The 72,089-nt window shown below is 39.5% G+C and overlaps 1 protein-coding gene and 1 pseudogene across 3 annotated transcripts; one reads left to right on the top strand and one right to left on the bottom strand.

The window, feature by feature from the left end:
• The window catches only part of LOC129073584 (40S ribosomal protein S15a-like), a 395-nt pseudogene extending 235 nt beyond the window's left edge, over positions 1 to 160 (top strand).
• Positions 161 to 13,741: 13,581 nt separating this feature from the next.
• Positions 13,742 to 61,136, bottom strand: CD47 (CD47 molecule). 3 transcript variants are annotated; one of them, XM_054577331.1, is made up of 11 exons: positions 60,904 to 61,136; positions 48,767 to 49,114; positions 42,580 to 42,669; positions 30,680 to 30,787; positions 29,469 to 29,561; positions 28,302 to 28,400; positions 26,815 to 26,907; positions 21,212 to 21,243; positions 20,228 to 20,252; positions 19,575 to 19,607; positions 13,742 to 17,658 (listed from the first exon to the last, which is right to left on the bottom strand). In XM_054577331.1, exons 1-11 carry the CDS (start codon positions 60,947 to 60,949, stop codon positions 17,654 to 17,656), a joined length of 972 nt encoding a protein of 323 aa, XP_054433306.1. In that variant the 5' UTR covers positions 60,950 to 61,136; the 3' UTR covers positions 13,742 to 17,653. The 3 variants fall into 3 exon arrangements, with proteins under 3 accessions (XP_054433306.1, XP_054433307.1, XP_054433308.1); XM_054577332.1 differs by lacking the exon at positions 19,575 to 19,607; XM_054577333.1 differs by lacking the exons at positions 19,575 to 19,607; positions 20,228 to 20,252.
• Between the last annotated feature and the right edge of the window lie 10,953 nt (positions 61,137 to 72,089).

The following is a 72,089-nucleotide window of genomic DNA, read 5'->3' as shown; positions in this document are numbered from 1 at the left end:
AGATTTGATGTGCAACTCAAAGATCTAGAAAAATGGCAGAACAACCTGCTTCCAGCAAGCAGTTTGGTTTCAGTGTACGGACAAGCTCAGAAGGCATCACGGACCATGAAGAAGCAAGATGAAAACACACAGGGGGGAAATCCTGGGATTCTTTTTCTAGGGATGTAATAAATATGTGCAAATAAAATGACTCCATGGACCACCCCTCCAAAAAAAGTGCATGCGAGCGAGATTGGGGCTTAATACAAGGTGGGGCAAAAGTAGGTTTATAGTTGTGAGTAAGCGGAACGCAGAGTTTATTCCTGTATCATTATTTATTAATTATTGTATTGTTTTCCATAGGAGTAACTGTAAACTTACTTTTGCCTCGCCCTGTGCATGAATTCTGGAGGGACACATTCGATCCACGGCAGGTCAGTCGGCTGCTTTCACACTGACTAGGAACTTCAGACACAGAAACCTTGAAACTTACTCAGGATTTTCACAAGATCTGACCCAGGCTCAGCAAATAAATTCCTCTGTGGATTACGTGGCTTTAGCCAAAGAAGCAGAGGAAACTGTGTGTTTGTCTAGGTACCTAGCACACAGTGGGTGCTCATGAAATAGGGATTGAGTGAGTGGGTGTGAATAGAGGGAGGTCTTCCAGAGTCCACATCCCAGGCTATACCTTTGCCCCACTGACACCAATAGGGTGGGGCTGTTCTTTTTCTAGGGTGTTTACATACCCTCCAAGCATTGTGTGATTACTGACCTTGCTTCTCTGCATCCTGGCAGAGGGGAGTCCATTCCATTTCAGAGCTGAGATGAATGTTCACCCTCTGCCCCATGTCCTCCCAGCTGGGAGCCAGGTAGTAGTGGGCAGCCCTGGGTAGAAAACTGGGAGCGCTTCCAGCCTGTCCTTGTCCATGCGTGGCCAGCGGCTCTGCTGAGGACTCCAGGGCCCGACTCTCTGTGATCAGCCTGGGTCGGCAATGGCTGGCAGCGGCCATCCCCCAGGCAGCAGGCCCACGGCATGTGGATGCCAGCTGGCTCCTCTCCCTGCACCACCCCATCTGCTGGGTGAGGGTGATACTGGGAGAGGCTGGGAGAAGCTGGTCAGCTTACAACCTGAGAGCTAATGTGTGCACATATTGCTTGTGTGCTGGAAGAAGAGGGAAAGAGGTTGTGGGGGAAGGGCACCTTGTTTTCCCCGGTGAAAGGTGCAAGAAAATGTTTCCTTCCCTATCTCCTTTCTACCTCAGCACTGAAATCCCACCTTCTAGTTACCTGCTGAACCTGAATTTCTTCACTTGTATGAAAGACAGAGATCATAATAGAAATTCATGTTATTAGTACTCTAAGCAAACAAGCTCAAGGTTAGTTTCCCAAATTCCTAGCTGCCTGAAGACTGATGGATGACATTTGGTAAGTTTGCTGCAGGTGATAAAGCAAGCAAGGGCTAAAGACGACAGACCTTCCACCAAGCTTAGGTGCCAAGACAAGCTCATCATGACCTTGGGTAGCTCTGGAGGAGGAAGGGCTGGATGAAAGTTGCAGACAGTCTGCAGATTCCCAGCCTCCAAATTTTCCAAGGAGAGGACATGAAATAAAATGCCTTTACGAGACAGGCAGGTAGTGTAAATGAGCAGAGCATGTTAGGGGTTTGCATAGCCAACCTTAGCTATGTTCCTTCCTTCTACAAAGATGCTTTCACTCTACCTGTTGGCGGTAAAACAAGCAGTCCACTAGGTATATGATCTGTTTTTCTCACTTTCTGTGGATTCATGCCCATGGAGAAATTATTTCTCTACTACAAGCAAAATACTAAAATACAGGCTTCAGTAGCAACTGTGCTAAGAGCTATGGAGAGCTGGGCACTGCGTGCTCCACCTAAAGATGGCGGAACTGTTGCAACCCCAGCTACTCCCTGGGGGTGGAATGTGGACCCAGTGTGGCCAGATCTTCTACCTTTTTTTTTTTTTTAACTTAACAGAAGTTTGTGATGGGGATGGAAGAAGAAAGATTTATTAAAGTCCTAGTTGTTTTCACTATACACTTTTATATTCCTCATTTCACATAGTCCTGGAAACATTTCCGGGAGCAGTGGTTACTATTTTTTATTAATTTATTTTTTTATGTAACAAATGAGGGGATCCAGGCTCAGAGAAAATAAGAAACTTACTAAATTTATGGACTAGCTCATAGGGACTGTGTCTGTCTGATGCTGGCTGTGTTCTTAAGCCCTGGTACAGCGCCTAGCACGGAACAAGTGCTCAATAAATAGCTGCTGATAATGTTATCTCCCAGGGTGAAAGAGCCAGTGAGTGATGAGACCTTCATGAAAAACAAAAAAAGACCTGTGGGATGAGGAAGAGGTTTGCATAATTAATGGTGAACTAAGAAATGACTGATTTATATGTCACAACATCTTTCTTCCAAGTCTTTGGAAGTATTTGACAATTATCTCTTTTCACCAATCCTGGCAGTACTCCTGCCAAGGGAGGGGGCGTGAGGATTTAGTAAGGGGCTAACATGCAACTCAGGTACGGAAGGCGGTAACCTGTGCCACACCTTCCTGCACCATGGGGGTTCCCCTGGCTCTCTCTTTCTCTGCAGGCCCATCTAGGGAGAGGCCGCCCACCTCCACCCCTCCCCATCACCTGGAGAGGACTACCATTGGACTCAGCAAGGAGGATTAACTCAAATTCCTCCCTCCCCTTTTTTTTAAAGAAGGAATACAAAGTTTACTCAAACATTTAAAAATAATTAGTTACACAAGACTTCCAGCCAAGATGGAGGCATAGGTAGATATACTCTGCCTCCTCACACAGCTAAAAGAAGGACAAAAGCAAATTTAAAAACAAAAAATAACCAGGCTTCCAGAAAATCAAATTGTATGGAAGTCCAACAACCAAGGAATTAAAGAAACATTCATCCAGACCAACAAGAGGGTAGAGACAGGCAGCTGGGGTGGAGAGGGCGGGCAGCAAGGCAGCAGCTAGAGGACCAGGAGGTACCCTATTTGCATGCAGATAAATAGGGAGGAACAGTTCCGCAACCCAGGGTTCCAGTTCGGGAAAAGAAATTTCAAAACATCTGGCTGTAAAAACCTGTTGGGGTTGCAGCAGTGGGAGAAACTCTCAGCCTCAGAGGAGAGTCCACTGGAGAGACCCACAGGGTCCTAGAATGTACACAAACCCACCCACCAGAGAATCAGCACCACAAGGGCCCAATTTCCTTGTGAGTAGCAGGGGAAGTGATTGAAAACTGGCTGAGAGTCAAGCAAACAGCATTGCTCCCTTTCGGACCCCTCCCCCACATACAGTGTCACAACGCAGCCACCTGTGTTGCTCTGCCCTGGCAAATACCTAAGGCTCCGCCCCTTCCAACATAAAAGGCGTGCTTACACAAAGAAATATGACCCAGATGAAAGCTCCAAAAATAGAGCTAAGCAAGTGATGAAGAGGTGGCCAACTTATCAGATGCACAGTTCAAAACACTGGTAATCAGGATGCTCACAGAAATGGTTGAATATGGTAGCAAAATAGAGGAAAAAGTGAAGGCTATACGAAGTGAAATAAAGGAAAATGCACAGGGAACCAGCAGTAAAGGGAAGGAAACCGCAGCTCAAATCAACAATTAGGAGAAGGAAGAGACAACCATTCAACCAGAACAGAATGAAGAAACAAAAATTCAAAAAACTGAGAAGAGGATTAGGAACCTCTGGGACAACTTTAAATGTTCCAACATCCAAATCACAGGGCTGCCAGAAGGAGAAGAGGAAGAGTAAGAAACTGAAAACTTATTTGAAAAAGTAATGAAGGACAACTTCCCTGATCTGGCCAAGGAGATAGACCTCCAGGAGATCCAGGAAGCTCAGAGAGTCCCAAAGAAGTTGGACCTAAGGAAGCACACACCAAGGCACATCATCATTACGTTACCCAAGATTAAAGATAAGGAGAGAACCTTAAAAGCAGCAAGAGAAAAGGACACAGTTACCTACAAAGGAGTTTCCATAAGACTGTCAGCTGATTTCTCAAAGGAAACCTTGCAGGCAAGAAGGGGCTGGCAAGGAGTTTTCAAAGTCACGAAAGGCAAGGACTTACATCCAAGATTATTCTATCTAGCAAAGCTTTCATTTAGAATGGAAGGGCAGATAAAATGCTTCCTAGAAAAGGTCAAGTTAAAGGAGTTCATCGTCACCAAGGCCTTACTTTATGAAATGTTAAAGGGACTTCTCTAAGAAAAAGATCAAAACTATGAACAGTAAAATGACAACAAACTCACAACTATCAACAACTGAACCTAAAAAACAAAAACAAAAACAAAACCAAAGCAAACAACTAGAACAGGAACAGAGTCACAGAAATGGACATCAAGGGGAGGGGGAGGAGGGAGCATGGGGGGAAAGGTACAGGGAATAAGCAGCATAAACAGTAGGTACAAAATAAACAGGGAGAGGTTAAGAATAGTACAGGAAATGGAGAAGCCAAAGAAGTTACACGTATGACCCATGGACATGAACTGAGGGCGGGGGGCGATGCTGGATGCTGGTGGGAGGGGGGTGCAGGGTGGAGGGGATACAAGGGGAGAAAAAAACGGGACAACTATAATAGCATAATAAATAAAATATATGTGGAAAAATAGTTACACAGAATATAATAAAATCTGTCAAAAATAATATCGGGTAAGTTGAGTATTTTATTTTATTATATTACATTTATTTATTTTTATTGTTGACACCATTATATATGTCTATATTGCCCCGCCCCCCCTTTGCCAACCTCCACCCAGCCCCTCCTTCCCTCTGGCCATCACCACATTGTTGCCTAAATCTACCGATTATGCACATATGTTCTTCGGCTAATCCCTTCACCTTCTTTCATCCAGTCCCCCCACCCCCCTCAAGTAATTTTTTAAAAAGTGGCAGTGCAATATAGTAACGCAGTGGCTTTAATGAAATACGGGAGAATAGCATAAAAGCACCTATAAACATATCTTGAAAAAAATAACTTGCAAATTTTCACTTTTTCTTTTTTCCATTTACAATTTCAACATTTAGCTCTATTTTATATTACTTTTTTGGTAGGCGGTATTAACATCTGAGGTTAAAGTAACAGGCCTCACAATTAAGGAGCCATCTTCGAACATTTCATCTCTTTATCCTATGATATAATCATGTTTCTACTGCATGGTTCCTTCAGTCTGATTCTTATTTTATATCTCAGAAAATGTGTGTTTAATAAAGAGATCCCCGAGTGGGTCTGCCTCAGGCCGGCTGTAGTATGTGGATTCTTGACATCATGCAGGAAAGATTTCACAACACAGGTCCAGATGATTTTGAGAGTACATTTGTCAAAGATGGGGATAGTGACGCAGAGGAAGAACTTAGGATAGAAAAAGCAATAGGAGAGCGCCTAGGTGGGGCTGCTTTGGCTCCCTGAGAAATAAAAGTCACAGTAAAATAAGTGAGCTAGAGTGAAAGAAGAGGCAGGCGGCTGTCAGCTCACTGGAAGGTCAGAGAAAAGGGGGCCTTGGAGACGGTTCACAGGGTAAGTGTGGGATGAGCTGCCGCTGTGCGCTGCTCCCCTGGTTGTGAGTGTTGTGGGGACCCTTTGAATTTAGGGAAAGAAGAGCAGAGACGCAAGCTGTGGGCATACTCTAAGGAGAGTGACCTCTGCGTTCTTTGACTTGAGGCTTTTTTCTGTTTCATTGGCTGGTGGGAATCCTAGTCAGGGTCTTGGGGCGGGGGCAGGGATTCTTAATAGAATAGTCATTAGCTTTCCAGGCTTGTCCTTCAATCTGTTGACTTACCAAAATTCAAATGTGTGTATAGGTGGGTCAGGGATTTTCTGGTTAGTTTTGTTTTTAAAGGTCTTTGAAGAGGGACCAGGACCAAGGCTGGTCTGCCCTGGGACAGCCTGGACTGTGTAAATCATTTGTTCCTAAGTGTCCTCGGGTAGGGAAGATAAAACCTTGTGATTCATCAGCTGGCTGTGAATTGCTCAAATTGCTTGGCCTTGTTTATTTATCTTGTCATAGTTTTCCTCATTCCACTTGTCAAGGAGCTTCCCTCGCCTCTTACTATCCTGCCTCAGTACCTGTCAGGCTCTTCATGGCTGTGCTTCTGAGCGCCCGCGCGCAGTGGGCCAGCCAGCCAGCCACACGTTCCATGCACTTCACTACACTTCTCTTGTGAGTAGTTCATATTTTATGGGTAGCTGGGGTATCACCTTGGGTTTTGAGTAAATGGTGAAGCATTTAGACAAAGCAGCTGGGAGCAACCTCCAAAATCTGTTTTCTACTCAAAATCTGAACTTTAATGCCTAGAACACTGCAGAAAGTTGAGCTGCAAAGAAGCAAAACAAATACTTCGCTAAACATTTTTGTATGGCTTTTTCTATCAGAAAAAAACCCCAAAACATGCTAATAATTTTAGCTATAGCTATGGATATAACCTTTGCTTTTATTAGCCCTACACACTATCTTTTTATCAAAATCACAGAATGAAAGTTATAGGGGAAGTGACTTTACTGTAATAGTACTTCTAGGAGATTTCTGTGCCCAAACTGTAAATCTATAGGCCTGTAAATTGGAAAGTACATGTAAGACTCCTAAATATACCTTTGCCACTACCTGTCTTGAAAGCGTATATGAAACAGAAATCTTGATTACATGCAAGCGACAGGATGTCCTGGGTTGACCTTTCTCACTTACTATTAAATTTACTTTATTTAAGAAGCTCAGGAAGAAACCAGACATAAATGGGTCTTGCTTTTAACTAAACATATAGCTATATATTTATTTACTAGTTCCATTGAGAAACTGCTTAATTTCTATCAATGCTGTTGATTTTTCTTCTTTCTGTAGAACAGCATTCTTGTTAACCTTGTTTGGATGTAACTAGTTGTCCTGTTTATCTTCCTCTTTCCCCTGTTAATTCTAGTGCAGAACCATTTATAGGTTTCACTGCTCAGAACATCCTTCCCATTGAAAATTCATGGACAGTGCCACGATTCACGCGTACTTTTATTCTGAGTGGAAGGAAGCAAGGGATTGGTTTGGAGAATGAAATGAGAGGAAGGTATTCATAAAATACTCGGTTGGTAGTGTGTCCTAATGAAAGACACAAGTGCCCACACTTTTTGATATACTGCATTTTGCTGTGTATCATGCGCACTCGTGTTTTTGGCCCAAATTTTCAGGAAAAAAACCTTTTGTTTTTGTTTTTTAATTCAATTTTTTATTTATATATAAACTAATTACTGTATTCCAAGGTATTATTTTGCCTATGCATATCATTATTGCTTTGTAGTTACACTTTTAACACATAAGCATAACCAAAAGAATTAAAAACATTTATATAGATACAGAATTAGTACTACCCATGTATAATGTGTACCCTTATTTTTACCTCAAAAATTTGGGCAATAAAGTGTGCATTATACATGGAAAAATGCGGTAATTATGATGCTGTGTTTGCCTCTCTACATTACTTTGTTTCCTCACAAACAGGTGACAGACTAAAAAACAAAACAAAACACTCCAATACAGCTCTCACATCTCTGAACACCCAACAAAAAAACAGTGAAGCGTCCTTTGATGGACTGTGACATACTGATTCACCATACAGCTCTGGCCAAGTTAGGAGTCAGGAGTTAAAACACCCTGACACATTAGGACAGTTCAGATTCCCTCTCCATGCAAAGTATGTAAAATTGTGAGAATTAGAGGCTTAATAGAAAATTATGCCTTCAAATGGCGTTGAGGCCTTTAATCAAGCTCTACAGCAGGCTTCTGCACCAGCGCAAAGGACGGAGGCCAGGCAGCCCCACTTGCCATTTGATTCCCCCTTGAACTGGGCATCATTGGGGCCATATGAGTAGGCGGAGAAGTAAATAGAAGCCACTTTTAATTCACAGCATGTCTCCAACTGCCTTTTTTTTCCCCTCTACAGCCACCCAGGAGGACTGATTGAGCTTACATTTTCGAGAGAGCATGCTGATTACAATACAACTCCTTGACTACAATACCTTCCATTTGTGAAATATTTATCAGGCCTCAATATTTTAAATATTGATCTTCACTCCCATATACTTAAGATTTAGTTTCTGTTGGTTATTAGTCTAACAATAGCTCCAAGCTTTTTCCCCCTCCTTTTTTAAGTGGAATTTATCGAGGTGACCTGTATTGGGTTAATGAAATCATATAGGTTTCAGGGGTACAATTCTTATAATACATCATCTCCATATTGTATTGTGTGCTCACCGCCTTAAGTCAAGTCTCCTGCTGTCACCTTTCATTCATCCTCCCTTTTCCCTCTACTGCCTACCCCCCCTCTCTGCTGTCCCCTGGCGATCACCGTGCAGTTGTCTGGGTCCATGAGTTGGCTTCTCTAAGTTCTTCTTTTTTTTTTTTAGGAGTCTAAGTTCTTAATTGAATTCTATCTAGAGTGACTGGATGGCCTGCTATTAACACAGCTTAGAAGTTTTAATAACTGGTCACTGACATGAATGAATAAACGGATGAGCTGAGTGACGCCGGCAAGGGGAGTGGGGTTCCACAGGCCTGCCACGTGCCGCAGGGCGAGCTCCTTTGCTTCCATCTTCCGTGCCTTCCAGGCCGGGGCAAGTAATTCGATGTCTTTCCCCAATGCCCGCCCCCTCTCCCCCCGCCCCCCCCATTTTCTGGTTTCACTAAGGGAACCAGAGGGTGTCCTGACAAGAATATTGTGCTTGGAGTGAACATGTCTGCAGCACAGCTGCATTTGTCATACTATTTTCTACTCCAAGTCATTTTATGTTCCATTTGCTTCTTTGACAATAATCCAGCACAGGAAAATACAGATTCGAATATATGTTATGTTTATCTTTAGATGGTCATGCAAATGTTTTTCCTCCTTGGCCAATGTTTAAAAAGAGGAGGAAAACCAGAAACAGCTTACATTTCCTGGGTGTATACTCTGGGCCAGGCAGGCACTGTGCTAAATGCTTTGCATGCATTGTCTTATTTAATTTCATTTTACAAATGAAGACAGGGAGGCACAGAGAGGTCAGGTTCCTTGCACAGGGTCACACAGCTGTTGAAGTGCAGGGGGTGGGGTGCTCGGATCCTTCGGGGCGCCTCTCCTCGAAACGCCTGCACTTAGCCAGTTCTGAGCCTGCCTGGTGCAAGGAAGAGATGACATCCAGAAGCATACGCAGCATCTCTACTCCGTACGAACTATTAACAGAAAACACGAAATCATATGGCCTTCTTCTCAGGGTAAGAATAAATGTGCTCAGCCATCCTTTAGGGCACTAATGACAGCTATTATTGTTTTCCGGCTGACTCTTGGCCGGTTCTTTCTCTTCTTTACTTTCAGACTAGTAATTAGATTTAAATCCCTGACAGGACTTTAACCATCCCCCTAGGGGGTTCTAGGTTTCTTTACTATTGCTGGAAAAGATTTTATTTTTAAAAAGCCCTGTGAAACTATAAGTAAGTTACCCTAAGCAATAGCTTTAAAAAAAAATCTATTATCTTGTGAAGTCTTTTGAAGAACACATGCTGCTCTCTCTCATCTCACCTTGAGAGATCAACCCTTATTTTTAGCTCCAATTTGAAGAATAAAAATACCCAGGAGGACCAAAGAAGGTAGACTCATAAAATGTTGTTTTCATCGGCATCTGTCACTGCCAGGTTCACTTGGACAGGAATCTTGTTTTCATTCCCGCCCGCCCCTAATTTGTTTTCTACATAGAGTGAAAATTATCATGGTTGTTTTGCTTCTCAGGGGGAAAAACTAAAAAACGTTTCTTTGTATGAATAAATTAATCTTTTTGGCCTCTGTGCTGAGTTGCTTTGAGCAAGGCATTTTGAGGCAAGGTCTTGAATAGAGCTGTTTACCTGCCACCATTTTGCTGTCCTTGGACACCCAGGCTGATTTGTGACAGTACTAACATGATTATAATTATGGAAAGCAGATTTTTCTCCAACTCAAAGGGGGCACTTTAAATCCTTTGAGGAGCAAGACAGAGTCATAGAAATAAGTACCTGGCTCAGGTGGAGATGCCGGCCTCATTAACACCTGTTAAAGCAACTGAGTGGCCTCCCACGGGACTCAGTCAGTCACTCAGGAAAAAAAAGAACCTGTTCTGAGACCTTCTTATCACTTTACATTATGAATCCTTTGGAGAATCCCAGTTGCTTTTGAGGAGGGAGGCCAAGCTTGTTGGTCTCTGTACTAAGGTTAGTCTATTCATAAAGAAAATTCTGGCCAGAAGGTCCAAGAATAAGATTTGGTAACTATTCCATTCAAATGCTTTAGCCAAATGTTTTCCAGCAGATTGAATTTAATATTTTTCCAGGGACACAAAAATAATACAACAGTATTTTATTTTACTAAATGTGATGCTTTTGGAAAAAACTCAACTGAAGAAAATATTTTTGTACAATTTCAAGCACAATTTTTTCAGGCAATTAATGAAAACCCCACAATCTATCAATCAGCTTAAAGCATAAAGAAAGATTCCACAATTTTCTGATAGCTTTCGTTGAATACTAGTGAGAAAAACTGATATTTGTTGATGTTTTCAAATATATTCCCGCATAGGATCCAGAGCAATATTTTCTGTTCCATTTAGTAATAGTTGTTACCAGAACAATTCCTGTTGATAGCTAGGCATATAGCTAAAGATAGGAGATATGGGCTCTATTGAATCCAGCATAATCAAAATTTAAAAAATCCAAGATGTATACCTAACCAATTCAACCGCGAGAATTGAACACTTGATAACATTGTAATAAAGAAAGGTTTTTTGAGGTAACACATTTATGTATCCTCTCACTTGTAAAAATGAGGTTTCTGAGCAGTACATTCTAAAAATGTGTGGTTGAGCTGCGGGTGGTGACTGCCTGGGGAGCAGGAAGCACTCCTGGAGGAGCTGCTGGGCGCTGGGGTGGAGGTGTGCCCATGGGCTCTCACCCAAGGCCGTGGGCAGCCGTTCCTTCCAGTGCTGGGGAAGGGGAAGCAGCAGTGGGCAGAGCAAAGGACCCAGCACTTCCCAGTTGCCCTAGGCGTGAGAGGGAGAGAGATCTTCACACAGAATGTATTACATATACGATGGTTGGTTTGTACACAAAAGTTCACTTTACCCACAATACAGCTTAACTACATCATCCCCCAAATGATGTTAATAAACATGACTAAGAAAGCCTTTATAGATTGATTGAAAGGGCTAAATTACTATTTATTTTTAAAAAATATTATTTTATTGATTTATTTTTAGAGAGAAAGGGAGGGAGAGAAACATCACACGCCTCCAGCTGGGGACCTAACCTGCGACCCAGGCATGTGCCCTGACTGGGAATTGAATCGGCAACCCTTTGTTTCAGTCCGGTGCTGAATCCACTGAGCTACACCAGCCAGGTAAATTATTATTTATTTAAAAAAATAAACAGAGAGCTTCCATGGAGGACATACTTTAAACAAATGCATTTAAAATTGGTAAACAATCCATTTGTTTAGGAAGACGATTTGGTTATGTGTTGTCACTTTAACCTTGGGGAATTTCACAGGCAAGTCTCACAAAATGAGAGTGGTCTTCTTTTTATTTTTTTGGAAGGCAGGCCTATCGTCAAATAGGATTATTTTAAGAGGAGGATCCCGGAGCCCAGTACCATGCCATGGTGTTGCAAGGTCTATAAGAGAACAATAGCGTTTTGAACATCTGCAAACTAGCATCCAGGCTGACACCAGATTACAGACTTTCCAATCACTTCTCTGAAAATTGGACTCCTTACTAAGCATTTCTTATTGTAAAATTGGGAAAAGATACCTGCTCTTTCCCGACTGCCTATTATCAGAGCTGAAAAGCTACTGCGTCCTAGGCAAATGGCCAAATAAACGACTGCTAAGCAGAGTTCTGATCATTAAATCCACTGTCACTCCTATGCAGTCCATGGTGCTGTCTTCAACATTATCCTCACTCCAATTATCCATAACTCAGGGCTAAATACTTCATTTTCCTCTGATCTTAAGGATGGGTCCTTGAGCATGAAGCTCACAGGTGCAAAATAAACACTTGGTGTAGAGTCCCAGCACAGTCTCACTTCTCACACCAAATTCTGTCAATTGTGCTCGAATCACTGAGTTACTGGTGAAATCATGCCTAACATGGACGGTGTTACCATAATCCACTATTTTCTAAAGGTGTCAAACCTGAGGCCTTGAGCTGGAAAGGTGCCGCACAAAAATGAAATCCAGTTGCACTTGGAAGCTTCCACCTCCATGGGAGTTCTAATCAGGTTGAGGAAGGTTCTGTGCCACACAGAACAGCTTTCAGTGCAGGAGGTAGGCCATTAAGTGCTTTCTCAATTCCATTAGTTACTCCTGCTGAGGCTGAAAAAGTCCTCATAAATGCGTAAAAATTAAATTGCCTATGAGGTAAGGAATGAGATAGTATTTTGGTGCCAAATACTATTCTCCGTTCAAATGGTCTACAATCACACAGAGAATGCAGTCAGGGCTGTGTACCTGCAAGGTACGCAGGACTGACTAGGAATTCTGTGCCCCAAAGCTAATGACAGTTCATCATCTGGTAATAATCCCCTGATTTTGCTTCAGGTTAGTTTCACTTCAGGCCTCCAGCACTACTCCAGACGGAACCCATCGTCTCCATTCCAGGCCTTCCTTCCCAAATTTCACCCAGGCCTCAGGCTGGCTCAGTTAGAGCATCAGAGATGCCTGGCCTCCCTGAGAGCGCGGGGCACATGACCCGGTCAGAGCTCCAAGGTGCAATCTGGGGAGGATGGGGTTGCTGAGAAAGGAAGATGAATTTTTTTTTTTTTTTTAAAAACCTCTCACTACAGGATATTTCTTGATTTTATAGAGAGGTAGGGAGAGAGAGGGAGAAACATCGACTTGTTGCCCCCCTACAAACCCTGACTGAGGACTGGAGATCAAACCTACATCCCAGGCATGGGCCCGACCAGGAATTGAACCCATGATCTTTTGGTGCATGGGCCAACACTGCAGCCAACTGAGCCACCCAGCCAAGGCAGAGACGCATTCTTTTTTTCTCTCCTCTACTCTCCCTGAACTTGGAAAAAGGTGGATCTGGGATTGCAGTCAGCCCTTTGTCCTCACTCGAGATTTGGGAAGGAAGGCAACAGCGGGGAGAGGAAAGCTGAACGGTGGCGAGACACCGGATCCTTCTGACACTGTTTGGCGCCCAGAATCCGGCTGTACATCTGAATTTTCAGTTAGGTTAGCCAATAAATCCCATTTTTCTTAGATTTAGGTTTTCTTTCCCTTGTAATCAAAATAGTCCTAATTGATAACCACTGAAAATGGAGAATTGTTTTAATTTACTGTTCAGCTTTGGAAGAGGCTTATATCATTCTACAGACGAGGAGGGGTGCGGAGGCGCAGGTGGGTGGCTTGTCTTACCTGCCGAGGTCCTCTGCTGGTTAGCAGCACAGCCAGGACTACAGCCCAGGTCTCTCACTTTCTCATGTGATGTCTTCACTATACCGTGGGAAAAATGAGCACATGGGGCTGGTTTAAAACTTTTAATTAAAACTTTGCTCCAGTTAAAAGTTTACTTATTGTACATTATACGTTAAAAACGAATTTATAAATTAATACTTTAAGTCATCCTTTTCATTGTTAACTAGCATATAAACTTGAAAACACAGTGATAAAATTTCTCAGCTGTGCTGTGGTCTGCTGTAGTAGCAATAGAAACAGCCCAACAAAATAGTTTAAAATGTTTTATTAAGTATATGTAATATTACAGGGTAATATTTACAAAGTTATGTTTTTTAAATAAAAAATTACCTTGGTAAAGATTGCAGATATTCAAAGCTTCAACAGTGATAAATTGCTTTAATACATATTTAAAAAAAAACAAAACCTTTAACGGTAACACAGCTGTAAAACAACTTTGGTCTTTAAATCACTGCAAAAATGGCTACCGACAAATAGCACACCTTTCATTGCTATGGAAAAAAGCCCCCAACAGAGGATCTTGCACATAGCAACACTGGATTTCTCTTTACCTAGAATGGTTAATGGATATTCATCTGGTATGGAATATAATTTTTCAACAATGGCTTTTTGTAAATAATTCTCCATTTAATAAGAACAAAAATGTTTCACTCTCTCATCTACCCTGATAACATGTCTAAGATTCCACTGAAGTTGCCTTACAGAGAAGCTTATAACAAATGCTCTTTTTTTTCCAAAAGGCTAAATTTTGGGAAAACTGGTCTTAAATGATAAGTAAGAGCTGTCAAAAACCAAAGGCAAGAAAACTGCCTGTTCACTGCTCATCTCTTGAAAGTTCCCTGGATTATTCCTATTAGCCACAGAAAATGATTTGACAAAGGACCCCAGTGGCTGATGGCAGTTAGTGATTTTGAAAACATGACACATGTAAAACTGTTTCTGAACATCCTGTCCATCAAATAAAACACAATAAGAAGATAAGGGTTGCCCAACAATAATTTCTCTAGTTTCCAAGGATAGGTAAATGAAGGGGTATGTATTTCTATACATAACACCATAAAAGTCCATTTTTGAACACTTGTAGGACAAGAGAAATCTAGATGGTCATACAGAGCTTAATTCTTAGTAATAAGATAGAAGAGTAAACTTACCACTTTTGAGCTTTAAGTCAAACCACAATTTGTTTGGTCAGTTACTAAACTGACTACAACATCCTGAAAAAAAAAAATAATGCTCCTAATTATGGGACAGCCTCATTATTTTCATTCTGACATCTTCAGGAATTTAAACAAGAATAAACCTGGAGTTTCCAGGTGAAAAAATCATCACCTTTGAAGGTTTTCAGAGCATGTGAAATTTGTCAAAAAGAGAAAGCTCTCTAGCTCACCCTATTAAAAATAGTGGAATATCTACATACAGCTAACTCTCAATCACCAAACACATACTGAGTATCTAATGTAGGCAAAATGCTGCAGGAAGAGAAAAGAGGGGAAAAAAAGCTCTTGCTATGGAGGAATTTTCAAATAAGTGAGAGAAAGTAAGACAAACCAATAGAGCTAAGCAGAGACACACGAAGAACTGGGAAAGGTAAGTGAAGATGAATAGAGGCAGGTAGGCAGATGGGGAGAGACTGCAAAGGGGAGCCAGCGGGGAAGGAAGGGCTGGAGGATAATGTTTTGAGGCAGAGGAAAAATCTGATTTGGCCAGAAAGGTTGAAAAGGTTGTTGCAAAAATGACAGATGGCATCACTCTGAGGACATACAATAAATAAAATTGAACAAAAGAGTCAATGGCAAAAATCAGATCAGTGAGTAAAAATCAGATTATGGAGGGAATAGATGTATGATGCCCAAAACATTGTTAGCAATTTTCATTAGGTGTGACAGAAAATTGGGAGCCATCGCAAGTCTGATGGAAAGAGAATGAACTGGCCCAATGATGCCCAAGCAAGACGGCTGCTGCTGCTACGGTCCCTTTTCCAGGGAAGCCGACAGCTGGCAAGAGGAAGTTGATTTCTTCTGGCTTTTCTCCTGCCACCTCCCTCTGTTGTCTAGGGCAGTGAATGCCTCAAAAGATAGGCAGCATCAAAGAGAACACAGAGGATGCGTAAGTCCCAAGAATGAACCCCAAATAAAGGAGAGTCTACTACGTATTAAAAGGTATGATGTTTAGTTTAGTTTATTAAAAAGTTGACTATAAAGATTTTCATACTTGACTTTTTCTTAATAGAGAATAGGAATTTGGATATTTTAAGTCCATCAGCTTTTTTCCTCCTTTCATCAAAATTGATTTCTAAAGTAATAAATGATATTACTAAAATATAAATACTTTCAGAAGGAAAAAGAGCAGCAGGAGTCATGAGACTGGTATAAGGGAATACAGCTCCCTCCACATATGATAATATTTTGGCCAGCAACACAATTAGGGAAAAAAATTTTTTGTTTGTTTTTTTCAAGAACTGTCTTCATAGGGGGTCCAGTTTTCTGAGAGGCATCAGCAGGTCATAAATTTGGATTTGCCACGGGCAAACCACTTGGTCCCAACATGAAAAATTCAATTAATTTGGCATAAAAGAGGCACACGGGGACATTTGGTGGACTAAGAAATAACTATCTGTAACGCAACTACAAATGTGAATGTCTTATTATTATTATACAAACCAGAAGAATCACTAGTATTATTAGACGGTACTGGTGAGCAGTCAAAAGACTTGGCAAATTACTAGAAGTTTTTAAAGTTTTAAGTGATCAAATATTTGCATCGAATATAATCCCACCCAACAAAGACCTCTGTTTTTAAATGTTTTGCTAAGAGCATGAATTAGCATTTGCTCTCCTGTAGGCACCCCACTGCTGTCCATACAGAAGATGCATGTGCCTACCTCATACATGTGCACATATAAACACACACCCACAAAGGAAGAAAACGAGTGCTAATAATCTAAAAGTACTCCAGGCGATCACAACTGTCAGAATGTTAATTTTTTTCTAACAGGGTAGAAAACGTGGGGGTTGTTTTACTTTTCAATCTTAAAGTCAGGGGAATACGAGGCAGGACTACAGAAGGAAGATAATGAGTGTTTATCATGCAACATAGATACAACAGCAATAAAACCCCCCTTTTGAGGGCTGGCCCATTGGCCTGACAGTGACACACATTATGTTGCCATGCAGGAAACACATAGTTAAAACCTCAATCTTGGTTTTTCATGCCCCAGATCAGAAAAGAAGTGAAGAAACACCGTAGATTGTGCCTTCGAATCCAAGGAAGGGAATACATATGTTACAACCATCACTATTTTTGCTGACAAGTGTGAACGTAGCTCTCTGAGAACAAGTCTGGCTCCTTTCTGCAATGATGCTACCATGTCTCTGGACCATGTTCAAAGAGGAGAAAAGGTGCTACATCTTGTACAGCAGAAGCAAGTAACAGGAGGACAAGACAGGGTTTAAAGGGTTGTGTGAATAAAAGAAAAAGACATCCATCAGTAAAACTACCCTAAATCTGGCAAGGGTCTGTTACACTTTACATTAAAGGAAGATTATGTAAATGGCAACCCCCAAGAATGAAGACCATAATCTCCGCCACTACCACATACCACGTAAGCAGCACACAAAATGTTTCCAGCCAAATTCCTGTCTGCACTTAATTTGTTATTCCCTTGATCCAGAAGTGGCAGACACACATTATTCAGTTAACACCATTAACTGCCAATGTGGCTACAAACCTGAGTTTGCCAAAGTCTGATGGAAGCCCCTGTTCATCAGCAATATCTCTCGGTAACCACCAGGTTAACACCAGGTAATTCTCAAGTTGAACCAATTTAAACTGGTGACCGAGTCAAGAGGTCCTAAGGATCTGAAAGGCATCATTCTTGGAAGTTGCCCACTCTACTTTGCCCCTACCTGAAGAAAAATAACAATAAAATATTGGATCTCAATTGGGCACATGACACAGATCATAATTCTTTTATTAACTAAATCACAAATGCTTTGAATACAAACTTAACTGGAATGACCATTTAAAAGTCAATGATTTCATTTTTCTTAGAGATGAAAGTGAGTTACTTTTCTTTTTTCTTCTCTTGAACAGTGAGGAAATCAAGGCCGTGGTACTTAAACAGAAGTGCATTGCTTTCACATCTTACTACTCTCCAAATCTGAGTCCATCACTTCAATTCAGTTAGTCTGAAATATTGAAAAATGAGCATTAAATACTATTCGTGTCTCTTTTCTATGCACTAACACGTTGATGTAGCTTACAAATTTGAATTGTTTGAGATACATAATATCTAAAAATAAAGACAAGGTATTTAATCTTAGCTTTGCAAAGGTCACACATATAAACCAGGCAAACTGTTAGCCTTTTTGTTTGCAGTAAGTAAAAGGGCAATGGCAAATGAAAATAAAGATCAACCAAGACTAGTCATTTCCATTTGCTGGATTAGCTTGAGGAGAAGCCAAGAGATGTTAATTATTCAAAGCAAAAGATATTGCTCATAGGTTAATATTCCATCACATTCACTTTAGATCTACATCACTCATTTAATTTAAGTGAAATAAACATGTGATTAGGTATAAGTGAAAGAGGAAATGGCACCATGATCCCTAGGAGGGTACTCTGAACCTCACTCGCTGACAAGGCAGACACACTGCGAGCATCGTGCAGTTAGTTGTCAGCTGGTAAATCCCAGCAGACAGACATTTATTTAAAAATAACTGGCAAATTCTGAACAGCTAAATGTTAGTAAAATTAAAGAAATTTCAAAGGTCATTATAGATTTTACATGCTATAACAAACAAAAACTGCTGTTATCTCCAGATACCGTGGATCAAAGAAAGTTACGTCTTAAGGGAACTTAACAAAGGAAAAGGTACTAAAGGTTCTTAATACTGACAGTGGAGAAAAAGAGTTCAGTTTCTTTATACGCAGAATGACTCGACAGTAGGAAAAGAACAGCAAAAACAAAACAAAACAAAACAAACAAAAAAACCCCAAAACTTAAAAAGAGAACACTAGAATAAAAACATGAACAAACCACAGCACAATTCTAGGCACCAGTTTTTTAAAAAATACCATTTAATTTTTAATTAAAAAACTATGATTTTTTGGAGGGCCATAGTATAGTAAAACATGCATTTTTGTAATAAAGGCTGTGACACAAACCTACAAAAGTGGGATCATTCTGTACCTCCTTGTTGAACGCAGCCTAAACATTGTTTTAAACTTAACCTACCAACACATAATAGGGTTGTTTTTACTCTTATGCAAACATTATTGTACTCAGAGGAAGCTGTACTCAGTGCAGCTTCTTGAGTTCAATGCTGCACTTTGCTCCAGAGGCAAGCAGGTAGGTCACAGACTTTAAAACAGTAAAATGAAAAGTGAACTGTTTAAATGATCAAGGCATGACTGTAAACACCAAAGGTATGAAGGTTTTGATAAGATAAAAACAGAACTGAAGAATCATAGCATGTTAAGGTAAAATTAAAAATGAGTGCCATAAGTGCATTCAATATCTCTGACTTCTTTAGAACAAATGTATATCTTCGAAATATTTAATAAAAGTTTTAAGTTGTTAGCCCAGGGTCCCCCGACACAAGCAAAACCTGGAGTGACTAAACATTTTTCTCTCTGTTTCTTTAAATCCTCTCCCAAAAGGTTAGACCCAGGTTCCTTTGTGGAAAAGTAGAGATATTAAGCCTCCACGGATTATATGTAACAAAGTCACCAACACAAGCACAAAGAAACTCTGTCAAGATTATAAAGATTTGTGCCAGGCTATCTGTGTCATATAAAAACCATTTTAAAGTTACAATTACCAGACACTGCATCTAAAATATGCTTTTTAAAAAGTGGTAATTTCTCTTTGCTATGAGCAATATGACTGCAGAGTCTGATTAGTGACACCCTACAGCTTTTATGTTACTGTTTTGTGATTTTAACAGAGTAGATTTAAGTTTTATAAATCAAGAAATGTAAACCTTTATGATTTGACAGTGTCCCTTTTATTGAAGAAGCCATAGTTTCAAGAAGCAATTTTATTTCTTTTCAATGTCCATATTTTAAGCAATCTACAACTGTAGGTGTATTTTACACTTACCATCATTCATCATTCCCTTTGATTCTTTAAATGCTAAGAATTAGTGACAAGCCAAGCAAGCAATTAGTAAGGTTCCACAATTAAAAATCACTTGTAAATAAACAAATATGCAGTAACAGCATGCCAACTATCCCACAGCTATAAACCCCAGTTCATTTTGAGGCATCTGATTACAGTGCCTTTCTGTGGATCGCACCCAGAGCCCCCACCAAGGAAACACAGTCAGTTGAGAATATAAATCTAGATTTAGGGTGACTGTGAAATGTTTTGGCCTCCCTCCATGGTGATAGGCTCTATCATTCCAAATTTGTAAGTCAGAAATAAAAATTACTTGAGATTTTTCTATCCTGGGAGTGCTACCCTTCACCACGGCCAATCTAAAAAGGCAAGTGCCCCTCGCCCAGTATCGCTTGACTAATGCATGCAACTGCGCTGGGAGACGTAGAACAGTGCATTTTCCTCAGAGGTGAGAACGTTACAAAAGCAATACTGATAATTCCTGATTAATAACCCCAAAAGAGAGGTCAAGGCAAGGAAAAAAGCTAGATTCTTCCCAAGACATGCACAGATCATTCTAACTGTTTTGCCGACCAGTTCAAGTTATGATCTGGTAACGGATGAAAAAAATATACAAGTTTCCAATAAGCACATACCATTAAGCGGTTCCTCAACAGCTTTCTGGAAAATATTTAAAATGTATGTATAGAAAAATAGAATTTATTTCATATCCTTCATACTGAAATTTACATAAGCTACCATTTAAACTCTATAGTAAACAGTAAATCCTATAGTCCAAAAACAAGTCAATAAAAGTTAAAAGCAAAGCTTGCCAAGTCTCACTAATAGTTTACACTAATAGTTTAATAATACCTGTATGGTTCTTTTAACATTCATTACCTATGCAAAATTTCCCACTCCACCCAGCCTCTCTCAGTTCAAAAAATCCTAACTTCTCAAAAATTATTGAAGTTCGAAATAAACTGCAACATAATAATACAGTTAAACGAGAAACAAGAGCAAAATAATCATTTTTAAGACATGCAAATTAAACTGAGTAACAGGGAAAGAGAATGTGTTAGGGTTTGAAGGTCTCATAGCTGGATTATCCCTAACAGGCACATTAAAAACTGCTGTGTGTTTTTGACCATTGTAGCTATGGCACCAATCTTTTCAGAACAAATTATCACCCAGACACACCCCTTCTCTCTCTTGCCTTTCAGGCTGGTCTGTTGAGGCTTATCAGATTTAGGAGCAGTGTAATCTCCACTTCCTGCACACACTTTCGACATTCCAGATACAGCTATCGTTAAATCCTTTATAGGAGGTGAGTACAGCATAGTACTTTCCAGGTTTTATTTGCATCAAGTAGCTCTTGCGCCTGTCATCACAATGAATTTCTATTTATAAAGGGTTTTTTTTTAACCCCCTCATTTATTCCTCTTGGTCTATCTCCTAAATTTACTACTTTTGTTGGAATTTTCTCAGATAGCTTAATAATGTATCCAAGATACCGTGAAAACTACAGTACAGTTTAGAGGAAGAAAAATGCTTATAAAATGAGGCACAGAGTGAAATAAATCATAATTCAGAATAGGTGATTTTAAAGCGATATTTACATTTAAGAAATTTTAACTTACCCTAGGAGGTTGTATACTCCTCTGATTAGAAGCTGATAAAATTTAAAAATAAGGTAATACATTCAGTAAATGAAAGCAATTAAAGCAATACACTGTTCAATTTTAAAATAAAATGTTCAGGCTAAACCTAGAGGTGCCGGAAAGTCCACTGAAAGAGTTCCAGTTTTGACAGTCTATTAAAAAAACAATACAGAACATTCCTGATTAAAGTAACTGACAGAATAAAATGATGCGAATAATCCACCTACATCAATTAATAAAAAGATGCACTCGCTCATTTGCACATGCCATGACGCCCCCTCCTTTGGGGCGGAAAAATGCTGTCATCTACTCACACCACTGTAGACTCTGTATCCCTCCCCACTAAGTGGAGGGAATGTGACAATGACCAGTCTCTGCCTTCACTCCACCTCCCACCCTTAGCTCGCTGCTCTCGTTCCCTCTAGCCTAGTCTTTTTTCTTTCTTTCATCTTTCAAGTTTTCAAAGCTCCAGATAGCTAAAATGAAAGAAAATACTCAGATCCCTCTGAGTTCAAAGAATTATTCTAGACAGATAGTTAGCTGCAACCAGGCCCTTCTCTATATGTATGTTCCTTCTAAGCTTACCCTTCCTCGCTTCTGAATGCGTTGGTTAATGAAGGTGAAGGAATACAGGGCAGGAAGAAAGCGACAAAAGCGAAAAGAATTGCTCTAGTTGCATAGAGGAAGAGAAAACTTTCTTATAAAAACCGAGTGAGGAGGACCCAGAGCAGCTGAAATCAGTTCTAAATACAGAATCAGAGTCCTACAGATAGATACAAAAACATCAACCAGCAACAACATCCTGCGAATGACTCTGTAGGAGGATGATGCTACTGGTTAGTCAATTCCACTACTCTCTGAATTGGATGATAGGACTGGATTTGCTTTTTAGCAGACTGAGGCAGGATGCCCCCAGAACTGCTCTAGTTTTCTATGCAGTTCTAGTTTTCCAGATTATTTACTATCCCTCCATACCCACTTTATGAAGCTCCCAAAGCTGATGGGAAATGGGAGAACTGACCCAAGGTCAGCCACTCTATAGGTGAGCCAGAAGCTGAAACAGGGAAAATCGCAACCGACTGGCCTGGAAAGTTTCTTTATCCTGTGGAAATCTGAAGGGGGAGAAACGGAATGAAGACTAGAAAGTTGGTGATGGCAGAGGAAAGTGATAAGGAAAGTAAGCAAGGAGAAGCTCAAAGCTTAGAGCCCTAGGTAAGAAAAGCTGGCAGTGAGAAGACATAAATTGGATGAAAGGTAAGGACATAAAAGGAGAGGATGAGCTAGTTGGCTAGTAGGCAAAGGACGGAGAGAAAGAAACTAAGTAACTGTAAATGGAGGAAGTGTTAACTGACTCTTGCTCCTGAGAGGGCAACATGACAACTCAGACCTTTTGAAACATACTTCCAGTTCCTAAACTAGTTACCGCTCCACCCTCTGTGAGGCCCAGTTATGTACGAGGGGGGACCCACAAAAAATCTGGGCTTGTCTTCCGGAGGGCAGGCCTCTTGGAGTACAGGCTTCCCTTGGTAGGCGAGTGTTCTAGTAACCCATGTGTATCTGTGTACCAGCTGGCGTTGTTATGAGAGGCTCCGTTCGGCTTCAGTGAAAAAAATTTTTGAAGGCTCTTTTAGCACGTTTGCCCATTTCATGATGGGCGATTTACCAGTGCCCCTGCCTACACTGCGCTGAATATTCAGCAGTTTTTGACCAGAAAGGGCATGACCCTCATGCCCCATCCCTCCTATTTCTCCAATTTTGCCCTGAGCAACTTTTTTTTTTGTTTCTCCAATGAAAAAAGCCCTCAAAGGGAAGTTGGCCAGTGTGGAAGAAGTGAAACAAAAAACGGCAGAAGCACTAAAAGGTATCAAAATTGATGAGTTCAAAAACTGTTTTGAACAGTGGAAAAAACATCTTGATAGGTGTGTATTGCATCTAATGGAGATTGCTTTGAAGGTGACTGAAGTTTAAACACATCAGAATAAATACACGATTTTTTATAAATAAATTCTGGGTTTTTTAGGTCCCCCCTCATATCTGCTCTCATGAGATTCCCATCTGTTACTGTCATGTGTGGCTTTAAAGTAAAGCTCCCTTACTGGAAGTGCAAGGAGAGTGGTTTGGTCCTAACCAAACAAGAAAGCTTCTTTTTAAAATACTATGGAGTGCAATGGGTTTGGAACATGAGTGAATTCACAATTAGCAAACTTTCAAATAAACCAGGCAGAGTTACAGAAATTTATTAGGCAGCATCATGACTGTTACATGTATATGTAACACACTTCAGCTAAGCCATGCCCTCTATTTATGTTCTGTCCAGGAAAAAAAGAACTGAACAGCTATGTAAGTTACTGATTGGTAATGAGAAGGGTCAGAGGTAAGATTTTAGAGTTATATTTTTGAGCTCAGATATTTATTCATTAGCATTAGTACTAAGAACTAGTTGCTAAGTAGCTCCTTTTCTATGCTAATCACATGTAAAAAGTAGTTTGTGAGTTCTAGTTCTCAGGCACAGGAATATCGCAATTGGCTAGCCAATTCTGAAAAAAAAAAAAAAAAAAAGAAGAGATCTGTAAAGAACAGTGATTCAAAGGGACACAGATCAGTTGTGATCCCTTTAATATTCTATAACCAACCAGTACAGAAGTTAATTTCACTTGAATTACTCCTCTCCAATAAGCATATGACCTATGTAACAAAAGAATGACTGTGATTTATCTGCTGCCACTGTGGGCCTAAGGCATTGACAGCCATAGCTACATATTTTTAAAACCTCGAAGTCTTAAGTATTTCATATGAACTCACTTGCAGTGTTTCTTGATTTGTTCTCTCCCTGTAACACTTGACACATACCATAAATACATTAATATTTCTAGAATTTGAACTTTCAGAAACACTTTTTTTTCTGCTGAGACCAGATGCACCTTTCCTCAACAATGGGCAGGAAAATATCACTAATTTATATGTATATTCTATGTCATTCTAATATATTTGAGATGTGGTAATTATGGTTTCTGAAAACTTGTAGGTTGATTTGTATCAAAACATGACTATATGTACTTGTCATGGCTCTAAAAATTAACAAGTATATAAACACCCTATATAAATAGCAAGCCTAACTTTATAGAGTTTAGTAAGTTCCTTTTAATCTTCAATATGCTCTCACATTGTTATTGTACCCAGACCCGAATTTCCTTTCATAAAATTTAAACACTTCCATTAAAAAGATATCTAACATAATTAAAAGACCAGAAAAAATGCAAGTTAAAATCTTACTCTTTAAAGTTAACAAGTAAGGCTACAAATTTAAATTTGGAAATAATGAAAATGATCAAAGTTAAACCTTTCATAGGGATATTAATTTAAGCTTAAAAAAATAGCTTGGATTTTTTTTTTAAAGCTATCTTAGGATTTTATTGCATTTGAGTCAAGTCACATTCATTAGACTTTTCCACAGCAGAACATCTGCAAAGAGTTAAAGTTATTTTGGAAACATTTACAATCTTTACTTCCTGATTCAAATGCTCAAATTTGCAACCTTAATGTTACATATACTCAGATTTATAGATTATATAAGAAAAACACATCCATTTTCCCCATCTAGTACAGTATCTAAAGAGCAACTTTCCTGTACCTTTTCTTTCTTCTTGTCCTTCAACTGAAGGAAGATGAGCCTCTGATCTCTAGTATCAGATAAGTTGATTTGAAAAGTCAATTTAGATTATCCTCACCACGTCAATAAAATTGTACTAAATTCTTAACTTACATATGGTATATTTATATGTTAAACTATGATGATAAATTACCGGGGGAAATTTTCATAATTTCACTTTCACTTTGATTTTAATGTGAGAACAATACGTTTGTAATTATACTGGTTTCAGAGGTTTCTTAGGGAAGTCAGCAATTGGGGGGGAGCAAGGTCAAGGGGGTGGCAGCTGGACAGTGCATATTTCCGCCTGAGTCAGCATCTCCAGATCTCCTGGCAACCATACTGAACATCATTCTTTGTTATACGTGGAAGGCATGGGGGAGCATGCCAATAAAAGAGCGGGCAAGCCAGAAAATGAGGGGAAAAAAGAAAAAAGATCTGACCATCAGCCAGTGACACCAAATACTACACAATGTTATATGGATACTGTAGCTCACATACTGTTCTCAGGCTTTCATGGGGAGTGACATAATCAGTAGTGTCATCTCCAAGAACCAAACAAATGGTGATTAGAAGACTCAACGGAAACAGAATATGTATCAACATTCATAACGTGATGCTCACGATAGCTACCAAATGAATGCCATTCTGCTTTAGAAGTCTTAAATGTATGTTAGGGACTTAGGAGTCATGAACTAAGAAAATTTCATTGACAAAACAACTCTGGCTTTATGAACCCATAAACTAAAGATAGGTACATTTTAGTTACGTATTGTATTTTAACTGTTTATCTAATAAGCATTGATTAAAGGGAGACAAAGAATATGTAACAGAATTGAATTCAATGATCAGTCAGTAAAAGCTGAAGTTCAAAAATAAAGATAAAATTTCTTTGAAATTACTGTGCATGTCATATGGAACATTATTTCACTATTTGAATTTGTTAAATGCAAAGATTATTTGAATTTAACAATTCAACATTTGTATGAATTTTTAGAAACACATACAATAAAGGTTGCCTAAGCAAAGCAAAAGGACTGATATATTTACTCCGTTAGTTTGTAACTTTTTATTATTTTGATAGATGTTGAAAAGTTTGCTTTACTTTATAAATTTAAAAAAGTTTTTTTTTTTTTTTAAGGGAGACTAATATAAACCAGATTGTTGGGAACATCTTTAGGCATTATTAAAAGCATTTATCTCTATATATCTATTAAAAATAACTTACACAGTAAGCTGTCAACTGATAATTGGTAGATTAAATACAAAGTTTAGAAACAATAACCTAAATCCACACTTAGCAACAATTGATTTTAAAAATAATAAAAGCCTAAACTTTAAAATTCATATTTTAAAGTGAAGTATCAGAGGACACTTTAATTAGCAAAAAAAAAAAAAAAAAAAAAAAGGTGACAGATTTTGAATATCAATTCCTGTCCACTTATGGGTGTCAAGGTCTATAAACAATCTGCAAGAAGAGTAAGTGACAAATAGGTCTCCATCAAAGAGCTCTATCATAGAAAAAAATGGGCCAATTAAAAATCTTTTTCTATTTATTAAAGTGAATCCTCAACCAGCTCTCCTTTTCCAAAATATAAAAAGGTTTATACATTCTAAAACATAAAGTCATTTTCTTTTAAACTAGTCTATAATCTAAACTTTTCATAATTTATATGATTTCTACGCTCTTTTATGAGTTACCAATACATTTCTTTGATCCTAATTTCAGAACTACCCAAAAAGCATTTTCCAAGTTATACAGAGTGAGGCAAAAGTAGGTTTACGGTTGTTCACATGGAAAATCATAAAATAATTAATAAATCATAATACAGGAATAAACTGTTTCATGTACTCCCAACTGTAAACCTACTTTTGTCTCACCCTGTATATTTGAAATTCTTAGCATAGACTAACAAAAATAAAGTTAACTTACCATTAAATTTCATATAAACTAATCCAAGCAATTCTGCTAAAGCTACAATACCCAAACCTGAAATCAGAAGAGGACCATGCACTGGGGTACACTCTGTAAAAACAAATAAAATTTTATATTAGAAATTCACATGAAATAACTGAATTTCTTAAAAGAAATAAAAGTAATAATATCAAGTTTTAAGGGGAATAATTATTTTTCTCATTATCAAGAAACAAAAATTACCTACATATATTCATCCATTCTTCACTCAGTGAAATGACTCCAATTTTATTTTTAAATGACTCATTTTATTTTTTATTAAAATAAAGAACTCCTTGTTTGTGTAACATGTACCTTATAGCAGGACTAATGGAAGATAGTCTGTAAAGCCTAAGCCTCCACCACTTGAAGCCTCTGGTTATTTTAAAAGCTCTCCCCCGATTATAAGCAGTTTGGCTGCAAGAACAGCCAGCCCATAAGCCATATGTACCCAATGTGGAAAGCACTGATCTCAGTGGGGGCAAAGTGAGAGTTAAAAAAAAAAAAAGCTCACAACACTAAATGCTGGCAAAAATGCAGAGCAACAGAAAATGTTCATTTGTTGCTGGTAGGAAAACAAAGTGGTAGAGCTACTTTGGAAGACAGTTTGGTAATTTGCAAAACTAAACATACTCTTAACATACAGTCCAGCAATTGCATTCTGTAGTATTTATCCAAATGAAGTTGAAAAATTATATCCACACAGAACATGCACTTCTATATTGTGTGTCTAGATCTGTGATTTTAGAACAAATCAGTACTTTTCCAAAGTACTGAAAGCAACCAAGATGACCCTCATTAGGTGAATGGATAAACAAATTATGGTCCCTTCACACAATGGAATATTAGTGCTAAAAGGAAGTAAGTTATCAAGCCACAAAAATACATGAAGGAAGCTTAATGCATTCTAGTAAGTGAAAGAAGCCAATCTGAAAGGGCTAGATATTATATGTTTCCAAGTATAAGACATTTTGGAAAACGCAAAACTATGGAGACAGTGAAAAGATCAGTGGTTGCCAGGGTTTTCACGATAGGGAGGATGAATAGGCAGAGCACAGAGGAATTTTAGGCAGTTAAATTTTTCTGTATGATATTCTATGATTATAATCCATGTCATTACACATTTATCAAAATCACAGAACATACACCACCAAAGTGGACCCTAATATAAACTACAGACTTTGGGTGATCATGCTACGTCGATGTTGGTGCACCAAACTGTAACAAATGTACCACTCTGGTGGGGGATGTTGATAGCGGAGGAGGCTGTGAGTATGTGGGGTATAGAGGAACTCTCTGTATTTTCCACTTGATTTTGCTGCGAACCTAAAATGCTCTAAAAAATAAAATCTATTTGAAAAAGAATAAGAAAAACAAAGAAAAAGAAAAAAAAAAGAAAGAGCTCTGTCCAAGAGAAAGTCCTAGTAAGAAGAGAAATTGGGACTAGAGAAGAACGTGATGCTTACCTGAGACACAGAGGCTTAGTCCAACCACAGAGAGCACAAAGCCCAGCACCTGGATGACCAATATGGCAATGCTGAAGGAAGACATCCCAATAGCTGGAGCTTTAAGGAAAAAGCATGTTGAGAGTGTCTAAGAAGCAATCACTTCGACTTGTATTTTGTACAATCTAGGATAGTATCCTATGACCGAAGACGGACTCTGGGCTTCCCTGTCAGATGGTAGATGCTTTCCCAGTGATCTGAACTGCGGCATTCCACCCGAGTAATCAACTCCAGATTTACACACTCAGCACCCTTTTATTTTTGCAGTGAGCTGAGCTAGACTAGCAGTTTTTACCTAAAATCTTAGAACAACGTTGCTTGTACCACACTCGCGCATTTTATAATATGGCTATTTTATAATTGGCTATTATGCAGGGCATTGCCACATGCACACAAAATTGCTCTGGTGGAGACCCATTATGCAAGCATGCCACTGTAAACATCATGGCCTCTATGTTGTGTCTAGAGCTGCGTTTTTATATCAAATTAATACCTTCCAATGTACAGCAACCCAGAGGTGGATTGTAAGACCAAGAGTTAAATGTGCATATAGAAAAAAATGGATTCTTTGATAGTAACAAAAATGTTCAGTGATTTACTCCCAAAATGTAGTGAAAATGTTACCAATTACAGGTTGGAGAATACATATATGTTCTTTTAAAACTACAATGTTAAGATTTTCCAATAGCTAAAAATATATATATATTTCTACTCTTTATGATTCATAACTCTATAACTCTCTTTTGTAGAACTAGTTTTTTTTTCTTTTTTAAAAATGAGGCTTAGCAACAGAAGAGAATGGGAATGTTTACTATCTATTTATAACTTCAAGAAACTGAAATAAGAATGTGAAGATAATCATTTAGAAACTATACAGCACAATTTTTAAAATCAACTGACTTGTATTAAATATATCCAAATCACTTTTTAACAAAATAATTAAATACCTTGAAAACCTAATATAAAGTTAAAATGAATCCACATGGGGAAAATTTCACTAAGAATAGTTAGGGAGATAAACCAACTGCTATTATATTATAAAAAACCATACAAGAATATTTTAATCAAAAATGTCATTTTTTAAATGAAAAAGGTGAGCACAATTATGCTAAAACAAAAAATACTTACTCATCACAAACACAGAGTACTGAAGTAATATTAATATCACTGTAGGAACCACAATTAAACCAAGTCCACTGGCTTTCTTTGTTGAATATTCACCTATTAATAAATACAAATAATATTTAAAATATTTTCCTACATACTTCCTACTCCCAGGAAAGTCAAAGTACTTAATTTATTAAATGTATTTATAGCAATACTACTCTTATAAACTGCAGAACATTAAAAAATGTGCTTCCTCCCAAACTTCACACAAAATAAGTGACTACTGTTTTATTTAAAACCAAACTTAAGATATATAAATGTCAACATCTAAGATCTCAACATGTTAAAACCTTGAATTGGCTTTGCTTCCTTCTCTTACTGATCCCTTAATCTGTTATATTTAATCTATCCCAAAGTCAAAATAGTTATTCTTTCTGTCTTCTGAATTCATCTTTCCTCCGCACATCCTCACTAACTTCAGCTGCAAACAAACCTGCCAAATTTATGTTCCTAAACATTACACCCATACTGTGTTCTGTTCAAAAAACAATGGCTTTCTGCAGTCTCCACTTTGAGCCCCAGACTATCTTTGCTGTTCTTTCCATGGGCTGCATACTCTTATGTCCCATCCTCCAAATGCAAACGCTGTTTCATGTTGATTTGTTTCCCACATTTATTCCCTTATCCATGTCTTGACCAATGAAGTTTGCCTCTGTAGTGGGTTGAATGTTGACCTTAAAGATATGTCTACCTCCTAATCCCCAGAATCTATTAATATTAATTTATACAGCCAAAGAGTGAGTATTACATTATATGGCAAAGGATATGAATAAATTTAGGATCTTGAAAGAAGGAGCTTATACTGGACTAACTAGGTGGGCTGTAAATCCAGTAAGTGTCTTTGGAAGGGAAAGGCAGAAGGAGAGTTCACACAGGAAATCAGAGTTATGTTGCCACACACCAAGGAGGTGCAAAGACTGCCAACAAACACCAGAAACTAAAAGAGGTAAGGAATGGATTCTCTCCTAGAGTTTCGGGAGGTAGTACAGTCATGATGGCATCTTTATATTAGAACTAAGGTCTTCAAAACTGAGGAACTGCTCCTGTTTTAGACACCCAGTTTGTGGTAATTTGTTATAGCACCCTAGAAAAACTAATATTCCACCCCCACCCCCTGCAATGTTTTAAACCTTATTGATCCTGACTTCCTTCCCGGCAACTGTACATCTTACCTGGGACCAAAAGAATGGCTCCAACAATGACAAATGCGGTGAGCACTATTCCAGCAACAAATAAAAAAATGGTTTTCTCCTTCGCAAGACTGGAACTATATTTAAGTGCTTAAAAAAACAAAACAAAAAGGATTCCATGAACTCAATCGCAAGAAGTGAAGGCATTTCTGTAACTTAAAAAGTACAGCAACAAACTGATTAACTTCCTATAATTGAATAACACTTGGGTAACAACTGTTTCATATCATGTCAAGCTACCTCAATTCTTTTTTGTAGTAAGTCAATGGCTAACAGAGTCATGACAGTATAAATATGGATGCTGAATTTACAAGTGATGCTTTTATTCCCCTACATTTCAGAGATGAAGTCATATACATCAGGCTTTCTCAATGAACATTTAGGGCCAGGTAAGTCTTTGTGGGGGAAGGCGGTTGCTCTGTATATTATAGAATGTTCCGGAGCATCCCCGCCTCCCTACAAACTACATGCCAACAGTGGCCCCCCAGCTGTATCAATCAACAGGGTCTCTAGCCAGTGTGAAGTGTTCCCTGAGGAGTAAAACTGCCTCAGGTTTACAACTGATAGAGATACTGCTTAGGGGAAATAACTGACTCACTAGTAATATTGAGAAAAAGGCAACTTTGTTCCATCCTATATAAAATTAGTAAAGCATCTGGAAATCTAGGTATTTTGTTTTGAAAAAGCAGAATAAACATTGGACAAATCAAACACTCTTGAAATCCTGAGGGGAGGAAATGCTTAAATTGTTCAATTAAAATATTTTCATAGAAATATACTATAAATACTCAACAGAATTCATTATACATGTTATTTTTTTTTGATGCTAGCTCTACTGTCAAATATCTGGTACCTTCCTGAAAGAATAATGTAATGCATAAGCCTAATAAATATTATTTCTTTTACTGTATCTTCACTTTTGGGGTTTTGTTTTGGTTAATATTAAAATTAACTTTTTAGGAAGAAAGTTGTTAAAAGTAACCTAAAAGCAGACTGAGTAGCAGAGAGAAACAGTGCATGATTGAAAGTCTGTTTGGTTTCATCCAGGCTATTAAACAATATCCTGAGGGGGGACATTTTGAAAAATGTTGTATTTAGCATTACATTTGTTTCTACTAAAATGACAGATCATATACAGTTTGAACAACAAATAACCCCAAAATGACCATGCTAAAATCTATTTTTAAGATATTACAACCTAGGGTTATGTGATAACCTATGGTAAAGTATTTGAGGTACAATACAGGCACCCAAAGATTTTTAAAACTCACTATGTACTCATACTTTAGATTGTAAACCTCAACTCTATTCTCTTTAGGGGGAGATGGAGAGCTAATCAATCATCAGTCCTGAAGATGAGTAAGTGAAATTCACATTCATCAGAAAAGGGTGAAAAAACATTACAGCAGGTTCCCCAAGCTTTCATTTGATCCATCGGGCTGGGAAGTTACCCCCTCAGTCACATAAGTCATCACTATGACTCAGTCACGTCCCTGCCTTTTTGCAGGGCACAGATTTTCAGAAATTCCCTATATTCAAGACTCAAATATCGGTGAGGATAAAATTCAGTGTGTATGTTACAAATTTTCTCCAGACATCTGTGAGGTTTTCCATTTAATTCAATGCATACTGTTATCTAAATAGAACTTGAAAATTCTACATAAGGGTTATAAAATAGAAGCTGATTCAAATGCATCTCACAATTAAACATTCAAAAGATACTCTTCCAGGTTTAATTGAATACATAAAAGAGCTGCTAAGATTAAGCAGCAAGAATTCACCTTTAGAGTACAGCAGAAGTTCATGCAAAAAGGCTGACATACCATTCTTAGTAAAAATAAGAGTTTGACCCTTATATAAAATTCAACCTCTTGAGGCTTAGAAGAGTTAAAGAAAAAAAATAATGCCAACAATAGCAACAAAAATAAAACACCATAAAATAACTATGATTGACAGTGTTTTACCATAGAATGACCTTTTCAAAAGCTTTGCATATAAATATTGGAGGTAGCTTTAGTTTCTATTGATTGGTTCAACTACTATTTATTTTCCGGGCTACCTCCAGCTGTTCCTTAAATTAAGCAACCATGTCTATTTATTGATTTTTATGAGGGGGGATAGAAGGGGGAAGGGGGGAGAGAGAGAGAGAAACATCGACTTTGTTGTTGCGTTTATTTATGCATTCATTGGTTGCTTCTTGTATGTGCCCTGTACCCCTGGCCAGGGCTTAAGCAACCATTTCTAACAAATATATTAGTGAGATCTACTTATGTAAACACGGGTAATGAATGAGTATCTATCTTCATGTTTTCTTTAGTGAATCTTTTAAAAAGAGTTTCTTTTGACTCATTTTCTTTGCTCACAATGGCCACATTTTAGCACATCCCATAGCAAGTGGGGACACAGTATTTCGTAGCCCTGTTGTCAATTTTTTCATTGTAGCTAAAGGGTTTGGAATCTGATATAGATGTTAATAGAACTCAATAATCGTGAGGATCTTTTAATTTTTTTTTTGGTGATCTTTTTTTGTCCTTTAATAGGTAGATTTATCCTTATTTATCAAATCTATAAAAATTTGAAATGTAAACAAAGAAAATAAATTCAAATAACTTTGCAAACACTGGACATTAGGGTAAGATAATTTAATGTGTTCTTAACAGCAGGCTCTTATGAACTTCCTGGTATGATTTTCTGGCTGCTTGGCAAGACTATGTATTATAATTTTAAAAACCTGCATGCTTTAAAAGATTCCCCTCAGCTAAAAGTATTGAAATCAAAACACAAAATAAAATATTAGAAATAACAGTATAATAACTTTTTAAATACTTTTTTAGCACCGGTTTAGGTTTAAAACAAAATTCAGAGGAAGGTACGGAGAACTCCCACACACTCCCTGCCCCTATACATGTGTAACTCCCCCACTATCAACAACACTCACTGGAATGGTACTTCTTCCTCTTCTTTTTTTTTTTAAACCAAGGATGAACCTATATTGACACATCGTAATTACCCAAAGTCCATAATTTGCCTTAAGTGTCGTACATTCTTTGGGTTTGGACAAATGTAAAATGACTCATATCCATCACTATAGTATTACACAGCGTATTTTCACTGCCGTAAAAACCCTCCGTGTTCTGCCTATGCATCTCTCCCTGTACCCCACTTCTAGCAACAACTGATCTTTTCACTGTTTCCACAGTTTTGCCTTTTTCATAATGTCTTACAGTTGGAATCATACAGCATGTGGCCTTTTCAGACTGGCTTCTTTCACTAAGTAATATGCATTTTAGGTTTCTCCATGTCTTTTCATGCTTGATAGCTCATTTCTTTTTCTATATGGATGTATTACAGTGCATTTATCCACTCACCTACTGAAAAACGTTTTGGTTGCTTCCAAGTTTTGGCAATCATCTATAAGCTGCCATGAATATCCATGTGCAGATTTCTACGTGGATGTAAGTTTCAACTCCACTTGGATAAATCCCAAAGAGCACAACTGCTGGATCATCATATAAAATAGCATATGTAATTTTGTAACGAACTGCCAAACTGTCTTCCAAAGTGGCTGTGTCATTTTTGCAGTCCCACCAGCAATGTACGAGAGGTTCCTGTTGCACCACTAGCATGTGGTGGTGTATTTTCATTTTTAAACAGAACTTATAACCTACCTTAGTGCTACCTGACATAGGAATACCAAAAATATTGGAAGGCAATATTATATTTTTGTCAAGAAAATGGAGATTCTAAAGTTTTTCCTTTTATACCATCTATAAATATTTTAAACCATCTATAAATCTAGCCAGCTACTTTTCATCAATGAGTTAGGTCGCTTCATTCATTTGTTCTACAAATATTTACTGTATAGCTACAATGTGGCTGGCTCTTTTATTAGTCCATCTCAACCAAATGAAGATACAAAAAGATTACTTTATTCAAGAATTGACCGAATATCAATAGTTCATGTGACAATGAACTATTCTAAGTGCTGCCTCAAGACCCTTATGTTCTAATGTGCGAATAAGTGTGTGTTTGGGGCTGGGGAAGAAGTGAGTGATGGGAAGTGTTTCTCCCAGATCTTCCTCCTCAGTTAAATAAAAGGTGTGGGTCTATTCTAGCCTTAGAAAAATCCCCTTATGTAATTCACTCATGTGAATGAAGAAATGGGCATGTCTCTCTAGTCACCTGAAAAAACAGCTAATGTTAAAAACAGATACTCCAGTAGGGTTTTCTCTTTTCCTTGTCACTGATTTAAAGCGCATGTAAGACAGCATGCAGGTTGTGGCTGATGAAATCTAGAGCAATTAACAGGTCAATGTGGAGGTCAATGTGGAGATTAATGAACAACTATCATCTTAGATTTCATGATACTCGAAGACAGAATTTGATAAGCCCACATAGGCCCACACAGACCACAGTTCTGACACACATGAGTTTCAGTTACCATGATGTAGTTGAATAATACAAGTCCCCTAAAATTACCGTTCAAATTTCAGTACCACAATGTATTAATTAAGTAACTGCATAAAGTGCAAACTTCACTGCCATCTGTTTAGTCCACAAATCACAACATAAATAACAGATGTGTATTATGATCAGTGACTAATCATGTCACTTCTTTCAAAGACTGTTGGGGATTGGTCACTGCACATCTGTTATGCACCTCATGCATAGACAGCAAAGCACATGCTGTGTTACCTCCTGTTTTCTGGTGGTAAACCCCTGTGACATGTACAATGGATAATCCAAAGAGGAAACTGGGCAATAAAGATCAAAGAGCAAAGAAATGGGAAGTGATAATACTGGAAGTGAAATTCAAATACAACATAAATGACATTATGGAAGAAAGAGCTGACTGTGGAAATGTCAACACTACTGCTATTTAAGAGACTCTATGCCACCAGAGAAACTTAGTAAAAGTGAACTTATTGGCATAAATTAGGACAGTGAGGAGGTTGTGACACAAAGAATAAAGATGTCCCATAAGAAGTGACTCTGGCAAGAAACTTCTCGTGAAAGGAACTCTTAGAGATAGTCCATGACACTGAAAATGCAAAGGATAAAACCCTGGAAGCTGATATGAACTTAGAGGGAGTCTAACGATTTACCAAAGCACAGAAAAGATGCTTGTTCTCTATTCGAAGTTTTATGACAAGGAGGCAAGCGTGGTTAAACTACTTTCATTTTCGATGTTTTAATATTTTAGTTTACCATGTACTGAACACTAGTTTTATTATTTTTATTTCTTAATACAGTTATTACTGACAGTAAGAGATTTAAAAATATTTTTTTCAATTACAACTGACATACAATGTTATATTAGTTTTAGGTGTACAGTAAGAGAGTTTTTGATGTTTTGACAAAAAATTTTAGGTTACAGAGCAATAGTAGTTTTTCATATTTATTATCAGATTGCGTCGCAGAGTTTCAGCTTACATGGCCATGTTTAGAGTCTCGCAGGTTCATGTAAAGCAAAGATTCATATACAGCAAAAAGTTCCAAAAAGGAAAAAAGTAAGCCTATATACACCAATCTCAAATAATTTCAAAATGTTAGCCAGTTCTTCACATGGAGTTGAATCTCAATCTCATAGGAACAAGAAGTCATGGTATGCAGCATTGGCAATCTTTTATCAAATCTAAATAGTGGAAAGTACCAGTTATATAATCAAAGAATGAGGAAGAATCACTCTGAAAATCAACCAGGAACTTCATTGTCAGTGGAATGGGAAACTGTGAGTTAGAACAAACTAAAGTGCCTGAAATGCAATACTAGTACAAAATTGTTACTTCAGTTAAAGCTCTGTGTTTGATTCCAGTAATCTCTGAGCTGTTTGCTAAGCATAAGACTCTGCTTAGCAGTCCTTAAGTTAAAACTAAAGGCAAAGGTGTTTAGGGACATTTCCTAAGTGAACTTTGTCTTCAAAACGTGGTGTACTGCTCACCATACCTGCAAGCCCTTGGCTTGGCTTCAGGAGTTCAGAAGTCTTCTCAGGCTTCTTCCTCAGTAGGATCAATGGTCTCCTGAGATCAGTGAAAGATACTGTTCTGATATAAAGAAACTCTTTCTCTTCAAAGTGAAAGCATAACCTGCTGTCTTTACTGAATGTTTAGCCTACGGAATGTTCAGGTTTTATCTAGGACCACCAAAAGACAGACATGCAGAGCTAGAAAAACCACTGAGAGAAACCCCCTGTGGTCAAGTACAGATCATAAATGGTAATCAGAAGTTAAGGAGACCTACAAATCTACAAAGTGAAAGCTATGAGTCAGTTACTACTTATACTTTATACCATGCTCTAAAAAGCGTACAACCAGAGCTCCAGTCAAAATGGCGGATAGGTAAATGTGGTACTCACATCCTCTCACAACCGTGTCAAAACTACAACTAAAGTACAGGACACCATTATTGAGAACTGTCTGAAACCTAGCTAAATGGAAGTTATACAACTTAGGATATACTGAAGAAGCCCCATGAGACTGGTAGGAGGGACAGAGAAGAGGAATGGGCTCGCCCCACACCAATGTGTGGCAGATAAAAACTGGGAGGAATATCTTGGCTGCAGAGGTCCCCCTTGAGGAGCAAGGGATCCCAGTCCCACATCTGGCCCTCAAGCCCAGGGTTCTGTGCCAAGAAGAGGAGTCCCAGTAACTTCTGGCTATGGAAACCAGCAAGGATTGTGGCTGAGGGAGGCCAATGACTCAGGGAGTTCCAGGCAGTTCCTCTTAAAGAGCCTGCACATGGACAGACTCACTGGTTCTGAGCTCCAGTGCTGGGGCTGCAGCTTGAAAGTGGTATAAGGGACATACAAGGAGGCTTCAGGGGCAAGGGCTGAAGGGCCAGTTTTCTCCCAGACAGAAGTACTGGCAGAGACCATTGTTCTTTTGCTGAGACCTTCCCCCACAGAGCTGGCAGGTAGGTGGGCACCACAACTGAGTTTCTATCCAGCTGGCTAACACTGTTAGCCCCACCCTGGTGATTCCCTGAGACACTGCCACACCCAACATGTGGGCTCACCGAAGCCCTTTCCAGTGGCTCTCCCATAAAAACACCCTATCTTAGCTCATGCTTCAGATTTTCCTAAAATCTCTCAAAGGCTCACAAACCCCAAACAAGCAGCATCGGGCCTCAGCATGCCCTGTACCTCTTGCTAACTGGCCTTAGGCCTGGCACTAATGGTAGCTGGCCTCAGTTTGCAGCTTGGCCTTTCCTAGGTACCTCCAGCCCAGCACAAGTAGCAGCTACTTGCAGATTACTTTGTAACTCATGCCGAGTGGCCCCAGGCAGGGCACAGACAGAAGCTGATCTTGGTCTGCAGTTCCAGGGAGGCCCCAGAGCGAGTATAGCCAGTGGCCAGCTTCAGACCACGCCAGGGAACCCCCTAACCACCTCAACGAGAGACACGTTCAGGATGCAGACTCATTGGGCATCAGAGCCCCACTGAAGTGAGTCCTGGTCTGTGGGGTTTGCCCCTGCAGAGCATATCCTCCACTGTGTTTTCAGCCAGTCCTCACAGCCAATTGGCTCGAGAGTAAATCTTCCTATTGACATTCCAAGAGCAACCAAGATTCAACTACAACAGGAGGGTGCACACAGTCCACATGGGGCACACCTGGAGGACCCAGCTTGGGTAACGGGGGAGGCTGCACCAACTGGGCCCCACAGGACACCTACTACATTAGGTCTCACTATTAAGACCAAGTGACATACAGCTCTACATAATTCATAGGAACAAACACAGAATGGAGTCAAAATGAGAAGACAAAGAAACATGTCTCAGTTGAAGAAGCAGAACAAAATTCCACAAAAGTACTAATCAAAACAAAGACAAGCAATCTACCAGATGTAGAGTTCAAAACATTGGTTATAAGGATGCTCAATGATTTCAGTGAGAACTTCAGCAAAGAGGAAACAAAAAAAATGGAGATAGAAAGCATAAAGAATTGATCAGAAATGAAGAATACATTATAGGAAATTAATAGTAGAGCAGACAAAGCCAAGGGTCAAATCAGTGATTTGGAAGATAAGGAAGCAGAAAATACCCAACTAGAATAGTAAAAAGAAAAAAAAAATCCCCCCCCAAATGAGGACAGTGTAAGGGGCTCTGGGACAACTGCAAGCAAACTAACGTTTGCATCATGGGGGTGCCGGAAGGAGAAAAGAAAGAGCAGGGGATTAAAAACCTATTTGAAAAAAATAATGATAAAAAATTCCCTAGCCTGGTGAAGGAAACAGAGAAGTCCAGGAAATACAGAGATTCAAAACAAGATGAACCCAAAGAGGCCCACACCAAGATCCATCATCATTAAAATGCCAAGGGTTAAAAACAAAGAGTTAATCTTAAAGCAGAAAGAAAAGCAGTTAGTTACCAACAAGGAAGTTTCCAAAGACTGTTAGCTGATTTCTTAACAGAAACTTAGCGGGCCTCCCTGTATGTCCCTTATACCACTTTCAAGCTGCAGCCCGAGCACTGGAGCTCAGAGCCAGTGAGTCTGTCTGTGTAAAATATTCAGAGTGATGAAAAACAAGGACCTAACAACCAAGATTACTCAACCAAGTAAAGTTATCACTTAGAATTGAAGGCTAGACAAGAAAAAGTGAAAGGAGTTCATCACCACCAAACCTTATTTAAAAATGTTGAAGGGTCTTCTTTAAGAAGAAGAAAAAAAGAATAAAAAATATGAATAATAAAACAGCAATAAATACATATCTATTAACAATTACTTTAAATACAAATGGAGTAAATGCTCCAATCAACTGAATGGATAGCAAGATAAGACCCTTACATATGCTGTCTACAAGAGACTCAGTTCAGATTGAAAGACACACACAGACCAAAAGTAAAGGGATGGAAAAAGATATTTCATTAAAATGAAAAAAAAAAAAAAAGAAGAAGCTGGGTAGCAAACTTATACCAGACAAAATACTTTAAAACTAGGACTATAACAAGAGACTAAGAAAGACCAAGCAATTTCACTTTGGGGTATTTAACATTAGAAAACCAAAACAGTAAGTTTAAAAGACTTTTGTACAATTGCCAAGATATAAAAGCAATCTAAGTGTCCATCAGTAGATGGATGGATAAAGAAGTGGTACTTATATACAATGGAATAAGATTCAGCCATCAAAAAAGAAAGAAAGAAATTTTGCATCAGTAACAACATGGATGGACCTAGAGGGTATGTATTGTGCTGAGTGAAATAAGTCAAACAGAGGAAGACAAATGACAGAAGCGTGCCTCTGTTTTTCCCATAAAATAGGATTTATAACAATAGTACCTACTCCCAGAAAGTTCCCAGGAGATGTAAATGTGATTTCAGATAAATAGTACTTTGCATTGTGCCTGTCACACAGCACAAGAGTCTGACAAATGTTTAGGTGCTATTTTTATAAACACCTTTAAATGTGATCCAGGCTCAGTAAACTAAATATATATAGGTGGCTTCTATACACACGCACAACCCCCACCCCTAGAGTTGTTTGTTCTAAGATGAGCCCAAATAAAATAGTGCCACCAAAATATTTAGGTTCATAAGCACATTCCTTAAAATATGACAAATAGAATAAGTATAAAAAAGAACATTCACTTCACTAATACAAAAATGAAAATTACAACAAGATGTTTTCACCCATGACTAGCAAAGATTTTAGAATGATAATGATGTCAGGATTGAGAGATGAAAGGCAGATATTCTCATCAGCAGTAGAAATTGATACACTGCCATTTCCAGTCTTATATATCTTTAGCACTTACTTTCACAGTATCAAAAAAATTGGAAACAATTTTTAATAGCCATCAAGATACGAGTTAAGTAACTTATAGTGCATCAATGAAAGTAAAGCATAGGCAGCTGAAAAAAAATTTCTGAAAACACAGCGGGGGAGCAGGACATATATAAGCTATATAAGTCTTTATGATTTCTTAAGAAAGGTAACAAAAAAAACAGAAAAAGACAAAAAAAGGCAGCAGAAAATTCACTACCCTAGACCAACAGTTTATTTCTAGGTTGTGGGATTCTAGACTATTTTTGTTTTTTCTCCTATAACTTCCTATATTGTGTAAAGTATTCTAAAGTGATATGTATTACTTTTTAAAGTCAGAAAAAATTTTGTAAATCTTATTTTGTCAAAACATGGCTGCCAGGAACAGACTCATTCATTGTTCCACTAAAAATCATGTTACTAATGAGAATCTCATGATCAGCAAACTACAGTCAATGCAAATGCAACAAATCATACTCTGTTAAATAATTTCATGATCTTAAAAAAAGGCAATTTCCTACCCACCTGGGTCTGCCAATAGTGTTCAAGGTCTTCCCTAATATCAGTGAAGACTGACAAGGTCTTGATGCTAAACCAATCATTTGCTTGATATAAAAGGACTCTTGAAATTCTAAGAAAATTTCCACAGGAATTCTAGACACCATTTTCAAAGCGAGAGAAGTGAAATGTCCTGTCACTGTTAGCCCTTTCCTTTCCCTTTTTTTGCCTTTTAGATAAAAATTGAGAACAGCTTTGAAATCATTTCCAGAGTGCCCCATATTGAGAAGAGCCCTTAAAATATAAAACCAGTCATCTCCCTTTCCATTTTTATGTAATCATTTTAGATATACATGCCTTAAACTTCTTAGTAAAAGTAAAATTCATGAACTATACAACAGGCCAATCCACTACAATATTTTACTAGTTGTCACTTTTTTTAAAGGTAGCAGAATGAAATAAATAAATGAAAGCAGTATTATTTACTCCTTACCTTGCATAAATGCTAACTGGCCTTCAATGACTGACTATTTCGGTGCACTACTGGGAGACAAGGAATGACTCTTACATGTTAAAAGTTAAAAGTTTAGACTGTTACCTCAAAACTTCACTAATTTAGTGAATTTCCTTTATCACACTGGGATGCATATACAGTTGACCCTTGCTTACCCAAGGGTTAGGAGAACTGACACCCCCACGCCACATGGTCAAAAATCCACAAGTAACTTCAAACTCCCTGGAAACTTAACTACTAATAGCCTGCTGTTGACAGAAGCCTTACCAATAAAAGTAACAGTTGATTAACACATATTGTATTTTGCATATGTACTATATACTGTGTTCTTACAATAAAGTAAGCTAGAGAATAGAAAATGTTATTAAGAAAATAATAAGGAAGAGAAAATACATTTACCATATTTACCGGGAAAAAAAATTCACATATAAGTGTATTTGCATAGCCTAACCCTGTGTTAAGGGTCAACTGTATGGTTGAGTATAATCATCAGCCAGGATGCAGATTACCTGTTTACTTAGTAGTGACAATTCTACATTGTTGATGCTAAATCTTATGCAGCACCACAATCTGCCCTGAGAAGTTGGCCCGCATGGCTATTACAGCAAAACATGATCAAAGAACACAACTCTCCTGTGGCTACTTTCTAGAAGCTGCAGAATTGCACAGTAAGGATGACAAACATGGTTCAAACTGGGCTTTTCCAAGGATGAACACATATATAAAGAGAAGTTCAAACTGGGAAAATAAAGAGAGGTAGTCTTAATGCTCAAAAGTGCAAAATCCTATCTTAACACTATAATGTAGGCTGTGACCATCTCCTCACCAAATAAAATAATGTGTGTAAATGCTCTGCAAACATTAAAATCAGCATGAGTTTTAGGTATGTTATTATTAGGGCTCCCACTATTCTTTTAAAAAAACTCAGGAACTGCAGCAAATTATGGGGGACAATATACACTTCGAGGAGAATATTAAGATTGTATGTTCTTATTTACAACATTATCACACTTCCTAATATGACTGAAATAGAATATTTCATTAATATTGCCTCCTGGAAATAACAATTTGATCACTAAAACATAAATGAAAAGTAGAAACAAGTACTTACTCACAATACCAAACTGTCCCCAGAACAGAAGTACAGCCAACATGGGGAAAATAATAATAAGAATATTTTCATTTGTAGAAAACCATGAAACTGAGAAGAAAACAAAAAAAATCACAATTAATATGTACTATAATAACTTTAAATCCTGCCAATGTATGGTCAACAATATATTTTATTGTGGAGATGGAAAATAAAAATAATTAATAAAAACTGTGACCTTAAATAAGTACATAAATAATTACACATATAATTTACTTATATAACAAATATTTATGAAACTAAAAATACTAGTTATTTAAGTGTTTCCCACAACATTCTCCCTAAGCTGTGATTTACGGAAGAAGGGAGCATGCCACAGGAGCCGAGAACAAGGCTCCACAGCCACAGCGCCTGGGCTGGAAACCCAGCTCTAACTTGCAGTCCTTGTGACCTTGGACGGTCTTAGCACCCCTCTGTTCTTCAGTTGTTACACCAGTGCAACAGTACCTACACCTCGAAGGACTGTTGTGACTGTTAACAAAGTTAAGATATGAAAAGGGCTTAAATCAAAGCTTGGCACGAAGAATTTACCCTAAAGAAGAGTCAAATCTTCCTGTAAAGACTGACTTAGGGAATGGAAGTGAGGAAGTTGTACATCTGGGAACTCCCACCCCTAACTGTGATTTAAGAACAAGACAGAGGTGGGCCTTAGCTTTCCTGAAATTTACTCTTGAACAGAAAATGTACTCGTAAATAATTTGGCTTTAAATGGCCGTTTACATGCAAAGTAACATGAAGAGCTTTAGGTGTTAAGGAAGCTTCTGTTAGGGGGGTCGCATGTTACCTAAACAGTGAAAATGCAGACACTCATTCTATATAAAGGGAACTGTGATAGTAAGACTTCAAATGAAATTTGTTGAGGACTTTTACAAATTAAGTTTCATTATATCTTATCAACTGTTAAGACCATATTTCTACCTACGAAATTTCTCCTGTAACAATAAAGCCAAGTAAATGCACTGAAAGCATTTCAAAATTGGCCTGTATGGGAGAATATGCCATATGAAGAACACTTCCGAACCCTGCACACTGCAAGCACTGGTGTGGCTCTGAAATTAACTCTTTCCAATACTCCACTATATCAGTGTGTAAGGAATCTTTTTTAAAAGTGGGCTTTTAAACCATAACGCTAGCCACACGTTTCTTGTGTTAAGCTCGTAAATTTAAACTGTCAAATGTTCACATTAATCCCCAGGATATAACAATACTATAAATTTTTATCTCTGAGATATTAGCATCCAGATTCTAGCATTTTGCCCTGTACATAACAGAGACTCAACAGGTTTGCTATTGATGGTTGCAATGGAATAATAGTTTAGTGAGTGAACAGAAGGCAGGCGTGGGTTTTTGTTTTTGTTTTTAATGATCCAATGGTTGCAGATCTCCAAGAGACTGATGTTTTCAGGTACTCTCTGTCAATACCACCTTAATTTCCAACTGAATCACTGAACATCTTCCTATGCCAAAGAAAATCCACTTCAATTCAGCCTAAAATCCTACAGGAAAAAAAATCTGTGAATTATGCTTAGGTTTTCACGTGCCTGAAAAATTTGGTAAAAGCTCTATGATCTAATGGTTATTCTTAACTTATTTTCCTCTACCCACTTTCTCTATTATTTTGTTTGCATTGGTAACATTAACTTCTCAAATATTTACAATTTTTTTTTAAAGATTTTATTTACTTATTTTCAGAGAGAGGGGAAGGGAGGGAAAAAGAGAGGGAGAGAAACAGCAATGTGTGACAGAAACCTTGATTGGTTTGCCTCTCACAAGCCCCCAACCCGGGACCTGGCCCGCGACCCAGGCATGCGCCCTGACTGGGAATCGAAGTGGTGACCTTTCACTTTTCAGGATGATGACCAACTCACGGAGTCATGCCGATCAGGGTTCAAATCCTTACAGTTACTATACAAGGAACTATTATCCTCTCCTTATCCTTGAGAAAACTGAGGCACAGTGAATGTAGGATCACAAATTTGTATTTCCAAAACTGACTCTTGATACCCCTCTCCCCACTCCTCCATCAAACCTTCCCTCCTGGTTTTTGCTATTTCAGTAGTAGTAACTCCATTTCTCCAGTTGCTCAGGCCAAAAATCTTGCAGTTACCCTTGGCTCCTTGGCTTCTCTCACATCCTACCTCTGTTCCAACAGTCAATCCTCTGGGCTCTACTTTCAAAATATAGCCAGTATCTGATCTCTTGTTCATGAAGGGCTGACAATGAAATGTTCCTTCACTGGCCTCTCTCCCTATACAACAGAACAATCTTCAACAACCTTAGGATCTAAATATGAGTGAAAATAAAAGGTATGTTTGACCCTGGCTGGACCACTCATTTTGCACTTGTTACATACACATTGATTGAAAGCCCATCATGGGTATGATATTATTCCAGGTATGTGAGCTATAGCAGGGAACAAGGCAGGTGGGATGACGAGCTTGGGGGAAGTGAGCAGCTGATATCAGACCCCTGGGGGATAGTAAGGAAAGGCCTCTGGGGAGAGGAACTAGATATGAGCCTTGGATGGGAAGGAGCCTGCCATGTGAAAAGAGGGAAGAAGAGACTCCAAAGGAACAGCAACTAAGCAATCAAATGTGTCTAGAACTTAGCAATACAGATGAAATGGGAAGAGTTTGCTGGGGCAAGATCATGTTGGGTCTTAACAGCTTGTTAGGATAGTTTGTATTTTATTCTAAGAGCAATGACTTGTGATTGGAAAGCCTCAGATAAGGAAGAAAAATGACCTGATTTATTTAAAATCTTTAGAAGCCATGTGGAAAATTAATTCTAGAGAAGCAGGACCTCTCAGAAAGTTCCTGCAGCAATCAGGTAGTAGAGCATGGCCCACAAATGCACCCCTGACTTCAGTTTTACTCACCACATTTAAAGATAAACAGGGAATGGTTCCAAAGAAAGGTGGCCAGAATGGGGATCCTGAAACCAGGAGCAATGGCTCAAAGAACTGGGGGTTCTGACCTTAGAGAAGAATAAACTCGGGGGAGAAATCCTACAGCCCTCCTAGTGGGTGAGAAATTGCAGGATTGCAGGCTTTAGCCTGACTTTCAGGAGAACTGGAACTGCCTGATAATAGGAAGTTAATCATGTCAAGAATTTAGGTAAAAATTTTGAATGACCAATTAGCTGGGGCATGATAGAAGTAATTCCTGAATTAGATGGCAAGAATAACTAGGTAACTCCTAATGACTCCAAGCCTCTATGCAGAAATAATAAGTGTAAGAAATATTGCAATGACAGAAGAGGGTGGGATTACAGAACACAAAATATTAGCGTCTAAGTGATTCTTAAGAGAAGCTTATTAGAATCACCTGGCGGTCAAACTGCACATACTCTCCCTTCTCAGCCCCCACCCTAAGATTTTAATATTCCCCATGGTAGGTGTGTGGGGTGGGGAGCGGATGTTATACAAGATTCTCTCAGTTTAAAATCACCACTGCAGACCTCTGATGTAATTTACATGAAGGTGTTCCCTCCCCTCACTGACATGAATATGTTACCTCTCTCTAATCTGTTAAGGTGGGAAGAGTTGGAGGATCATTGAATTGGATGTTCAAGAACCAAATGAGATGATGAGGAGAAACCCAATGTTTTCTATAAAACCACTTATGTGCCCATTAAGCTATTGATTTGGCATGGCAGTACTGTCAGATGGCTTTAACTCTTGTTCCCCAAGGGGAGGAGACAAAATACTTCTCGAAGGTCCCCTTCAGCTCTAAATTTCTATGGCATTTAGAAAATAAATTAAGCTTAAAATGGACTAAGAACAGTATCGAATATTTTTCCACCTCAGGATTAAGAAGAACAAACCAAGGGCACGCTCGCTCTCACTCCACTCAAGCTATGGCTGGTGACTGTGCCCATTCCTCTGCCCCAGTTCCTGGTCAGGCAGAGTGGCTCCCAGAAAGATAACCTTCTTATTAGTGAAAAACCAAGAAAATGATATTAAGAGGGTGTGGTATATGGATGAGTGTTTAATTTTTGCTTCCAAGCCAAAGTATTATAAAAACCAGTGTTTCATCTCTCTTTTCACTCTGTAACTCAAAAAAGTAAAGAGATCACTCCTATCAATTAAGTATGCCTCTCCTTCAAATATATATGGCATACCTCATTTAATTATGCTTATCTTATTGTGTTTTATTGATGTTGTGTTTTTCTACAAATTGAAGGCAAAACCTTCCCCCAGGATAAAGATCACAACTTGCTTTATTGTGATTGTCAATTTATTGGGATGGTCAAGAACCAAACCCTCAATCTCTCCGAGGTATACCAGTACACGGCAAACCTCCACAAACACAAAGAACACCCATTTCCACAAAAGGAGATCACAGTAAAGTTTACAACACTAAAATTCAAGCCAAATTTTTGCTTGATGTTTTAGGACTGTGATGCCTTTTTTAAAAAGATTTTACTTATTTTTAGAGAGAAGGGAGAAAGAGAGGGAGAGAAACATCAATAATGTGTGTTGCTCCTCCAATGCCCCCTACTGGGAACCTGGCCCACAACCCAGGCTTGTGCCCTGACCGGGAATCAAACAGGTGACCCTTTGGTTCTCAGGATGGCACTCAATCCACTGGGCCACACCAGCCAGGGCTATGATAGCTTTTTTTGAGGTATTGACTTGGCTATAGCACCCGTTATTTAATCAAACCCAGAATTCTAAGGTGGTTCCCCAAATCGCCTTTGAATCTCATGCATATGACTGAATGATTAGACCTCTCCTGAAAAGTATATTTAAAAACAAACCCATACAAAACAAAACAAAAAAAAAAACAAACCCTTAGTTCAATTTAGTATTAAACTAATGAAATTTACAATGTAGGAGAGATTGTGGGGCAGAAAAGCCTTCCAAAATTGGATAGACTGCTTTAAGCCATCTCCTGCCCATCCTTCACTGCACACACATCCCTCTCATAACACCCTCACCTCAACAACTCAGTACCTTACATCCCAAAATAAACATCCCAGCAATACAACTAATATTTGCAAAGTACTTCGGTTTACAAAGGACTCGTATACAAGGGGTCTCACTTGATGCTCATTAGACTGTACAATACATAAAAACAGGAATCTATTTTCATCTCCATTTTAGAGATGAGGTAACTTAGACTCAGTGAACTTCTCAAGTTCAATATAGGCAAGTAGTTTAGTTGTACATCAGGGGATATAATCAGATTTCCTGATTCCTAATCTTAAGCAATGTCAAAATATTCCATTAAACAAAACACTCCATTCCCAATCTGGTAATAGATGTTTTATAACTAGAAATGCTAGACGAGTACAAGGCAAATAGTTGATCCAACTGAACTGTCTGATCCCATCTAAAGCAAAGGTTCTCAAAAAAATTGTCTAATCCTGAGACCAGTAATATGTCTAGTGGTTCTAAATAAGAACTTTCAAAATAGAGAGCCAGCATGCACCTATACGTGGTTAAAGTAATCAGCTGGTACAGCAAGGAATAGAAAAGAAAGCAGACTGTTTACTTCAGCTAACTTTACGGCTCAACTCATCAAACCAAGTTTGTGAAGAATGGGCAGAATCATGGTGCTATACCCAAAGCTGAATTCAAATTAATTAAATCCGCCCCCCCCCCCATTCTTGACCAAAATAAAGAACACAACAGCAAGGCTAAGCACAGAAAGCCTCAAGGAAACATTATTATAACCTGATTTGTAATCTCTTGATTCTCCTAATTGATTCTTTCTAGATGGAGCATGGCTGGGACTTGCCAACCCTTGACCAAAGCATAGATAATAAAATTAAAAAAAAAAAAAGGCTAAATAATTTGAAGGAGCCTGGAAAATTAATCACACAAAAGAAAGTACTTCTGACAGCAACAAACAGAAATGCAGAGTAGATGACTCCAGGACTACTCATCCCAACCTTTCTCAGACAAAGACTCTGAGAACCACACAATACACAAATAACAGCAAAGGAGTTTTATTATGAGAAGCAGAAGAACAAATAAAATAAAACTCATAATCTTAAAGCTCCTAAACATTCCATAAATACTTATTATTAATAGCCTAGTTTTTGATTCATAGGAGTTCATAGCCCCATTTTGCCCCATTTCTAATAGCATCAGGTTGCACAAGACAAATAAAAGAAAAGGAAGCTTTTATAGAATTCTTACCCTCACGATACTTCAGTTCTATGATGGTTTCGCCTTCTCTGTTTAATTCTGTTACTTCACAAGTGTAGTTTCCGGGGACAGCATCCCTCTTTTTCATCTCCAAAGAGGCAATGCCCTTTAGTAATGCTCCTGGTACAATTTTTGCACTCTCATAGCCATGGTTGTGTTTGGAAAGTCTTTTATCTCCATCATAGATGAAAATCCAGTCTTTCCCAAATTGCCACTTTACATACATTTCTCTAAGGGCAGTTGCCTCCACATTATTAACAAAACATGGGATGACAACAGTTTCATTGCAAGTGGTGTATTCTACAGATTTGGTTAAATTAAATGTTAGCTGAGCCGAACCTGGAAAAGAAAAACAAATAGTTTCATTTTATTAGTGAATTCTATACTATATCTTAGGTATACTACAAACCCTTAAGCTAAAAGAGCAATGCTTCAATTGTCCACTTAAGTAAGCAGTGCACCTACATACAGAAGACAGGAAAGGTGAAAAAGAGAAAGAAATTATTTTAATATTAACTTGCACAACTGGCAAACAACACTGTAACTTTTCCTTATTCATTCTCAGTGGTACAAAGTACACATTACCATGCATCTTGGGAATAAATTCAGTAACTTGTGTTGGAACATGCAAGTATAGTATTTGGTTTCCAGAGCTTTGAAGTAACCATTACTGCTTGCTCATGCATTGAGAAAAATATTGTCCTTACCATGGGAAATTTTTGAAGAGAAAATCAAGCCAAATATTATACTCAGTCTCAACTTCTATACATGTTCTCAAAATAGAACTTGCTTAACTGATATGAAGTTTATTTTTATGTAGCATTTCCAAGAAATGTGGTGAGATATTATGTACTTTAATATAAGAAGTAAATCAGATAAATCACATCACACTTTCCACTAAGATGAAAAGTCTTAGAAAGCTAAGGAGAAAAAAATATTCGGTGTGGCTATATCCTCATTGCAAAATACAGACAGCAATAGACATTTTGTGTGCAAGTATTATAAAGGATTATATACATTAAAAGGCATTTGCTCACCTACACATTTCATTGAAATTATAGAACAATCATTTCCAAATGTATATTACACATGTTCCTTCCTCTTAGAAACTATAAACCCCTCAAAATAAAGCTAAGAAACAAGTTGAAACCAAGAACAGATACTGCTTATAAATGGGATATATTCTATCTAACTCTTCTCAAAAGGATAAACTACCAGGTGTCATACAAAATGGGGACCGGGAAAGTAAATGCAATCACTAATCTTTCATCTAAAATGTGCAAGACTGTGAAGAAACTGTGATTGTCTTCCACATTTATCAACCATTTATCAATACTTTTATCTAAGTACCTAGTTGGCTTTTCTCTCAAAAAACAAAGCACTAACAAATATAAATAAAATACCAACTTTAATAGTTCATCCTTATGATTTCTTCTATGTAAATTGGGAATAAAAATCAGGGGCATAGGATGTTATTCTAGAAACATATTATTCAATAAATGTTCATTAAATTGAAAGCCAGGATGCATAGTAAAATATGAACTGGACAATGTTCAGGAAGCCTCAGTACAAATCCTATCTGTCACTTTTCAGTATGTGACCTTAAGCGATCACTTCACTTTTCCATGTCTTGGTTTACTCTCTGTAAGTAAGAGGATCAAAAATGAACAAAAGACTACCCCACAAAATTGCGGTGAGCATCAAAGGAGAAAAACATATGGGCAAGTGCCCTCTAAACAATACTGTGCTATAAATATGCAGGGTAATACTATAAAAACTAGGCAAAACAGCATTTTTATGTAATGAATGAGCTACAGGCATTCTCTGAGTGGCAGGTGCAAATTGTTATAAGAGTATTTCTGGGAATCTGCTGTCTGAACCAAGCTTGTGGGCATCCACAGTTCACTTCTTCCCAGTTCTCTGCATTTCTGGCCATCCAAATATTAGGCAGCCCCAGGCAACACCTGGACTGCCAATCGCATTTTTCAAAACTTTGGGGTTCTGAATTATTTCCCCTGAGAAAGAAACTTTGAGAGGGAGGCTATATTCTACAACAAGGTGAGAAAAAAGTGGCTGGCTTTGAGGTTGGAATTAGAAAAGAAAGTGTCAGAAAATATGAAGAACAACTTTTAAATGGACGAAAGGATTTCTGAGTGTTTCTTCAGTGAACTCTGGGCACTGTTTGACAGGTCCTTTGGGAATATCTGATTCTATAGGGGGTGTGCCTTTCAATCTGTTTGAGCTATTTTACAATTTTTTAAATTGTAGAAAACTGATGCTAATGCAAATAATTCATGTTCATAGAGAGACAAATAAACATTGTTTTGCAATTGATTTCCACCTGGTGGAAGGAAGGTTTTTAAAAATTACATTTTATTGCCCTAAGGATATTGACCAATTTACATATATTCACAAATTCATTTCAGCATTCCTGATTGCCTATAAAATTTTTCTTCCAATTTTCTTTAAAAACTAAGATGGTCTTACCATCTTGCTGGCTTGTTTATTAATACATGAAATAAAACCTTTGATATGTGTTCATTTTGTATTTGTTTGAGTCAAGATATTATTTTCTAAAAACGATCCTTTAATAAAAGAAATACAAGTAAAGAGCTCAGTTATCCTAGGAAACTTTTTTTTAGAAGGCTCTAGGTAAATAAAAAGTGGTCAGCAAATACTCCACAATTTCATAACTCTTGATTAGTGAATAAATTTTCTACAGAATATAGTTAAGTACTAATTACCCTGCATTATTTGCTGTAATAAAAAAACTTATAGCTGAAGCAATTTAAATAGAATTAATGTTGTCAATAAAGTTCAAATAAAATTGATCTGGATAACCCAAAACCTGAATAAGGCTTATACTAATAATTAATAGATAAGGATAGTCCAAAAATGTCACTCTACCTGCTGTTAACCACAACTTTATCTTCTCAAAACACTGATTAAAACACTGTCAAGTAGTAAAATTATCTGATCTGGGTTTTCCTTCTTTTGCCTACTGCCTTCTGATGGAAGAGCAAGGTGAAGAAAAGATTTGAAATATGGAGAGCAAATAAGGGAACATAGGTAATTAACATGAATAAGGAAATTCTGAATAATCAAGACATTCCTGTAGCAGTCTATATCACATAGAAAGATATAAATATGACCATCAGTGATGCCAGAGTTACCAATAAATTAAAAACAAAATGGGAAGCTTATTTTATATTAAATGCCCAAAATATTGGACTCTGTTAATACAGATCACCAACCTAAACCATCTCTCATTCTACAGCCCTGAAAACAACCAATATGTAGTTGCAGAGAAGGCTCAATATATGGTCATCACAGTACACAAGTCCAGCTCAGAAACTTAAAAAATGCAGCGAACTACTGAGAATTATCTGGTCTGAAACATTTTGATAGGATGTGTGGATACAAAGATTAAAAAAAATAAAAAGTATGAATTATCTTTTCAAAACTTACAATTCTCACTTGGGGGAATGGTATGTACTTTTTATAACACAAGGTTGTATAAGTGCTATCCTTCCTGTATGAACAAAGTGCTCTGGAAGGGCAGGAGAGTAATCAGTCTTATAGATTTCTAAGAAAGTATGTGTTGCTACCAGGGGAACAGCAGAAAATTGTCATAGTCCCCACCCATTTGGGTGATCTTCAATCTTTTTAAACATGTTCCATGTAAATTTTCTCTCCTTTGTAACAGCTCTTAAATCACTCTCCTTCTGCAGAAGGTTATCCTACGTTCTCCAAAGCAGCCCTCTCTCTCTCCTTTCTTAATTGAAATTGAGTCCTTTCAGATGGGAAGCCAAAAGCTTCGAATACTCCCCACCTATAAATTTACCTGCAACCCACACCTCTCCCCCACCTACACTTCTCTTCAGAAATGAATCTCTTCACCTGAGATCTAGTTTCCATTTCTGCCTCCACATCCATCAATCTCTGCAAGGACTTTCCCTAGTTGATTATCAACCTCCCACATCCCCCCCCCATTCCATTTACATAGATTTTTTAAAAACATTTTTAAAAAATGCTTGAATATTCACCAACTTTTAACAATCTCTCTTATTTGTCTTTCTCTTCCTTAGCATCCTAAAACAATAACCTAAAAACATTTCTTCACTTCCATTTCATTTCTTAAATCTCTACTGCCTAACCACAATTTCTCTACCTCTACTTCACTACAACAGCTCTTGCCAAAGGCACCAATAATTCCTTGTGAAAAATCAAATATGCATGGTTCACTTTCTGTCTTAACTTCTCTACAGTTCTTGAGCCAGTGGGCAACACTTTTCTTGCTCCTGTCCCCTGGTCTCATGATATCTCTGAATTCTGAATTTCTTTGCACTGCTTAGTTTACCCATCCCAGCTTTCTTTCTTTATTGAACACTAGTAATTGAGTCACGATAAATATTAGTGTTCCTAAAGGCTTCATATTCAGTACTGCCTTCCCCTCCCCAATATTCTCTCATACTGATGGAGGGGCTCAAACGTTGGAAAAATCTTAGTTTCAGGTAATAGCTAATAAGCTTAGTAATCAATGTATGTAAAAAGCCATTGTTCCAGGAACTGAGGGTTTGACCCACCTTGACTCCAGGAGACCATAAGCAGTTCCGCCTTTGTGCCGCAGGAGGACTGCAAGCCGTCAAGACGGTGTCTGAGCCATCGTACTCCCGGGTGAGATGTGCACTGCGCGGGGCACAGATGAAGACCACCGTCCGGGGCACGCATGAAAGAATGCTCCAGCTTTAAATCTGATTTACTTTTTCTCTGAATTCCAAACCCCATACCTACACTTTTCTTCTCCTTATAAAAAGGGTCAGTTTAAAATGGATTATAAGACAGTCTCTTAGGGCACAAACCCACTGTCTTCTCAGATCAAAGGCCATCTGAATAAAGCATCTGTAAAGAGTCAATCCCTGCCTCTTCTTATTGGGTCTAGTAGGTGACAGGCAGCACGAATGCCTGCTTTTCCAGTTTCCATACTTCATGATTTTAACTATCTACACACTTAAAATTTTTTTTTAATATGTTTACTGAATTTAGAGAGAGAGAGGAAGTGAGAGTTGAGAGAACAAGAAAGAGGCGTCGATGTGAGAGAGAAATGCCTCCCATATACACCCCACCCAGGGATCAAACCTGCAACCTCGATATGTGCCCTGACTGGGAATTGAACCCCAAACCTTTCGGTGTACTAGATGAGGCACCAACCAACTGAGCTACACTGGCCAGGGCAATTACCTACACATTTTTTATTTAACCAGGTCCCACCTTTTCCTTAAGACCTGGGAAAACCAACTGTCTGATGTGCATTTCTACTTGGACATACTACCTTTACTTCAAAGTCAGCATGTCCAAAAATCAATTCACCTTCTACCTACCCTTCTTCCAAATCCTCACCTCCTTAACGTATTTTCCATTGTCTACCAGTCAGCCAGACGTAGACCTAAGAATTAAGCTGGATTTTTTCCTCTTTTTTTAGCCCTGGAGAATTTTTGGTAGACTCAGCCTATTCAATAGTTCCTAAATCCAATGTCTGTTTTATGAATGAATTAAGACATTCATCATTTCTCCCTTGAACTACTGCCATTTACGTGGCCCACTGACTCCAGCTTCAATGTTTCCCCATCCCAACCCCAGTGTATTTCCACAGTTCCCAAAATAAATGTTCTAAATGCAAATGTGTACTCTTTTGCTTAATATACTTTAACAACACCATTCCCTTTTTTTCAGGGTAAATTCTAAGTGTATTAATACAAAATACAAACTAGGTCATCCAAGGTCCTGTCTGGCCCCACCTCCTATCCTTCCTCATTTCCAAACTAACGTCTGATCATAAAGACCTTCTCAAAATCCCATGAACATGTATATGTACTTTCATGTCCATGCCTTTGCACATGTTCCCCCAGCCCAAAAAGGCCCATACCCGACCACTGGGTATATAGGTAAGAGGACACACTTTGGAGTCAGACCTTGACTCAAGACTTAGCCCTTCCTAGACATAGAAACTTAGGCAAATTATTTAACCTCTGCACTTTTGTTTCCTCATCTATATAACATGAATAGTGATAGTATATACCTCATCCACTTAAGATTTTGTTAAGATTTAATGAGATAAAGAACATGAAGTTCTGCCCTAGCTGGTGTGGCTCAGTGGACTGAGCGCTGGCCTGCGAACAAAGTGTCGCTGGTTCGATTCCCAGTGTAGGGCACATGCCTGGGTTGCAGGCCAGATCCCCAGGAGGGGATGTGCGAAATGCAACCACACATTAATGTCTCTCTCTCTCTCTCTCCCTCCCTCCCTCCGTTTCCCTCCCTAAAAATAAATAAAATCTTAAAAAGACAAAACAAAACATGAGGTTCTTATCATATATAGCAAAGGCTCAATAAATGGCCGCTAGAACCAACTAACTTTGGCTCTTCCTGCTAAAGCACAGTTGAGATGTTTCACCCCGTTCCCCTTCCCTACCACTACTCAACTCTCCTTATTGCTCCCCTCGTCCCCTACTCAAGTGTTGGCACTACCCTTATTACTGAATGTTGCATTAATCCTGGGCTTAACTGATCTCCCCATTAGGCTCAAAAGGTAGAAAAGTGAGGACAATGCCTTCACTTGGCATCCTATGAGTTTAACCCAGCATCCAGCAAATAGAGCTCAATATATTTCTTAAGAATGTAAAAAAAATTAAAGTATGAATCCCAAGAAAGGAAAACCCAAAAATCATATCAGAAAGGATTCATTTTGCTTCTGTATTTCAAGAGAATCCTCCACTTCTTCTTACTTCTAGAACCTGATTAGAGAATCATGAAGCTATATATTTCAATAGAGAATCTCAATTAAGTCAGTTGCAGGTGAGATGGAAGAGTTCCTAAAAATTACAGGAATGTACCTAAGAATGGTCTTCCTAGAGGGTGATGTTTAAACTGGGTCTTGAAGGATGAGTAGGAGTGTTATGGAAAAGGATGGGCTTTCTAGGCAGAGTAGTAACATGTACAGAGGAATGAAAAAAAATGAGTAACTGGAAGCAGAAGATTATTCAGGTGATCTCTAGAAAAAGGGACTGGAAAAGACTGTAAAGAAATAGGAAGGGCTCCCTTGAATATAATTTTGAGGAGTTTGGACTTGATAAAATAAGCAATAGCAAACCACTCAGATTAACTTATGTTGAAAAGAATAATAAAGCAATATGGAGGGTGAATTGAGGGCAGGAAGGGAGATAAGAATAGGAGGCCCATTTAGCAATAGTCCAGGTAAAGACCAACTGGAGAGAAGACCAAAAATTATAGTAAAAAACAAAGAAGTAAAATCAACATAAATTAGACATGGGAAGTAAGGGGAGAGAACATGAAAGAGTTACAGTTGTTAACCAAAATAGTATGTATAACAGATTGTGGATTAACCATAGAGAGAAAAGATGTAGGAAATTTAGGGGGAAAATATTCTTTTAATATTTAATAGGCCAAGTATTAAGTATCTGTGGTACAATGAAATGGAGATGTTCAGTAGATCCCAGGATATGTGGATCTAGGTTTAAGGAGAAAGGTTGGAGCTACAAAGACTTGTGAATCACCAAGAATATAGCTGATAATTGAAATCATGAGCATAAACAATATTGTCCAGAGAGCCCTTGCAAAGCAATAGAGCAGGTACCAGAGAATTAAATGTTTGGGAATACCAATGTTTATGGAGAAAATAGTTAAAAAGGAACAAACTAAGAAAGCATGAAGTAATGGGAGAAGTAGGTGAGGCAGCAAAGAACTCTACTGCAGACATCAAGGAAAGGTCTTAATGTGGACAAAATAGATGGTAAGTGGGATAAATACAAACAGCCTCTACATTAAAAATTACATTAGTTTCTTTATCTGCAGCAATGTCAAGAGACTAGTGGGATAAGAAGTCAGGCTGCATTTGGGAAGGGAGAAAGAAGAGGCAATTATCTTCTCTATAAACTTGGCAGTTTAAGAGAGCAGAGAGAGAAGGCGGAAGTGGAAGGAGTGTGGAGGCAGGGACAAGGGCAAGATTTGTTTTGTTTCTTCTTGCTTGTTTGTTTTTAATACGGGATAAAACTTCAGCATGTCTGCAAGCTAAGGTGAAAGAACCAATGGAGGAAGAAAGATCTAAGCTATAAGACTAATGAATTAAACTGAATAGGTAGGTCTCCAAGATGGTGGAAGTGAAAGAGCTGTAAATAGGCGATCTTCTCCTTAAAAGAGTAAATAGGTATACTTCTGAAACTGGGTGAGAAAGGGAAAGAGAAGTAGGTTTCCTGAGATATTATAGATAAGTTTAAAAATGATGGAGGGAAGTTGAGAGAGTCTACACCACACATCACCATTTTTTTTTTTTTTTTTTTTTTTTTTTGCAGCAGCAGCAGAGTAGGAAGTTAATTATCTGCTTGGAATGGATGTTTAGGAATGGGTTAGAAGCCCCAGCCATCACTAAGGTAAATGAAGCAAAGCTCATGAGTAAAGATTCCTGCTAGAAATAAATTCTTTCTGCCATCAGATCTTGACTCTGGTATGAAAAACTGGAGCCTCAAAATGAATTGGGTTAGAATTAGGGTCAAAAAGGAGGATTTAGTCATATCTGTCCTCAATAGAGATCAAATAAGGTCTGAAATAAAGTAGGGGTGTCCACAAAGTGTTTAGTTCTGGCTCAAAGTAAGCCCTCACTAGATTCTGAAATGGCCTTACAAGAATTGAAGTGGTTGACCTAGAATTACAGGGGGAAGGGCAGTTTAAAGTCAGCAACATACAGAATTAAGGCCTTATCAAGCACTTAAAATATATTAAGTACCACTGAAGGATAAAAACAAAAAATCCCTGCTATCTATACACTATACTTTATGTTATTAAGGGGTACAGAGTCTGAAATTTGTCTCTGTGTCCAAGAGGGCCTTGCAAAGTGCTTGGAGCATAGCAAGAGCTCCTACTTGGCTTGAAACAGAAAAAGGCAATTTTGACAGACCCTGTACTTGCCAAACTCCCTACTTTGTCTTTTAATTTGTAAGTGTGACATATATTCAAATATGCACAATTATTCTCAAACCCCTGGCTGACCAGATTCTGAGTCATATACGACTGCTCCGTGGATATGGAATGAAGTAGAGAAGGGATTTCTGTTTCACTCCACATAACCACAAAGAGAGAAAATCCACGTTCTACTGTGTTAAGTCTTTCAGAATCAAATTTCCTGGGTGCTCTATATTTTTTTCTTTAGTATTACAATGAGCCCAGCAACATTGATCCTACACTATTATTCTTGTTCTGTTATCATAGAAAAAATATCTGCACTAGTACAAGTCAAAGTAGCTTTATGACAACCCAAGAGTCTGAGACACAAGGCTGAGACACAAGATATAAAAACATAGAATCTCTTGTTTTGTATAAAAAGCTACTGACAGTAAAAACCTAAAAGATGGGTAAATGACTTTATGAAAATTGTGTCACAAAAACAACATTAATGTCTTAAAAACAGTGTCTATACTAGGAATAGTTATATTGACATTAAAGAATACAAACTTAGTTTTAATAATATAAAGTGATAATTTTGGATTTACAATATTTATCAAAAACACCTATTCTCATTTTTAGAACCTGGCCTTTCAAAACTCCATTAACAACTCAGTGGCAAAGATAAAACATCTGCCAAAATACAGAGGACAGCATGAGCAAATCTCCTAATGGTAGACATTTAGTATCATGCTTTGACACATTGCCTCTAGACTGCTGGGGCGGCCCCATAAATAAGTACTTTTAAAGAGGCATTAAATTCCTTAAAATGGCAACTTGTGTTTAAAGGTAATATATTTTTTGAGGAGAAAACATTTTCTTTTAAGCAAGCCAAATTACTACTAGACTTAGACAATAAACATGTTTTTTAATCATGTATACCCTTGATTTTAAAAAGTCACTTTGAAAAGTGATTCAACCACTGGCAGTTTATACATTGTCATTATGTGAGTAAGGTTTTATTTACCAGTTTGTGAATATCACTGAAAATGTTGATGTGCTTTTAAACAAAGTATAATTGGACATATGGGAATGGGGCAGGAAAGGAGCATAATAATTCATTCTGCATCTGTAAGCCAATACAGGGGCTTACATTTTCCCTGTAATTAGATCAAACGGGCAGTCTAGATAACTTATTTTATTACAAAGGTGAACTAAAACTGTAGAGCCTGTCAGGAAATGTTCTTTGATTAACAGTCGTTTACAGGAAATTGAAAGCAAAGTCAAAGATAGAGTACAAATGAATGTGCAAATCCATGGACTTTCTTCCTTGTTCTAGATTCTAAATTCAGTCTCAAATACCTTGGTTTATAATTACTTGTGTTCTGAGGCTGTTAGCATCTATTCAAACATATCCTTTTAAAATTAATTATTAAACACACACCCAAAAATCCATTGTGTTTTATGGCAGATACTATCACTTCCTGGTTTATATTCAACACTTAACAGAACTCAAATGCATAATGCCTTTATTCAGTTTTTTACATTTTTTTGAGTTACTAACTACAACAAAATACTATAAATCTTCAATTCTAAGACTCTCTAGGGACTTGAGCACACTAATATTAGTTGTAAATAAGCGTTAATTATATATAACTTTAACTATTATTAAAGGAGGCCTAACAGAATTCCTATCCCCAAAAGTACCATTCTAGCAGTCCTTTCTATTCTACTTGAAAAGAGGACCCTGTTTTTAAAACAGCACATGATTTATAGTTTTTATTCTTCAGGTTAGCTTTTGATGTCTACAGTCTGAACTAGTGATATTTTGTCACAAATTTATAATCTGGTTCAACATGCTTTCTGATCAGTATTACCAGAAATGATCAGGTTTCTGAAAGCAGTATTATTTCAGCTATTATTATAGTAATAGCAACAAGTCACTGATGATGACAGAAAACACTACTTTACTAATGCAACCATTTAGATAACAGATACAGTGAGTATTAACAGTTCCAACATCCCAGAATATGCAGAGTGGAGAAAGTGATAAGCAGGGTCTTAAGAGCATCTTGAGAACAGCTGAAGTCACAATCTTTTATGAAATGGCGCAGTGAGGCTAATAATCCATTTAAATTCTAATTAATTTAGCATTCTAGAATTAAATATAAAAATTGCATGTTACTGGTACTCAAACTCAATTTGAATCTTACAAAAAGTTCACAGAAGGCACTGCCTATAGAGCCACAAAAAACTCCTATTCCTTCCCCAGTTTTTACGAAGAACACTTTTTTTTTTTTTAAAGCTTCCAAATGCTTCGGGGCCAAAACGCTTTCGGCGTGGAACACCAAATCCCACTTAGCTGCAAATATATTTTGACTGGGGGTTACTGTCTTCATATATCAAGCGAAATCTGTACTACTGTTAAACGTTTCCCAAAATAAAGCGGGGAAACTTGAATGTACAATTTGGACAGTATTAAAGTGGCTGGTGTGGCCTGGGGGTAGCGAGAGTTTCCAGGAAGCCTATTTCTAGGGTTTAATAATTTTTTAAGAAAGACGGCCAGAGGAGTCTCCTGATTAAATGGTGGGATAGAAATAAAACTTAATTGTATCCGTTTTGTCCGTCCCCTTAATTCCTCTGCTCATGTGAGAGGGCAAACAAGAAAAAAAACAAAAAACAAAACCCGTTTTGCAGACTTTCCCAAAATGCGCACTTCCATTGCAAGAGGCCCGGGCTCTCTCACTCTCCCTCCCTCATCCCCACGCACTGAAACAGAGGAGGGAAGAGGGGTGCGAAAAAGGGGGGACCGTAACAGCTGCCACCTACTCGCCTCCGATTGCGCCCTTTCTCTCAACGGTTAATTTGCGCTCTCGGTTTCTGTTTTGGAGTCTTGGTGTGTGCTTCTGGAGGCGGAGAAACAGGGGAAGGAGGTGAGCCCTGCTGTCACCCATGGGAAGATGAGGAGGGAGAGAGGAAGGAAGGGGGCGCCTCATTACCCGCCGGGCCCTCCCACGTTCGCAACGGGGCACGTAGGGCCCGCACATCCAACACCCCGGCCACCCTCTCACCCGGCGGAACCAGCCGGGATACAGCCCGCACGCCAGCACACCCGCGGTGGCGCCGCGGAGGGGATGAAAAGCGATTAGCAGAACCGCGATCGAGGGGCCACTCACCGCAAGAAGCCAAGCTCAGCAGCAGCAGCACCACCAGGGGCCACATCTCCGCGCCCGCTGCTGCTGCTGCTGCTGCCGCCGCCGCCGCCGTCACTGCCGCCGCCGCCCGTGTCTGGAGCAGCCACCGCCGTCACAGTTAGGACACTGCGCCGCCGCCTGTCGCAAGGAGAACCCACCGCCCAGGAAGCCCGGCCGCGCGCAGACGAGCTCGCGCTTTTCCTGCACACTCGATCCCCAGTGCGCGCGCGCGAGCCGCGCACGCGCACTCGCCCGCGCCCCAGCCCAGCCGCGGCGGTGGCTGACGCGAGTCGTCCCCATTCGTCGACTGAAGTCTACGCTCTCCCCTGCCTCCGCCGAGACTGGGAGTCCGCGGGCGTGAGGTGGCGGAGGCCGGGCTTCCCAGGCACGCCCCACCGCACCCTCCACCACCGGGCGCCCGGATCCTTATCGCCGCTTGCGACAGGAGGCTGGGCTCGCGTTCCTACGCTCACTGGGGACCTCGCTGCACGCGCTGCTCTCTGCGGTTCCTTTCCTGCTTCTCGCACCGCCCTGGGCCCCACTGTCCTCCCTCCACTGTCCTCTCTTGCTGGGAAATTGGATTCAAAATGTGGCTACAAGCCACAACATGAACAAGGCCTATGAGTATCTCACTGAATTATACAGGCGCATCATTCAAACTGAAGCGAAAGCCCTTTCTAAAGCTACCTGTAAATTTATCCTAAATGATGAACTCTCTTGTTACAAATCAGGGTCTGGTGGCTACCCTACTAAGCTGCTATCCTGTCAGTTCCTTTGCTTGTTTCACTCTTACCTGCTGGAAAAGAAAGCAATTTCCCACCACTATATCCCACTTTTCCAAGTCCTCTACCTATGGCATAGCTCATCCATCGCACCCCATCTTCATAGTAATAAAATCCAGGAAATAAAATTTCCACTCGGTAATACTGACACTCGGTAGCAGTGCATTACACACTATGTAACTTTTTGTAATGAGTTTCTTGTGTAAACCTCTTTACCACTGCGTTATCAATTCTTTAAAATCAGAGAGTATTTTAAGGATTTCCTCCTCTAAGACTTCTGTTCAACTGAGCAAACAGGAAAGGCTTAATAAATGTGTGGATGTGACTTGAGGCAAGCATTGTCCCAGTGAAATCTGAATGTTTTTAATGATTAAAAAAAAAGAAAGGAAAACAGATATTTCACTAACACAATGGTTAACAATTATGGTGGTCATGATTTGAACGGCAGCCTTGACACCTTGAGGCTATCAGAGGGACTGATGGATTTTCCTTCAACTGCTGCTTATATGCATACAAAAGAATCACCCACCAGACTCGGAGCATTCATTCGGGACATCGGGACATCGTGTATCACAGAGCAGCTGGTTGGCTAAATAAGGCTGTCAGCTGTCTCGGAGACCAACCAACCCCCCTAAAGCTGAAGAGTGAGTGGGAAGGACTGTCCCCAACCTTGAGAGGTAGAGTTGGAAGGATGCTCGGTTTTATACCAGGAGCTTCTGAGGCTACGTGTGCTTAATGTAGCTTTGTGCAGAATGGAGTAATCTCAAGTCAGGTGAATAAGAGGCCGCCTCAGTGACCACCTCTGCTCTGGAGAATCTGTCTGCAATTTGTTTTGACAGTGGGGCAAGAAGAGGCCTATTCAAGGAGACAGAATCCAAAGCAAGCTGCCTAGTTTTGATGATCTTTTCTTTGAGATAACCTTGTATTCCCTTCTCCAGTATCAAACTACCTTACATTTCTGTTTCTCTTTTAACACTTCCAAGCGGTTTTTTTTGGGGGGGGGGGGCGATTTTGAGCTCATCTTATCTTTACATAAGAAGTATCTTGGGTGGAAGGTGAGAGAGTAATTCATATTTGAATGTTTTGAACAGAGATAATACACATTCGATTTATTACCAAAATTAATCTTCATAACAGCCTTGGAATGGGAGTTATGGTCTCCATTTTAGCACTGAGGAAACAAAGGGAAAGAGGAATAATGAGTACTTTGCCCCTGATTACTTGTTATATTTTTCTCTCTCTGTCTCTCTGGGTTATGTCTATCTTCCTGTCCTCTTTTTCCTACTTTTTTTCTCACCCTATAACATCTAATTATCTCTTCCATTGCACTGTGTTTATGCTGCTAATAAAATGTATCTATATATTTCTTTGTACATATCTGTCTCCTTTTCTATCATGTTAGCTAGGAGAAAATGAGACTTTGCCTGGGTATATTTGTATTTCCAGGCTCTATCACAGTGTGTAGGCAATACCTAAGAGCTCTGTGTGTGTTGACTCAACCAAGAAAATCAGTGTAATATGTAGTATACAGAAACACTTTAGCCCAAATTTGAATTTCAGTTCTAGCTGCATACTATGGTTAACCTTGAACAAGTCACTTAACCCTTCTGAGCCCTATTTTCCTGATTTCTAAAACTAGATGATAAAAATAAATAGAAATTAACTCTTTAAATTGCTTTGAGAATTTAATATGAACATTTTTACAGCTATGTAGCGTAGTGCCTGGTGCACAGTAAGCACACAATCAATATTAGCTCTTATTATTACAATCTCCTTATAGTGAAGTGAACCTCCTAGAAGAATAGCAAAAACTATTATCTAAAGGATCACCAATTGCTGGTCTGAAACCTTGGAGAGGCACCGTGAGTGGGCAGTGACTACAGTTTTGATTCAAGCTAGAGACGCAAGTCTGTGCCCAGTGGGCAGCCCTTAATCCCCATGCTCTTCTGCACAGGTTGCTGGTGGTTGAACACTGAGGGACCCACATCTCTGTCACCTGGCTCAGGGCCCATGGTCCTAGGAAACTATTTCAACTTGACCCACTTATTAAAGCATAGTTGCCCCAGTCATCAAATAAAGCAGCATAGCAATGAGTGTCTCTGCTCAATAGGCAAGGTCTGGGTTTAGATGGTCAGGCAGATGGAAGATATTGGCGTGCAGTAAGAGAGATGGATTTGGCTTAGGGAAACAGAAGGAAGTCTCCAGCAGCATGAAATGATCTTCTTCCTAGCCTGTGCTTCAATTAGGAGAAAATATTAGAAACAGAAACTGCCTTCAAGTAGGAGGATGGCAGGACTGGTGGTTCCAGGTAGGGGATAGCCTACCGGAGAGATGACAGTGCGATCTGGTGTGAATTTCCATCTGGATGTCGCTGTGCCCCGGCTTGTTTTGCCTAGATCGGGAGAAGCATGGCACTTCTTATTCCTCTTGCTGCTGTGACTGGAGGCGGCTCAGGTAGGGGGCCCATACTCATGACAGCTGGAAAGCACTAGAGAAAGCCAGCTTCTAGGTTAGTTGTAAAATCACAGCAGGCATATTTTTTTGAGAGCACGTCGTATTTGGGGTCCTGGGAAGGCCGCTTTCTACTTTGCCTAACTTCCCTCTCTGAGGACAGATAACATACATGTAGTGGGTGCACAATATGCACCAAGCTTTTACCATGCCAGTGTATTTATTGACTGTTGCTGCCAGAACAAATTATCACAAATTTAGGGGCTTTAAGCAGTACCCATTTATTATCTCACAATTCTGTAGAAGTGCAGTGGCTTCTCTGCTTCTGGACTCCCATAGCCAAAATGAAGGCGTTGTCTGGGCTGCTTTCCCTTCTGAATGCTCTGGGGGAGAGTCCATTTTCAGGTTCATTCAGGCAGTTGGCAGAACTCCATGTCTGTAAGATGAGGTTCCCGCTTCCTTTCTGGCTGCCATCTCGGTAGGGGATAGCATGTACAGGCCTCCTTCACGTAGCTGTGTGTAGCGGCAAGGACACATTAAAGCCTTCTCCTGTTGTGCCTCCACTGCCTCCCCTTCCCTGTCACATTTCCATGGCTGCCTCTTCTGTCTCCCCTTCCACTTTTAAGTACTCAAGCGACTAGATTGGTCCCTCAGGGGGAATCCCGGATAATCTCCCCATTTTAAGGTCTGTAAACTTAATCACACCCACAAGCCATGTAAAGTAACATATTCCAAGATTCCCAGGGACTAGGACTTTGGGAGGCATTATTCTGCCTACCACGGTTAGGTTCTTTTTGTATTTATCTTCCTGGATCTTGAAACACCCCAGTAAGGGAAGTATTGTTATACCCATTGTGCATATGAAGAAACTGAGGATGAGAGAGAGTCATATCACAGGTAATAAATGGTGGATCTATATGTGTCCCGCTGCTGAGCTCAGGCTCCTTCCTCTGTGGGAATGAGGGGAAGCAACTATGAGATTGTCACTCTCACTGCAGTTGCTTCACTAGTGTGGCTTCTCAGCTCAGTGAAGACGTCCCCACTGTGTCCACCAACTTTCCAGCTCTCCTCCTAGTTGCACGATGTGTGTATCCACTGAGTCTCAGCAGAAAACAGATGGCCGCTCAAATGAAGATACTGAGATTAATAAAGGCACTGTTTACAAGTGTGTCGGTAGGGTTAAGGGCAAGTGACAAGAAAAGGAAAAGTGTTGTTAGCTAACAACAGCTGTCTTCCCCTGCACTCTAGCTCTGGAGGTGCACGGGGAAGAATGGTTACCCTGAGAACCCTGAGAGGAAGGAGAAACTGGAGGAGCTCCCTTGCACCAGCTGCTACCTTCGGAGGAGGAACAGCCACTTCCGGCCTGGTGGAGAGGAAGGTGTCCAAGTAAACATCCTAACTTTTCTCTCTCTTCCCATCTTCTGAACTCCTGCTTTGGGCAAATGTCAACCAGAAGTTAGACAGAAAGGAGTATGTTTATGCGGTCGCAAGCTCAGAGTGTGGAAGGGGAGAAAGTGGATCTAAGGGATGCTCTTCAGCACAGCAGGACTGGGTCTCCTGGGCCCCTTGAATTGGGGCATGATAATGTGACTTGCTTTGAGAAGAGTATTAGTTTCCTAGGGTTGCCTGAAGAAATTACTGTAAAAAGGGGGCTTAAAACAAGAGAAATTAATTTTCTCATAGTTTAAGATGAAAAAATTAAGATGTCGACAGAGCCACATTCCAGCTTCTGGAAGATCTCTGCAGTCCTTGGGGTTCCTTGGTTTGAGCTGCAACACTCCAGCCTCTGGCTCCATCTTCACATGGCCTTCTTCTCTGTTTCTGCGTCCTCTCTTTTTCTGATAAGGCCACAAGTCATCGGATTTAGGGCCCACCCTAAATCCAATATAATATCATCTCCAGGTCCTTAACTAAATGCATCTGCAAAGACCCTATTTGCAAATAAGGACACATTTGGAGATTCTGGAAGCAGACGTGAATTTTGGGAGGCTACTGTTCAACCCACCATACCCAGGAAATGTGTTACTTCTGGGCAGACGCATCAAGACCCAGTATGCAGTTTGCCGCTCACGTCTTCCCTCCCCCACGGCAATCAGCAGTGCCCTGACAGTTGGTGCCCCCCCAGCCTGGGCTCTAGGGTGAGGATGAGGCAAAGCAGAGCCCCTGCTGACCTACAAAGGAAACACAACAAGCATATAAATAAATGTGTCATCTCTCCAGACGGACATCATTGACAGCATTCAATACTGCAGTCCGGCCCTTCAGAGATATTCCCAGCAGCTAAGGAATACCCGCTTCCTTCCTTACATGTGAAAGCACCCTTGAACACTAACGTTAGCCAAAACCATTTTGTGGCCTCGCTGTTCCTTACAGTACCAACTCTATTGGCAATATTTCACTGCACTCTATTTCCTCCTTGGGGCCAAGGCGTAGAAAGAAATAGATTTTAAAAACAGCCTTTTGTATCCTTAGAGGGGGAAGTTTTCTAGGGGGGAAAAAGAAATGAAGGCAAGAGCACATGGGTGTTCTTTGAAATTAACTGCTGAGTAGCTGACTGTATATCAGACTGATAGTTTCATTTTCAGTTTCAGGAGAGCTCCCACCTACAGCAGCTGGAAACCTCAGCTGAGAAACCATTGCCCTCTGTCAGAACCAATGCTCTCTGGGTGTGTTCCTCCCTGTCCTGCTACGGCCACTTGTGCAAAAGTGCCTGAGACATTGTGCCTCATGGAGTTTGTTTGTTGACGCTGCATGAGTTCTCTAGGTACACCTGCCAATCTACTTTTCTCTAATACTGGTTTAATTGCTATGGGTGGGGGCCAGCAGACTCAAACTAGCATCAGATGGACCTTAAAAGTGAAGTGGATAAACTAGGATCAAACTGCCAGACAACATAGAGGTGCATATTTGGAATCATGAAAAAGGTTGCCTAATTCCGTGTCCCTTCGACCTCACTTATCTGTCTGTCTTGATCGGCAGCCTGGGCCTCAAGGCCCCTGCATGCCAGCTGCCACAGCCTCCACCCTCTCTTCCCCAAACACAGTCTCCATGAACCTCCACAGTAAGAGGAAAGGAAAACATTCGATAGAGACTGGGCTTAGAGAGATGGTTCTTAAAGTGTGATACCTGGATCTGCAGCGTCTTCAGCACCCCAAAACTTATTAGAAATGCTAATTTCTGGCCTTATCTCAAACTTTTTACACCAGAAACTCTGGGGGGGGGGGGGCCTGGCAAGCTGTGGTGTAGGGAGTCTTCCGGGTGACTCTGGTGCACACTGAAGTTTGAGGGCCACTGGCTTAGGGTAAGGTGGCCTGTGAAGGAGGTTATCCATCTTGGTAAAAATATCATTTGCAACTCTGTCCCCTTTGATTTGGTGGAAAAGTCCTGCCTAGACTACTGTGGAGAATCCCCGGGAAGCCTGGCTGTCTCCTGGAGCACTGGGCATTTTGTCTTAGCTGTGGTCACAGGTGCTCGCTGGGCAGTGGCGGAGCCCAGGAGACGGAATCCTGTCAGCTCCAAGGGAAGCCTCTCGTGTGGAGCAGGAATTCTGTAACATCTGCTGTGATGGGGCAATACCCTACCTGTGTTCTGATGGAGACCGACGTGTACTTCCAAGAGACTGAAGGATCTCTTTAGTTCTAAATTTAGTGAGTTGAGAAGTGGTTTAAGAAACTGGTGTCACTGTGGTTTACAGACTACCTTTTTAGGGTGTCCATCAAGGCACTGAGTATATGGTATCTGTGCTAATCTTTTGTGAGTTTCCACGTACAAGGTGCCATTTTGATGAAATATACCATTCTTTCATATGGTTACGTAATTGCATCTCTTTGTCTAGAGAATAAACAAACCGAAGATTCCCTGGAGGAATGACCGATCAATACCCATTTCACCAGATGACAAATTCAGAGGCACCTCCATGGCAGTACTGAAGTAGGAGAGAAACAATTCACACATTATCATGATTCAAAAGAAAATGATACATTTATTTATGACAGCCATATGGGCTACACCACCTGGCACTGGTTCTGATAAATTAAGGTAAAGGGATCATCTTAACTTCTGCCGTCCTTAAAGGGCACATGGCATCCTTGTCCATGGGGTGTGAGTGAGAGCTTCTTCCTCTGGAGATATAAGAATAGCTCCTGATAGACAAATCAGTCAAATCGGCTAATGGATATATGCTTCTTCTGATGTTGAGGTGATTCTCTTCATTTTATCTGGCAGTACTGGGGTGCCTAAAAAAGTCTACCGTGTTCCTTGCACAGCACAAAATCTAAACCAGGATTTTTTTTAAATTATTTTTTGGAGAAAAGGTTCCACTTCTCAACCTTTCCTTCTTCAGAACTCTCACTGTGTTTTGGAGCATAGTAGGTATGGTCCCAGAACACCAAGAGAACACGCTTGTGGCTAATTGTGCTCCAACAGTCTCCCCCCTTTCCCTCTCTCTCCTTTTTGTAGGCTGAGTCCTATTTCTAGCCAGCATCCTTTTCCTCCCCAAGAAGTATCTTTCTGCTAGTGGGACTGTAAGCTAAATGAAAAGCTATCAAAGCACAAAGGGAAGGAATCGATAGTAATATATGTAAGCGTGTACATGTATCATAAGTGACAGGTTCATTTCCACGTAAGTTAAGACGTCCTCAGTGCCTCTAACTGACACCCTGTGTATCGGTGTGCTTGCGCACGCGGATGGAAATGAACCTGGCTGGACTCACCCTGTAGAGGCGAGTGGACAGCTGCCGAGGGGCTGTGATTTGATTTTGCTGGAGGGACCTCTCCATGGCTACTCCAGCCGGCCCTGGCTTGTTGCCTGCTGGGAATTCTCACATGGCTAGCCTCTTTGGATTCAGGTACTGAAAGTTGTTTAAATGCAAATTATTTTCTAGGAAGCAGAGACATTATTATTCATTAATATTTGGACTTTAATGAGTTTATCAGCTTAGAAGGGAATAGGCCAGAGTTTTTGCTAATAGAAACCAGAGAGATACGTGTTAATAATGATAGATGGAAAAGAGAGTGAGATCTGAGCTGCTACTGAAACTATATTCATAGACTCAAAGAATAGCACAAGGACTCTCGCTACCTGGTAAGAAGTCAGATGGAAAAAGGGAAGTGGGAAAATGGGAAATACAGGGCCTCCCCAAATCCACAGGTCATTTATGCCTGGAGCTCCTGGAGGTTCTTCCCTAAGCAGGAGTGCTTGTAGAAACTCATGCTGAGCCACTGGTATACTTCACATTTGCTGTAGCATCATTGCTTTCAAAAATGTATTTATTTATTTAAAAAGTTATTGAACACCTAATGCATGGCCAGGCACAGACAAAACCCCTGCTGTCATGGAACCTGCACCTTAGTCGGGAGGTGGAGAAAGACAATAGACACAACAAATAAGGGAAATGTCGTGCATTTATTAAATGGTGATAGAAGCCACAGAGAAAAATAAAGTGATGCAGGGAGATGGGGAGGGAGGACGCTTTTAAATAAGCTGGTCAGAGAAGGTCGCTAGACGGTGGCATTTTAGTAAAAAGTGAAAGAGGAGTGAGCAAGCTCGGCAGATGTCCACGTGGAGGCCATTTGCAGCAGAGGGAACAGGAGCCTGCAGCAGGAGCACGCGCGCCCGGCTTGTCTGAGGAAGAGCAGGGATGGGCGGAGGGAGGGGATAGTGTGGCCAGTTGAGCATGAGCACCAGCGGGGAGATGGCAGGGGGTCAGGGCAGAAGATCCGGGGGGCGGTCCAGTTCCTGTGGAACCTTATGAAAATTTAGCTTTTACTCTGAGGGAGAGGGTTTTGAGCAGGACATGACACTGTTCACCTTGCAATGTAATAGTCTATTGACAGGGTTAACCAGAGATGGTAAATCTGTTTTGCAGGCCATGAGGTGTCTGTTGCAACTCCTTGATGCTGCTATTGCAGCATAAGGTAAAATAATGAGTATGGCTGTGTTCCAATAAAGCTTTATTTACAAAACCAGGAGGAAGGCCAGATTTGGCCCATGCTGGTCCTTGGGCTGTTATAATCCAGAGGAGAGATGAAGGCGGCTGGGACCAGGGTGGTAGCTGTGGAGGTAGCAAGAAGGGGTCAGAGGCTGGCTATATATTGAAAATAAAGCCTGCTGGATTTGTGATCAGACCAGATGAGGGCTATGTGAGAAACCAAGGAGGATTCCAAGGTTTCTATCTGGAGCAACTGGAGAAATGGAGTCTCTATTACTGAAGTGGCAAAAAACTGAGAGGCAAGGTTTGGTAGGGAAGGGGGGAGGAGTATGAGGAGTCAGTTTGGGACATGAAAATTTAAGATGCCTTTAGGATAAAGGGATTGGATTCAATGATCCTGAACTCCCCTTCTAGCTCTAATACTCTAGGTCTCTGTGACTGTGAGAGAATAAGCATGTGCCCCGCTGGCGTCTGCTGTGATCGTGCTCTTCGGGGAGACCTTCCACACCGAATTACTTCATCTTTCCCAAACGCAATTGGTGATTATGCTGGCTAGAGATCAGTTGCTGCAAGGAAGAAACACTGAAAGGAAGGCAACTGCCAGCTGAAACTAGCAGCGGGACTTGGAAGAGCCGCTTAAATGCAGTATGTGCCAGAGGAGGCTTTGAGGGCTGGAGGCAAATTCCCGTGCATCCGTGTTTCCTGGGGCTTATTCATAATGGAGGGTTGTCAGCTGACCGGGCTAAGCACTTTCAACGTTCAACTTGTTTTCCAAGAAAGAGCAAAACATCTTGAACTCCACCTCTGCTCTGCTCTTAGCATGGCCACCCTTCAGGCCCCCTCGCCCTCTGCATAGATACTCTGGGGCCCTGTGTTCATCCTGATGGCTCCCGGAGACCCACAGGACATGGACAGGGTCTTTGTCATCAGCTTCTCCAGGCGATTTCCCCCACTTCTCTCTCCTCTCTCCTCTTTGGGAGACACATCTTCTCTCTGCCCAAATTCTTTCCACCCAAGGAGGGGCTTTGTGCCAGTGGGGTTGTTTGCTGTGTGGTGAGCTGGCAAACCACTTTGGGAGTGAACTGATAGGAATATTTTAAAATGTGAGCATTTATCAGAAGCAGCAGATGGAGGCAGCAGAGTGGAGCTCCCAGAACCGAGGGCAGGGAGTGTTTCATTCAAGTGTAAAGTGCGCACCATCCAGACTCAGCTGGCACCAGCTCCTGAAACCAGTGAAGGGAAGGAGGAAAACAAAGAAGGCCATCTTTGTGCTGGTTTGGGGAGGTCACAGCATTCCCTGACTGAGAGTCCTCAGCGCCTCAAAGACTGCATTCACTCCGGGGTACGAAGGAAACCCTTCAACCATCCCTTTCCTCTACATTTTGACTGCCCTGAAGCTTAGTAAGTTTAATAAAAAATCCTGAAGCTGAGAACAAATGGAAACACAGACCATTTCATTGATGTAGACGTGCATTAATTCATTCGACAAATATTTGTTACGTGCCTCAGACATGCCAGGAGCCATGGAATACTCTGGGACAGAGAAGAGTCAAGCAGATATATATGTTGTAATTCTTAAATATTAGGATTGTCGAAAATATTTTTGTTTTAATTTTTTACCACTGTCCCCACCACCCACCCTTAAAAGTACAAATATATTCAAGATCTATTCTATTTACTCTTTGAAGTATAAAAGTATATTTTGTAGTGGTAAATTTCTTCAGAGCACAAGGACTAAACTCAACATGTTAGTGAGAGAAAAAAAAAAGACCTTAATTTCAAATTGCCTATTTGACAAGAGTACTATGATCATGTCATTCCATTTAGAAGGCCAGTTTTAACAGTTGACCTAAGGTCTGCAGAAGGAGCCCCGAGTTATGTAGCAAAGAGCAGATAGTTTACCATCCACACCCAATGAAGCTTTGGGAAAATGCTTATCTTCTGAGTTGTTTTGTCGTCTTTTTTATTCTTTTTATTTTAGAGAGATTTTTAAAAGTGCTATCAA

The sequence above is a fragment of the Pteronotus mesoamericanus genome, unplaced genomic scaffold, assembly GCF_021234165.1.
Source record: "Pteronotus mesoamericanus isolate MK-2021 breed Mesoamerican mustached bat unplaced genomic scaffold, CSHL_Meso_final contig_42, whole genome shotgun sequence".
Classification (NCBI taxonomy): Eukaryota; Metazoa; Chordata; class Mammalia; order Chiroptera; family Mormoopidae; genus Pteronotus; species Pteronotus mesoamericanus.
The sequence above is the reverse complement of the archived record's forward strand: the minus strand, read 5'-3'. Positions and strand labels throughout refer to the sequence as shown.

Bases quoted from the DNA above. Each gene is read 5' to 3' on its own strand.
- CD47 (XM_054577331.1), bottom strand. From the start codon at position 60,949: ATGTGGCCCCTGGTGGTGCTGCTGCTGCTGAGCTTGGCTTCTTGCG. The intron at 26,908-28,301 runs GTAAGCATCACG...TTGTTTTTACAG, and splicing joins ACTAAGCCTCTGTGTCTCAG to AGTGTACCCCAGTGCATGGT. The intron at 21,244-26,814 runs GTAAGTTAACTT...AAATTTTATCAG, and splicing joins AGTTTATATGAAATTTAATG to CTTCTAATCAGAGGAGTATA.